The 72,089-nt window shown below is 49.8% G+C and overlaps 1 protein-coding gene across 2 annotated transcripts; it reads right to left on the bottom strand.

Annotated features, from left to right (window-relative positions):
- Positions 1-16,048: 16,048 nt before the first annotated feature.
- Positions 16,049-56,673, bottom strand: U2AF1 (U2 small nuclear RNA auxiliary factor 1). 2 transcript variants are annotated; one of them, XM_088461185.1, is made up of 9 exons: positions 56,556-56,673; positions 48,508-48,595; positions 42,502-42,568; positions 42,339-42,388; positions 27,042-27,140; positions 26,403-26,536; positions 26,172-26,264; positions 26,057-26,089; positions 16,049-16,373 (listed from the first exon to the last, which is right to left on the bottom strand). In XM_088461185.1, exons 1-9 carry the CDS (start codon positions 56,597-56,599, stop codon positions 16,214-16,216), a joined length of 768 nt encoding a protein of 255 aa, XP_088317311.1. In that variant the 5' UTR covers positions 56,600-56,673; the 3' UTR covers positions 16,049-16,213. The 2 variants fall into 2 exon arrangements, with proteins under 2 accessions (XP_088317311.1, XP_088317312.1); XM_088461186.1 differs by lacking the exon at positions 48,508-48,595 and having other exon boundaries at positions 56,556-56,654.
- Positions 56,674-72,089: the final 15,416 nt, after the last annotated feature.

Genomic DNA, 72,089 nt, shown 5'->3' with positions numbered 1-72,089 from the left:
CCAAGTGGGAAGTAACCACAGGGCGTCAACCACGCCAATTTGCGTTTCATAGAAAAACGACATCCACCCAGGGTGGCTTTTGTGGTAATCCCTGCAAGGGGCATGACAGACTATTGTGGCACCAGGGGGAATTCATATACTCGAAAAACCCCTGTAGGGAGCGGTAGTCTGTGTCACAGGGGATGTGCAAGAAACTGCGAGATACCCTGAGATGAAAAAGGGCAGTATGGTGAAGTAACCCCAAGTGAGGTACAACAATGGGGCCCGCCCGGCGATCCGCAATTAAGAGGATCCCGAGAAAACAAACCGCCCAAGGGGGTCGTGAAAGGGGCCGGCACCCGATGACGTCACACACAGAACCCTTTAAGAGTTAAATCCTCCGCACTAACACCTGCAGCACATGGCTTGCAGGACAGTAAAAATGGGTGCAGTATAACGCTCCATCTCCTGGTCAGACATATCTGACCAAGCCTTGTGATCAAGCAGCGCTATACTGGTCCTGACTGATACTAAAAATTAGCTGCAGGGACCCATTTTCAGCGTATGCAACACACAGTTCCACTCAAAATATGGCAACGTGCAGCACGCAACAGTATGTGACAAACCTCACAAATATTAACAAGTATATAAATGTGAGGTCTCAGAACCACCCCAAGTACAGCTGTATTAGGGCAGATAAGGAAAGGGATAGATATACACTGACAGGTGAGAGAATAAAGTAGTCAGCACTAGCATAAGTCACATACAATGCAGATATACACATATATACATAAACATGTCATATAATAGACTGCACTATTACACTGCATGCAACTTACCCAGATTCAGTGTCTGGGAAGGCTACAGCGCTGTGTACACTGACCTGATGGTGAGGTACGCAGGGGGACTGGACTCACTGCCATCTCCAGAGATTTCTGCTGCACCACAGAGAAAATGGCCGCTGGAGACCTCAGAAGCGTGGCCCGCGGAGGAAGCAGCTCAGCGACGCCAGACTATACATACTGAAAGGCGCGCTGAGCTGAGGGGAGGAGCCGCTGTAACAGGGAAGGCTGTCTCCCCTGGCCGGCTATTAACCCCCGGGACGCCGGCTCCCTGCACCGAACACTAAGTCCCTGGTGGTCTAGTGGACACACGGGGTATGGGGGGCCCGCCGCCACCGCCGGCGCCTCCGGTCTGTCCCCAGAGACCGGAGGCACAGGACTGCATTTCAAATGCGCGGATCACCGCAAGCGGTGACCCGCGCCTTACCTGCTCCCCGTGGATCCGGCAGCAGTCCTGGGCGCCCGCAGAGTCCGGCTAGTACAGACTCTGGGGTCCCATTGAGATCCCCAGATCTGTACTGGCGTCTCAGCGCCAGCGGGGTGACGGAGCGGCAGATTAGACGTCCTATGAACAGTCTGACGCTGCCGCTCTGAAGAATCCAAAGGAAAAATAAAAAACTCTGTCCTTTAGAAAAAATAAAGCTTAGGGGCTGCTAATCAGCTCCCCACTGCACTAAACGGTGACCCGATTCCGGCCGGGCACCAACTTAAACTGAGGTGCCTCTGGCTTGGGGGTGGGGTTATAGGGAGAGTGGACCCAAGTGCATCCTGGGAGCGAAAAGCTTTAACTGCGTGGTGCCCGGATTTGGTTCCCAACCTATACCCCAAGGTCAACCCTGTGGACCCCCTTTGGACCCTGAAGTAGAAAGAGGAGTAACAGGAGAAGAGAAGGAGGGAAGCAGAGGGGAGGCATACAGAGGAGGGGAGAGAAGGGGAGGAGATTAGGGGGGAAGAATAGAGTTGGGAACAGGGGGCAGAATAAAGGATTAGGTAGGCACTGAGTAAAGTGAGAATTTGAAGAAAACATGGTCACGGTGTGGATGAGGTAAGAATACTGTATGTGTGAGAACGACAGTGTTGAAGGTTTTTCAAAAATGCTGGTGAAAGAACACTGTTGGTGAATGCATGTGCTTGATTAACAAAGTAGTGGTTTTTTTTTGTTTTATTGAGGGGAATATATGTGATTTAAAGTGTTTTGAAAATGAGAAATAAAAAAAGTTCAAAGTTGTGATTCTAGGCAAAAGCAATGGTAAATCAAACCGTATATGCAAGGATTAGAGGTTACTTTGCATTGGTACAAATAAGAATTTAATTTTTGGTGAAAAAAGAGGCAGCACAAATAGTAGCAAGTGAGATAATGTCTTTCTCAACAACTTTGTCCCTTACTTGTTTGGAGAGCTCCTTGGTCTTCATGGTGTGATGTCTCTTGCTTAGTGGTGTTGCAGCTTCTGGGGCCTTTCAGAAAAGGTGCATTTATACTGACAGATCATGTGACACTTAGATGTCACACAGGTGGACTTCATTTCACTAATTATGTGACTTCTGATGGGAATTGGTTGCACCAGAACTTTTGAGGGGGCTTCATAGCAAACGGGGTGATTACATATGCACATGCCAATTTTCAGAATTTTATTTCTAAAGATTATTTTTTATATATTTTTCTCATTTCACTTCGCCAAATGAGACTATTTTGTGCAGATCCATCACAGAAAATTCAGATAAAAAAAATAAAACTAAATTACAGGTTGTAATGTAACAAAAAAGGTAAAAAGCCAAGGGGGGTGAATACTTTTGCAGGGCACTGTATGTGTACCGTACCAGTTCTCTTCGGAGATCAGACTCCTTATTTGACTATCTCACAGGCTTACCTTCCTCTACCGGCTACTGTTACTGCTCATTCTATTCGCTCTGCGCGTCCTTCGTGGGTAGCTTGCCATGGCACCACAGCTGAACAGCTTTGTAAGGCGGCCACGTGGTCCTCTGCCCATACCTTTCTGAGGTTCTATGCCTTTAATACATTTGCCTCTCAGGATGCTTCATTTGGGCGCCGGAATCTCCTCTCAGCGCAGAAGTGTCCCCACCCTTAATGACTGCTTTGGTACATCCCCACGGTCTCCCTGTGGAGCCCTTGGACCCTGAAGAAAATGAGTTATGGTAAAACTTAACAAAGGTAACTCTTTCCTTCAAAGTCCATAGGGTTCACAGGGCACCCGCCCAAAAGACAGGAATGCCGAACAGTCTATCGACTAAAGCGCTAGCCTTAGGGGTCTGAAGTCTACCGCACCTGGTATTCCCAGGCTGTCCAATTACTAACAAAGGCCGGACCCTGTTTAGCATAGATCAGACGATAGTCCAAATGTCCACAAAAAATGTTCAATGGTCACCAACGCGTTTCGTACTCAGACTTTTTCAAGGTGTCTGAGTACGAAACGCGTTGGTGACCATTGAACATTTTTTGTGGACATTTGGACTCTCTCCCCCCCACCCCTGACGTCATCTCCCAGCGGGCGCAATTCCAGAGCACGAGCGGCACTCAGACAGAGCGCTCGTACAGCAGCGGGACAAGCGCCATGACACGGCTGAAGCAGGACCCACTGAACGGCTGAAGCGGGACGCACTGACGAGTGGTCTGAAGTGGTAGCCAGAAGAGGACCCGGGGCTGAGATCCACGAAGTGCGGCACCATAGGGAGAGGTAGGGTTAGCGTCTGCTAGCAATTCCAGTGCGCTGCTTATCTATCGGGGATGTAATCCTGTAAACACCACATTTTTTCCTAAAAAGAGCTTTTAAACATTAGTGTCTGTCTATATATGTCCATTGTTGGTGTATGTCATTGGTCCTCAGTTACATTTTAATACTTCATACAATATATCATTTTACAAGCACTTCTATTTTATACATTATTACATTTATGTAGCCAGTGTACTGACTACACTAATAGGAAGCTGCTAGAAAACATTTGGGAGCGCTAGATATTGGTTCTCTTATCAAAAGCATAATACCTCAAAAAAGACTGGAAAGAAGACCACGTGGTCGCCATACAAAGCTGAACAGCCGAGGCGCCACGGCTAGCTGCCCACAAAGGACCCACAGAGTAGAATGAGCACTAGCAGAGTGCGGCACTGGAAGGCCCTCATGAGTGTAAGCCTCAGATCGCCATGCGAAGCAATCGAGCCAAAGTTTGTTTATTGGCTGGCCAACCCATCTTGTGAGAACCAGAGTGTACAAACAAGGAGTCACTTCCGAAGGGAACTGGTACGGTCCACATAAATCCTGAGGGCACGTACCACATCAAATGAGGCCTCACCTGCCGAGAGGTCTGGGGAATTAAAGGCCGGCACAACAATTTCCTCATTAATGTGGAAACTAGAGACAACCTTAGGAAGGAAACCAGGGCAAGTCCGAAGCACCGCCCTGTCCTTGTAAAAACCGGAAATGGGGAACGACAATAGAGCCCCTAAATCTGACACCCTTCTGACAGATGCAATAATCAGAAGAAAAACTGTCTTAGCAGTAAGCCATTTGAGATCCTCCGAGTCCAGGGGTTCAAATGGAGGGCCTGAAGAACAGCAGCCAAATCCCAAGGCGCCACAGGAAGGACAAAGGGAGGCTGAATGCGATGGACCCCTTGTAGGAAAGTGCTGATATCGGGAAGAGGAGCAAACCTTCGCTGGAACCGCACTGAAAGGGTAGAAACATGCACCTTCAGGGAAGCAAGGCAGAGACCAATGTCCAAACCCGCCTGCAGGAAAGGCAAAACTCTGGATAGCCTAAACACTTAGGGGTCGTAACCTCTAGGATGACACCATTCAAAGTAGGTATGCCAAACCGTCGTAAATCCTGACAGAGGCAGGTTTTCGTGCTCCGAGCCAGAAAAACCCTTGGACCTTAGGAGGGATGTCTCAAGAGCCGCGCTGTGAAAGACACAGACAACCCAGGTCCGGGTAAAGGCAAGGACCTTGAGACAACAGGTCCGGACGTTGAGGCAACAGCAATGGAGTGTCAATGGAGAGACCCCGTAGATCTGAGTACCAGTGCCTCCTTGTTTAAACTTCCGAAGTACTCGAGGAAGAAGGGAGATTGGAGGGAACAGGTACACAAACTGGAAGGTCCACTTGACTGACAGTGTCTACCAAGAGGAGCCTTGGAGTCTCATTTCCTGGACCTGTACAGTGGCAGTTAGTGATTTTGTCGAGAGGCCATGAGATACACGTCCGGAATGCCCCACCTGTCCACTAGGAGCTGAAACACTTTGTGGTGAAGAGACCATTCCCCGGGATGCACGTTGTGACGGCTGAGGAAGTCTGCTTCCCAATTGAGAACTCCTGGAATGAACACTGCCGATATGGCTGGTAGATGTCAGGATGCCTGACTTCAAGTCCCTCCTTGATGGTTTATGTAAGCCGTGTTGTCTGACTGAACTTGCACGGTCTTTCCATGAAGTATGAGTCTGGCTTGTTGCAGAGCCCTGAAGTCTACCCGAAGTTCCAATATGTTGATTGGAAGAGCAGACTCCTCTGCTGTCCACTGTCCCTGAAAGGAGTGTGGACCTGTCTCTCCCAACCACGGAGATTGGAGTCTGTCGTCAGAAGGACCCAGTTTGGAATCCAAAAGGGGCGCCCCCTGGTGAAGTGGACCGTCTGCAGCCACGAACTCAGAGATAGACGCACCTCCTGAGAGAGCACCATTGTTTGTGTCCTTATCCGATGGGGAACTCCGTCACACTTGGAGAGGATCAATAGCTGCAGAGGCCAGGAATGAAACTGGGCATACTCCACCATGTCGAATGTCAACACCATGGATCCCAGTAACTGCATTGCTGAGTGGACTGACACTCGGCAATTCTGAAGGCATCTGCGTACACGCGTCTGCAAAGTGGAGATCTTTTCTGCTGTAAGAAAAATCCTTGTTGTGAATCCAACAGAGCTCCCAGATGGAGCATCCTTTGAGATGGGATCAGGGAGGACTTCTTCCAATTGACCAACCACCCGTGCATCTGTAGCACAGATATTGTCAGCTGTAAGTGAAGTACCTCTGGAGACCCTGCTAACAGTAAGAAGTCATCCAGGTATGGTAACAGGCGGACGGATTCAGTATGATTTACCGCCGGCGGTTCAAATCCCGACAGCGGCAGTGAAAATCCCGATCATCGAGGGGTAAGTATTCACTAACCTATTCTCCCCCTAACCCTCCCTTAGGGGTGCCTAACCCTAACCTCCCCCCCCCAAGTGCCGAACCCTAATCCCCCCTCCAAGTGCCTAAACCTAACCCCCCCTTCCCCACCGCCTAAACCCAAGTCCCCCGGGGGGGGTCCCTAACCTACCCCCCACGGCCTAACCCTAAACTCCCGGGGGGGTGCCTATCCCTAAGTCCCCCCCGGTACCCTAGACATAACACACAAACACCCCCCCCCAGCGGCTGTCCACGCCCAGCTTATCGATCGAGGAGTGTCGGGCTCCCAGCATAGGTAAAACAATAGGCGTTGAGATTTTGACGCCTGTCATTTGGCCCTTGCCGGGATTAGACAGTCGGGAAGCAGACGGTCGGGATTCGTCCATCGACTTCCCGACTGCTTCCCCAGACGGACCCCCTGCAGCCGCAGATGGGCTGCCATTACCGCCATAATGAATATGCATGTATGCATCCTGAATATCCAGTGACACCATAAAATCCCCAGGTTCCATAGCCAGTATGATTGAGCGTAGGGTTTCCATCCTGAACTGAGGTACCCTGAGGAATTTGTTCAGGGACTTGAGACTGATAGGTCGGTGGGATCCGTTCGGTTTTTGAACCAGAAACAGGCGAGACTAATAACCTGTTCCCCTCTGGGATAACGGGACCGGTACAATGACCCCTGCCTGAAGCAAGGACTGTACTGCCTCTTGAATAGCCAAGGCCTTATCCTAGTTTGACAGGAGGCCTGTGCAGAAGAACTAATGGGGAGGCAGTCTGCGGAAGGAAAGGGCGCTCCCCCGAGAGACCACTTCTCTCATCCAGGTGTCTGTGGTAGTCTGACACCAGCATTGGGCGAACTGGAGAAGTTGGACTCCCCAAGGGGAGGCCCATCAGGCTGAGGGCATGTCGTCAGGCTTGGCAGTCGAACGTCTTGCACTCCAAACTTGTTTCTTAGGCTTGGTAGGTTTCTTGGTAGTTGATGGCCTAGAAAAAGACTGAGTTCTAACTTCACCCGGGGAACCGATAGGTCCGAAATGACGAAGTCCGAGACCAAGAGGGAGCAGAAGGCAGACAAGTCGACTTAGCCACTGCCAATATATCCACAATTTTATCCAGATCAGGGCCGAACAAAAGTTTACAGTATAAGGTAAACACTCTAAGCCCTACTTGGAGTCCGCATCTGCCCTCCAAGAGCGAAGCCACAGGGAGCGGCGAGATGCAATGGCCGCAGTGGAAATCCTGGTATTCAATAAGCTGACATCCAAGGCAGCCTCGTTGATATAGGTAGCTGAATCTCGGAGGTTGCCCACAAGATTCCACTGCTCCCTGGTAGCATCTGAAGACAAGGCCCCTCCAGGGTGTTTGCCCAACATTCCATAGCCTGAGCCACCCAGCAGATAGCCATGGCCGGTCTGCACGCGGCACCTGAAAGGGTATATATCGATTTCAGGCAAACCGCCACCTTCCTATCCGTAGTATCCTTCAGGGACAATATGGAAGGCATAGGGAGGGTCGCGCTTTTAACCAAGCGCGTTACATGGGAATCCACCACCAGTGAAGCTTCCCATTTAGTAAAATAATCCTCAGCAAAAGGGTAAGCATAGGACAGACGCTTCTGTGGCTGGTAACGCTTTCCAGGTGTTTTCCATGCCACCTCCAGGTGGTCCACCAGCTCGTCAGACAAAGGAAATACAGCAGCAGCCACCTTTATGTTCTTGAAATATGCATGTTAGGTGCTGGAGGTTCATCCTCCTCTATGACCAAGGCTGCACGGACAGCTTGCATCATACCCGGAATATAAATCTTTGGCTTGGACTCAGATTCATACAGGAGCATCCCATCATCAGATGAGATCTCGTCATCATACAGAGTAGATTGAGACGGCAAAAAACTTTCAGCCAATCGCCTTCGGGGTGCCTCCCCCTGCCGCATCTCAGCCACATTTTGCAACGCATTGGGAATCGTATTAATCCAGATGGCGGGGATAACACATGCAAGGGTGCAGCCAGCTGAAGCAGGCTCTGAAAGGGCATAAGCTGCTGCTGTTGGAACCCCAAGCGGGGAAAACACAGGAGGGGCAGCTAAAAGTCCCACAATGGCAGTTAGTGCTTGTGCAAAGCACGCTCAAGGGGGCTCCTGCGGAGTGGCTGAGACCGTAGAGGGACCTGGGGGAGCGTAGAACCTCAAACATAATCCCTCCAGTACCAGATCTCCCACCCCCGCTGTACACTTTTTACATAACAGCCAGATGGGAGACAAATTAGGCATATCACTCTCACTACCAGACATGGTGGAGAAGATACCAGTATACTGTATGTGACCCATCACTCTCACTACCAGACATGGTGGAGAAGATACCAGCATACTGTATGTGACCCACCACACAGAATAACAGACTGTGAGGCTACACCCTGACAATGCTTGTATTAGGGCTCAGAGTAAAAAACAAGAGATATGGTAAGAACTTACCTTTGTTATCTCTGTTTCTACGAAGTCCATAGGGTCGACAGGGTGACCTTCGGGTATAGCTGGATCCTGGATCCTCGGGCACCACGGAGTTAAAGCTTTTAGCTGCTCCCAGGATGCACTTGGGTCCATCCTCCTCTATACCCCGCCCCCAAGCCACAGGCACCTCAGTTGGTAAGCAGCCCAGGCCGGAGGAGGAGACGAAACAGAGAAGGAAGACTGGAACACACAAGAACCATACTCACAAAAATGGGAGACGGAAAACCGGTAACCAGTCACAGAGCCCATATGAAGCCAGGTGCGTCAGGGCGGGCACCCTGTGGACCCTATGGACTTCGTAGAAACAGAGATAACAAAGGTAAGTTCTTACCATATCTCTTGTTTTCTACTTCAGGGTCCACAGGGTGACCTTGGGGATGTCCAAAAGCAGTCCAACTAAGGGCGGGGACGCTCCTGTGCTGATAGGAGAACCCGGCGCCCAACGGATGCATCCTGAGAGGCAAAGGTGTCAAATGCATAGAACCTCAAAAAGGTCTGAATGGAAGACCAGGTGGCCGCCTTACACAGCTGAACAGCAGAGGCGCCACTGCTAGCAGCCCAAGAAGGGCCCACAGACCGAGTGGGATGAGCCTTAACAGAGGCTGGAACAGGTAAACCCTCCTGCATATAAGCCTCAATAATAACAGAACGAAGCCAACGGGCTAGAGTCTGTTTGTTGGCAGGCCAACCCCTCTTGTGAAAACCAAAGAGGATAAACAAAGAATCCGACTTCCTCACAGAACTAGTCCGGTCCACATAAACCTGGAGTGCACGGACAACGTCTAAGGAAGCCTCCCCAGCCGAAAGATCAGGCGACTGAAAGGCTGGTACAACAATTTCCTGATTAATGTGGAACCTGGAAACCACCTTAGGCAGGAAATCAGGACGAGTGCGAAGCACCGCTCTGTCCTGATGAAAAAACAGAAAAGGGGGACGACAGGAAAGCGCCCGCAAATCCGAAACCCTCCTGGCAGAAGCAATTGCCAAGAGGAAAACAGTTTTAAAAGTTAGCCACTTGAGCTCCACTGACTCCAAGGGCTCAAAAGGAGGACCCTGTAAGGCCCGAAGAACCACCGCCAAATCCCACGGGGCCACAGGTGGCACAAAGGGAGGCTGGATTCTTAAAACACCCTGGAAAAAGGTGTGTACGTCCGGCATAGCAGCAATCCTGCGCTAGAACCACACCGACAGAGCAGACACGTGCACCTTCAGTGAGGAAAGACGTAATCCTAAGCCCAAACCCGACTGAAGGAAAGCCAGAATACGCGAAACCCGGAACACCTGAGGATCATATTTTCTGGCCTCGCACCACTGAAAGTAAGTGTGCCACTCTGTGGTAGATCCTTCGCGGAAGCAGGCTTGCGCGCACCACTGAAAGTAAGTGTGCCACTCTGTGGTAGATCCTTCGCGGAAGCAGGCTTGCGCGCCCTCAGCATGGTGGTAATAACGGAGCTAGAAAAGCCCCGAGACCTTAGGACGACTGTCTCAAGAGCCACGCCGTCAAAGATAGTCGACCCAGATCCGGGTGAAGACAGGGCCCCTGAGACAACAGGTCCCGCCGTTGAGGTAGGAGGTACGGAGCGTCGATGGACAGGCTCCGCAGATCGGAGTACCACGGCCTTCTGGGCCACCAGGATGAGTGTGCCTCCGTCCTGCTTGAACTTGCGCAGGACCCGAGGCAGCAGAGATATCGGAGGGAACAAGTAAGCCAGGTGAAACAGCCATTTCACCGACAGCGCATCTATCAGACTTGCGCCTGCGTCCCTTGTCCTTGACCCGTACACGGGCAGCTTGTGATTGTGACGGGACGCCATCAGGTCCAGCTCTGGCAGCCCCCACTTGTCCACGAGTAGTTGGAATACCTCTGGATGAAGCAACCATTCCCCGGGATGCACGTCGTAACGGCTGAGGAAGTCTGCCTCCCAATTGAGGACTCCCGGGATGAAGACTGCCGAGAGAGCTGGAAGATAGCGCTCCGCCCAAGCCAGGACGCGGGACACCTCCGACATCGCAGCTCGACTGCGAGTCCCTCCCTGGTGATTGATGTACGCCACCGTGGTGGCGTTGTCTGACTGCACCTGAACGGCCCTTCCGTGAAGAGCGGTGCCGGACGACTGCAGGGCTCTGTACACTGCCCGCAGTTCCAGGATGTTGATGGGAAGAATCGCTTCCTCCGCCGACCAACGACCCTGAGGTGACAAGGAGCCTGTCACCGCCCCCCAACCCCAGAGACTGGCATCTGTCATGAGCAGAATCCACTCCGGGATCCAAAAGGGGCGCCCCTCGAGGAGATGAGCCGTCTGTAGCCACCAGGCCAGGGACAGACGCAGCTCCGAGGACAACACCAGCATCTGAGAGCGGATCCTGTGTGGCAATCCGTTCCATTCCGAAAGAATCAGCCTCTGCAGGGGCCTGGAATGGAACTGGGCAAACTCCACCATGTCGAATGCCGACACCATGGACCCCAAAACTCTCATCGCTGAGTGCGCCGACACTCTGCCCCTGCTCAGACAACTGTGATCCGCAGCTGTAAGGAGGAGACCTTCTCTGGAGTCAGAAAAATCCGTTGCTGACGAGAGTCCAGCAGGGCCCCCAAATGAACCATCCGCTGTGATGGGATGAGGGAGGACTTCTTCCAGTTGCTCAACCACCCGTGCGCCTGTAGACAAGCGACCGTCAGGTGGAGATGCTGGATCAGTACCTCCGGGGAGCTTGCCAGCAAGAGAAGGTCTAGATACGGTAGCAACCGTATCCCCAGGCTCCGAAGGTGAGCCGCCATGACCGCCATCACCTTGGTAAATACCTTTGGTGCCGTGAAGAGGCCAAAGGGTAGAGCCCTGAATTGGTAGTGGAGAATAGCAAACCGCAGAAACAGTTGGTGCGATGTTGCTATAGGCACATGGAGGTAGGCGTCCTGGATATCCAGGGAGACCATATAATCCCCCGGTTCCATCGCCAGAATGATGGAACGCAAAGTTTCCATCCTGAATTTGGGAACCCTGAGAAACCTGATCAGGGACTTCAAATTGAGGATGGGGCGATGAGAGCCATTGGGTTTCTGCACCAGAAACAGCGTAGAGTAATACCCCATCCCACGTTGAGATTGTGGTGCGGGTATAATGAACCCCGCCGTCAGCAAGGCCTCTATGGCTTCCTGAACCTGCAAGGCCTTGGTTTTGTCCTGAGAAGGACTTGTGCAAAAAAACTGGCGAGGCGGCCTGTGCCGAAAAGACAGGGGTACCCCTGGGAGACCACTTCTTGCACCCAGGCATCCGTGGTGGTATTGTGCCAGCACTGGGCGAATTGAAGAAGTCGGCCTCCCACTCTGGGGTCCCCCAGAGGGAGGCCCGTCCCATCATGCAGAAGGCTTATCTTCTTGCTTAGAAGAAGGGCGCCTAGCACTCCAGGCTTGCTTCTTTGGCTTTGAGGCGGTCTTGGTTGCGCACTGCCTCGGGAAGGACTGACCCTTTGCCTTGCCCTGAACCCGAAAGGAGCGAAAGGCCGAGCTCCGGACCTTAGCAGGTGTCGTAGCTGAAGGGAGTAAGGCTGACTTGGATTTTGCCAGGGTATCTACTATTTTGTCCAAGTCCGGACCAAATAGTAACTCTCCATTAAAAGGTAAGGCCTCCAAGCCTTTCTTTGAATCAGCATCTGCTCTCCAAGACCTCAACCACAAGGATCTGCGAGCAGACACTGCTGCCGCCGAAACCCTAGAGGTCAGCAGGCTAGCATCCAAAGATGCTTCTCCAATGTAGGAAGCGGCATCTCTCATCTGTCCTAACGCCCCCTGGACATCCGGAGCTTCATCCGTAAACGTATCCTCCAAGGCGTTGGCCCAACCCTCAATGGCCTTGGCCACCCAGGAGATGGCCATGGACGGCCGGGCTACAGCCCGAGAGAGAGTAAATAGACTTTAGACAAGTCTCCACCTTCCTGTCCGTAGGATCCTTCAGCGAGGATATAGACGGCAATGGCAAAGTAGCACTCCTGATGAGGCGTGTTACATGGGAATCGACCGCAGACGGAGTTTCCCATTTCTTACAATGCGCCTCCGGAAACGGATAATTGGACGCCAACCGCTTCTGTGGCAGGAATCGCTTACTGGGCGTCTGCCAGGCCACTGCCATGTGATCAGTCAACTGATCAGACAAGGGGAACGCTGCAGAAGTAACCTTAGCTTTTTTTAAAACTAGGATACCTCGACTTGGGAGCAGGTGCCTCATCCTCAATCAGAAGAATGGCCAGCACCGCCCTAACCAGAGCCCGCACATTGATGGAAGACTTAGTGTCTACCTCCTGGACTGAGGCATCTGAGGCTGAGTCATCCTGCACCTCACCATCATCCGAGGACCCCTCAGAGTCCGAAAAATGCGCATCCTGCGCCATGACTGAGCGTTTAGACGCCCTGGAGGGCACGTCACTGCGCAACATCGACTGAAAAGCCGAAGATGCTGCTGCCAAATCTTGGACAGTGTGGGAAAGCGCATCCACCCAGGGTGGAGGAGCTGCCACAGGAGCCTGAAACGGCACCACAGCCTGCTGCGCCACAGGGGTGGACTGTATATACATTGGCAACCCCGCATAGGGACCAACAGGCTGAGACCCCGGAGGAGTCTGAAATAATTGTGGGACACCCGGGGAATGGGGGATGGTAGGCTGGGGCAACGCCCTAGTAGGGACGGCACTCGGTCCGCGATGGACACCAGCACCTGGGAAAACATCGCCCATGGTGGCTCCTGCGACATAGGCGGTTTAGACGTACCAGGGACCACCTGGCACCGTCCGCACTGTGACAAATCCTCCCCATCCACTCCTGCAGAACAGCGCCTGCAGGAGAACAATACCGGAGCCACGGAGTGCTCAATCTCCTCCTCAGACATGACAGACTATATAATTAAATATACAGTTATGACATAGGAAGAAAACGAGCGCACTCACCAGTGTGCTGGACAACAGCCCACAATATGGCCCTGTGTAGCACACAACTGTATGTGACGGACCTCACAAATACATGATTTATATAGGTGAGGTCTGTAGAAACGCCCCTCCCCCACACACCTGTAGGGCTTGTAGGAGAAGTAAAGGGACAGGTATAAGCTGACAGTAAGTAGAAATTAGCACAGACAGGCAGCACTAGCAAAAGTCACATACCATGCAGGAAGATATACTCACTGCACCTTTCACTACAATCAACCTGCCCAGATTCAGTGTCTGGGAGGGCTATAGTGCTGTGTACACTGTCCTTTTGCAGGGGAGAGGTACACAGGGGGACCGGTCCGCGTGCTTCCCGAGAGTATCTGCGCTGCCACTGGAGAAAATGGCTGCTGGAGACCTCAGAGGAGGAGTGGCCGAGTATCTGCAGCTCAGCGACGCCAGACTACATGCTGAATGGCGCGTTGAGCTGAGGGGAGGAGCCGCTAGACAGGGAAGGCTTCCTCCCCTGGCTAGCATATTAACCCCCGGGTTGCCGGCATCCCGCTTTATTCACCCTGGTGGTCTAGTGGGGTATGCCTCCAATGGAGGGGGAGCCCGCCGCCACCGCTAGCGCCCCCGGTCTGTCCCCTAGACCGGGGGCATGGGACTGCATTTAAAAGGAACCCGCGCACCACCGCTAATCAGCGGTGCGTGGCTTATCTTGATCTCCCCGGCGTCTCCGGCAGCAGTGTCGGGGGAAACCAGAGTCCGGCTAGTACAGACTCTGGCTTCCCCCGCCGCGATCCCCAGTTCAGTGCTGGCGTCGCGGTGCCAGCAGGGAGAAGGAGCGGCAGCATGGGCGTCTTACAGACAGCCCATCGCTGCCGCTCTGGAGAAAAAAAAACTGTAGTCAAAAAAATAAATAAATTTAACTAAGTTAAAAAGCTTTAGGGGACTGCTCCTGCAGCACCCCCGCCGCAGGGTGACCCGACTCCGGCCAGGCACCATCTTAAACTGAGGTGCCTGTGGCTCGGGGGCGGGGTATAGAGGAGGATGGACCCAAGTGCATCCTGGGAGCAGCTAAAAGCTTTAACTCTGTGGTGCCCGAGGATCCAGCTATACCCCAAGGTCACCCTGTGGACCCTGAAGTAGAAAGACACAGGGAAAGTAAAATGGCTGACAGAAGAAAGTGAGACTCAGACAAACAGCGCTAGCATAAAGTCACATACAGTGCAGAATAAATAACACCTACACTTAGTCTGGTAGGATATATAGTGCCACATACACTGACCACACACTGGGGAGAGGTATGTAGGGGGACCCAGGCTCCGCGCTCCTCCGAGATCTGTGCTCTTACCAAGGAGAAAATGGCCGCCAGAGATCCAGGAAGAGGCGTTCCTGTGGGAAGAGAGCTGCTACAGCTAAGCCAGACCGCAGTGGAAGGCACGCTGTGCAGAGGGGAGGAGCCAGCTGTAAACAGGGAAGGCAGCCTCCCCTGGCCGGTGATTAACCCCTGGGGCACTGGAAGTGCAATGCTTCCCAAGCACTGCGCCCTGCGTGTCCCCAGGCAGGTCTCTTCAATGGAAGTGCAGGTGTTTATGGCCTGGCTCCACTACCGTCATCCCCCGGTCCGTCCCCAGAGACCCGGGGGGAAAGGACTGCAAAAGCGGATCTACCCAACGTCCCCGTAAATCCGTCTGCAGTCCTGGGAGTCCTCCAGGGTCTGGCTAGCACAGACCCCGGCTCCCTCCGCGATCCCCAGATCAGTACCGGCGTCTCAGAGCCAGTGGGGTAACGGAGTGGCAGCGCGGACATCCCCTGGACTGTCCGATTACAGAAGCGAAGTGACTTCTTTAAAATAAAAAATCTTCAGGGGCCCCACCGCGTTCAGTGACCCGACTCCGGCCAGGCACCCAACAAAACTGAGGTGCCTCTGGCCCGGGGTATCGAGGGAGACCCAAGTGCATCCTGGGAGAAAAATTTACTGCGTAAGGTGCCCGGATGACTCTGTATGACCTATACCCCCAAGGTCACCCTGTGGACCCCTATGGACCCTGAAGTAGAAATAACTCCCACTGTCACCTAGGTCTACCAGGTACAGAGTAGAGTATTCCTGGCCCACCGGCATCATCTCTTCCCCTAGTGATCCCTCATCCCCAGCCAATCTGTAGCTGAATCCAAGTGACCGGTTCTATGATAACTAATGGTCCGAGAGTCAACATACAGAGTATTCCTGGCCCACCGGCTCATCTCTTCCCCAGGTGATCCCTCTTCCCCAGCCAATGTGTAGCTGAATCCAAGTGACCAGGTCTATGATTACTAATGGTCAGAGTTAGAAGAGGTGACATACAGAGTATTTCTGGCCCACTGGCTCATCTCTTCCCCAGGTGATCCCTCATCCCCAGCCAATGTGTAGCTGAATCCAAGTGACCAGGTCTGTGATTACTAATGGTCAGAGCGTTAGAATAGGTGACATACAGAGTATTCCTGGCCCACCGGCATCATCTCTTCCCCAGTCAATGTGGGGCTGAGTACATGTAATGACCACACATCAGCTGGGAACCAGGTATCACCATGTGCAGGCTACATGGACATGTTGTTACATCAGTGTAAGAAACTCACGGCAGGACTCGCTTCAATATTACTGGATCACTACAAATGTTTAATCAGAAGCCCAGCTTAAAAAACAAAAACAAATGAAATGCAATGAAAAAAGATCCCCTAACCCACAGCTGCTGAGTGCAGAGCCCCCACCCCGACCCACTGGAACCTCCCAGAACACGGAATAAAAACAGCAGCTCAGAAACGACCCGATCTCTCGCGGTCTCTAGACCTCCGTCGATCTCTGTCACGGCCTCCGCCTCCGCCACCTCCTCCACCACCACCACCACCTCCTCCTCCTCGTCCACGGTCTCTGGAACGAGAGCGACGTTCGCGGGATCTGGAGCGAGAACGATGTCTGGAAAAAAAAAGAGCATAAATGCTTAGGAATCAGCGGTGACAGACAACTGCACATCCATGGGTTAGTGAGGCACTATAGTGACAACTACTGCAATGCATTAATGGTGGTCTCTATAATAATGCCCTGCCCTGTTCAGTGATGCAGCCAAGACCACACCATCATGCATGATTGGCAGGAAAGTGGCAGACCAGGGAGAGAAGCTACACAAATGGCACAAGGTGTCCACAATGGGATATAATGGTCCTACAAGAGTAATACAGGAGTATGGTAGAGAGAGCTAGCAGAAGCTCTTGTATCTTTCCACCGCACTAACATGCCATAATGAAGACAAAACAATCAGACAAATTACCAAATGTGCCCAAATTGCCAACAAAGGCATGTGGCCATGGAACTCCAATCCTGCAGCTTGCCTCGCGTAAAATGTGGTGACACATTAAGGGCTAGGACCAGACTTGCGCTCTGAAACTAAATACTCTCATCGCCCCTAACTGGAAGACTAATGTAAAAGCTGGCAATACACTGCCAAATGGGATTTATGTGCACCAAATGCTTGTCAGGAGGATGACACAAGAACAGAATTCTTATTACTGATGTCCGAGTGCCAGTGTGTACCCAGCACGACACAGATTAATGGTTAGATGTTCCATGCGGTTTACCAGCAGAACATTCCATCTGTAACCGCATGGGCATACATGGTTCAGAAGTACTCGTCTGGGAAATCCCTAGCTGTGCCCATATATCCCTCTAAGCAGCTGAAGAGATACAATGGTTAATTTCACCACATACATGCTGCCAGCCAGTACCATCTGCCATGTGATCACCATCACATACGTGCTCCCAGCCAGTACCATCTGCCATGTGATCACCATCACATACGTGCTCCCAGCCAGTACCATCTGCCATGTGATCACCATCACATACATGCTCCCAGCCAGTACCATCTGCCATGTGCTCACCATCATATACATGCTCCCAGTCAGTACCATCTGCCATGTGCTCACCATCATATACATGCTCCCAGCCAGTACCATCTGCCATGTGCTCACCATCATATACATGCTCCCAGTCAGTACCATCTGCCATGTGATCACCATCACATACATGCTCCCAGCCAGTACCATCTGCTCACCATCACATACATGCTCCCAGCCAGTACCATCTGCTCACCATCACATACATGCTCCCAGCCAGTACCATCTGTCATGTGATCACCATCACATACGTGCTCCCAGTCAGTACCATCTGCCATGTGATCACCATCACATACGTGCTCCCAGCCAGTACCATCTGCCATGTGCTCACCATCATATACATGCTCCCAGCCAGTACCATCTGCCATGTGATCACTATCACATACATGCTCCCAGCCAGTACCATCTGCTCACCATCACATACGTGCTCCCAGCCAGTGCCATCTGCCATGTGCTCACCATCACATATGTGCTCCCAGCCAGTGCCATCTGCCATGTGCTCGCCATCACATACATGCTACCAGCCAGTACCATCTGATCACCATCACACATACATGCTCCCAGCCAGTACCATCTGCCATGTGATCACCATCACATACATGCTCCCAGCCAGTACCATCTGCCATGTGATCACCATCACATATATGCTCCCAGCCAGTACCATCTGCCATGTGCTCACCATCACATACATGCTCCCAGCCAGTACCATCTGCCATGTGCTCACCATCACATACATGCTCCCAGCCAGTACCATCTGCCATGTGATCATCACATACATGCTCCCAGCCAGTACCATCTGCCATGTGCTCACCATCACATACATGCTCCCAGCCAGTACCATCTGCCATGTGATCACCATCACATACATGCTCCCAGCCAGTACCATCTGCCATGTGATCACCATCACATACATGCTCCCAGCCAGTACCATCTGCCATGTGCTCACCATCACATACATGCTCCCAGCCAGTACCATCTGCCATGTGCTCACCATCACATACATGCTCCCAGCCAGTACCATCTGCCATGTGATCATCACATACATGCTCCCAGCCAGTACCATCTGCCATGTGCTCACCATCACATACATGCTCCCAGCCAGTACCATCTGCCACGTGATCACCATCACATACATGCTCCCAGCCAGTACCATCTGCCATGTGATCACCATCACATACATGCTCCCAGCCAGTACCATCTGCCATGTGATCACCATCACACATACGTGGTCTTATCATTCTGGACTCTCAATTCAGGATCAATTTGGTCTAAGACAAGGAAATGAAGCATCTGAACAACTAGCAGTGAAACCACAGCTGCATAGGGAACGTTACCTGCTGCAGCCCCAACAATGATACAACTTGCGCACACAAAAGCAAACCAGAGGTATTCAACATGCTATTCAGTTGCTGTGGAACTGCAGATTTCAGCATGTCCTATTAGTAAAACTGTGGTAAAGCATGTTGGGATGTGTAGTGCCACAGCGGCTGGAGGGCCGCATACCCCTGCTCTAGACCCTTCTAAGATTAAGCAGGACTGATACAGGTCTGTTGATAGCAACCAAATCATATCCTGCGTCACACGGAACCATACAACGGGAGTCACAGAAGATGGGGCCCAACATTCCCTGCTCTCAGCTACGAGGAGGAAGCGTATACAGGCCGCTCTCAGCTACGAGGAGGAAGCGTATACAGGCCGCTCTCAGCTACGAGGAGGAAGCGTATAACAAGAGATATGGTAAGAACTTACCTTTGTTATCTCTGTTTCTACGAAGTCCATAGGGTCCACAGGGTTGACCTTGGGGTATAGGTTGGGAATCAAATCCGGGCACCACGCAGTTAAAGCTTTTAGCTCCCAGAATGCACTTGGGTCCACTCTCCCTATAACCCCACCCCCAGCCAGAGGCACCTCAGTTTGTAAGTAGCCAAAGGCTGGAGGAGGAGAGAAAAAGAGAGAGAAAACTGGAACACTCGATAACCAAACTCACAGAAATGGGAGACGGAAAACCGGTGACCAGCCACACAGCCCAATTGAAGCCAGGTGGGTCAGGGCGGGCGCCCTGTGGACCCTATGGACTTCGTGCTCCTGTGCTGAGAGTAGAATCCGTCGCCAAAAAGGAAGCATCCTGAGAGGCAAAGGAAACCAATGCCTAGAACCTTAAAAAAAGGTGTGGACAGAAGACCACGTGGCCACCTAGTAAGGCAACAAAGCCAAGGCGCCACAGCGAGCCGCCCACGAGGGTTACATGGCCCGAGAAAAAACAAGCATCAACAACAGAAAGGCCTAACCAAGGGAGGCCCCTGAAGAAGACATACGAGGCCATCCAGCCAACATCTGGCTATAGGCCGGCCATCCTTTCCTGTTAAAACCAGAAATCCCAGACCACCAATAAGGAGTCCGATTCCCGTAAGGAACCTGAACGGATCACATAAATCCACAGAGGCCGGACCACTGGTGTGTCAATGAGGACACACCAGCCGAGAGGACTGGGGACTGAATGGCCGTACCATAAGTTCCAGAATAATATGGAACCTAAAAATCACTAAGAAGAAACACAGGGTGAGAGCAACTCACACCCTGACATGATGCCCTCCAGAAGAGGGAGCCACATGAGAACACTCCCAATTCCGACACTCACCTGGGTGATATAAGCACCCTGAGAGAAAGAGAGAGCCTAAGCAATAGACCATGTAATGGCTATCACAACCAGCGGTTCCATAGACCGTCCCCGGAGGGAACGAAGAACCACTAACTCCCAAGGAGTCCCTAGGGAGGACAAATGGAGGAATAATCCAGAAAACACTCCAAAGGATGAACTGGATACCAGAGTGGAGCAATTTCATATCTTAATCATACTGACAGTGTAGAGATCCGCACTGACAGGAAGGCCAGGCCGAGGGTGCAACCCAAGCCAGCCGGAAGGAATGCCAGAATATCAGGAAATCCTGGACACCGGAGGATTGTATCGACAGGTACAATACCATAAAAATTATGGCTGCCACAGTTTGTGGTAGGTCCCAGCAAAAGCTGATCCATGTGCTCTAATCATTCCAACGATTACAAAGCAAGGGAAGCCGTAAGACCACTGTAGGGGACGCAGTCAAAGACAAGCGACCCAGGTCCAAGGCAAAACCAAGGACCCTGAGATAACAGGTCCGGGCAGTGAAGCAGCAGGAATGGAGTATCGATGGAGAGACTCCGAAAATCCAAGTACCCCGGACATCTGGGGCAATCAGGAGCCACCAGCAGGAAAGCATCTCCGTCTCGATTGAAACACTTCCCACGAGGAAGAAGGGAGACCGGAGAACACAGGTACTCAAATTGGAAGGACCACTTCACCGACAAAGAGTCACTGAAGGTTGCTTCAGAATCCCCAGAGTTGGACTGTAACACCATAGTGTGATAGAGTCAGAAGGCCATGAGGGTCACCTCAGGGGGGCCCCCCTGCTCACCAGGAGATGAAACCTCTCTTGGGGAAGAGACTAGTCCCCGGGATGCACTTCGTGACGGCTGAGGACTTGATATGAACGCTGCCGAGATGGTCGGGAGGAGACCCTCGGACTATGTCCGAATGTGTGACATACCTGTCATTGCCACCCAACGAACAGTGTTGCTAAAAAGGAAGCCACTGCCCTGACCCTGCTGGACTGAACTTTTTCAGGTTCACCGGGAAACAAGAGTTATGCCAGAGTGAACGCCCAAGACAGGTGAAAGTTCCAACAAGTTAATTGACAGGGTGGAATCGACAGACGTCCAACTGCACTGAAATGGATGCGAACCAGACACTGTCCGTAGCCAAGAATACCCTGGACGAGATGACCATAGCCACCCGGAAAGGGACCGACTTGCCTCCGGAGAGAGCATCATCGTTTGAACAGTGATCCGACAGGAGAAAATCGTTCCATCTGGAGATAAGCCAATTATGGAAAGGCCTGGAATGGAACTGAGCCCATTCCACCCTTCCAAAGGCAGACACTGAATAGTGGACCATGCATCCCAGAGTGTAAAGACATATGTCGACTGCGTAGACATCCATGTACTCCTAATAGAAGAGTGGAGATGCCGTCTTACGCCAGAAGAATTCTCAGATTCTGAGAATCCAGCAGGGCTCCTAGGTGAAGAATACCCAGAGAGGGATGCAGGGAGGACTTTTTCCCCGTTGATTAAACGTCTGCACCCTGAAGAAGCCACGGTCATCCTGACCTGGCTGTAGAGAACCCCGGCGATCCTGCTAAGAGCAGGAGGCCGTCCAGGTACAGGAGCATTGGGATATACTGAACAGGAGAACTGTCAGAAAATCCAAAACGCTGGTAAACCCCTGTGGGGCTGCGGACAGTCCCAACAGGCAGAGCCCGAAAAATTGTAAGTGCTGTGATACAGCAAACCTCAGTCCATGCTGAGGCAAGGACTCTGTAAGTACCCGTAGGCACGCGTCCTTTATATCTAGTGATACCATAAAGTCCCCAGGTTCCAAACATAGTATGATGGAGCCTAGGGATTGCCTCCTGAGCCCAGGTAGCTTTTAGGAACTGGTTCAGGGAAGTGAGACAGAGAATAGGTCAAAGAGGACCATTCAGCCACCACACCAGAAAGAAAGCAGAACAACCAGTCCCTCGCTGAGAAAGTGGGGATGGTCTAATGAGCTCTGCTTACCGCAACAACTGTATAGCTTTCTGGATTTGTAAGGCCCTGTACGGGTCTGAATAAGGGCCTGCGTACCATCACCTGGAAAGAGTCCGTCTGAGCAAAGAGAGGGCGTACCCTCCTACCCACATAGCCGCGGCAACTTGACACTAGTACCGGGCGAACTGAGAAAATCGCCATCTCCCAGTGGTAGGCCTGTCTCGTCAGGCGGAAGAGATATCCGTAGGTTCAGAAGTAGGATCGGCTGGCAGTCCAGGCCTGCTCGGTACTGGATATGTCGGCCCTCGTAGAGGACGACAGTCTATGAAGAAACAGACCTTTAGGCTGACCCAGAGGACAAAAAGACTTAACAGACTTAGTCTGAGGCCTTGTAGTGGGCATAGCTGAAGGCGGTAAACTTGTACTGCCAATGTTACTACAATCCTGTCAAGGTCAGGACCAAACAAGATCTACCCTATAGATGGTATCTGCACCTCTGCATTCCCAGAGCGCAGCCATAGGGTATTACGGAGGATACAGTCGCAGCCGGAACTCTGAAAGTTAGGAGACTGATATCCAATATAGGCATTTCCACCTATGACAACTGCATATATTACATGAGCGACCAAATACATTTGAACCCCAGACGTGTTGGAGGGGAAAAAAACATTACAAATGCATCAGCTCAGTATGCAATAGTATTAACCAACCATGCTATAGCCATGGTAGGATGGGTAACAACTCCTGAAAGCAAGTATACTGATTTCAGGCAGAGTTACCACCTATGGATCCGAAGAATCCGACCACGCAGGAATGGGAGGCGTCAACGTCTGAAATCAGACGAGTAACACGCCCATCCACCCCAGGAGGGACTTGTAATGACCCTCAGGGAATTTGGGACAGGAGGCCAAACACTGTTGCAATACCTCGTATCTGGCAACAGCCAGAGTCCCGCCATGCGATCCACCCGCTAGTCAGCAACAGGGAACCCGAAGGCACATAATACTGAGGGTGTATGATACAGGTGCAGGTCAACATTCACTCTAACCAGAATATACCTGCTACCAGCCCGAAAGCAGGGATATGCAAGGGGAATGACAGACTGTTGTGGCACCAGGGGGAATTCATATTCTGCGAACAACCCCTGCAGGGAGCGGTAGTCTGTGTCACAGGGGAAGAGTGCAAGAAGCTGCGAGATACCCTGAGATGAAAAGGGCAGTATGGTGAAGTAACCCCAAGTGAGGTACAACAATGGTGCCCGCCCGGCGATCCGCAATTGAGGATCCCGAGAAAACAAACCGCCCAAGGGGGTCGTGAAAGGGGCCGGCACCAGATGACGCCACACACAGAACCCTTTATGAAACAAATCCTCCGCACTAACACCTGCAGCACATGACTTGCAGGATAGTAAAAATGGGTGCAGTATAACGCTCCATCTCCTGGTCAGACATATCTGACCAATCTTGGCAGAAATATCAAGCAGCGCTATACTGGTCCTGACTGATGCCAAAATTAGCCGCAGGGACCCATTTTCAGCGTATGCAACACACAGTTCCAACTAAAATGTGGCAACGTGCAGCACACAACAGTATGTGACAAACCTCACAAATATTAACAAGTATATAAATGTGAGGTCTCAGAACCACCCCAAGTACAGCTGTATTAGGGCAGATAAGGAAAGGGATAGATATACACTGACAGGTGAGAGAATAAAGTACAGTCAGCACTAGCATAAGTCACATACAATGCAGATATATACATATATACATAAACATGTCATGTAATATACTGCACTATTACACTGCATTCAACTGCCCAGATTCAGTGTCTGGGAAGGCTACAGCGCTGTGTACACTGACCTGATGGTGAGGTACGCAGGGGGACTGGACTCACTGCCATCTCCAGAGATTTCTGCTGCACCACAGAGAAATGGCCGCTGGAGACCTCAGAAGAAGTGTGGCCCGCGGAGGAAGCAGCTCAGCGACGCCAGACTATACATACTGAAAGGCGCGCTGAGCTGAGGGAAGGAGCCGCTGTAACAGGGAAAGCTTCCTCCCCTGCCCGGCTATTAACCCCCGGGACGCCGGCTCCCTGCACCAATCAGTAAGTCCCTTGTGGTCTAGTGGACACACTGGGTATGGGAGGGCCCGCCGCCACCGCCTCTGGTCTGTCCCCAGAGACCGGAGGCACAGGACTGCATATTAAATGCGCGGATCACCGCAAGCGGTGACCCGCGCCTTACCTGCTCCCCGTGGATCCGGCAGCAGTCCTGGGCGCCCGCAGAGTCCGGCTAGTACAGACTCTGGGGTCCCGCTGAGATCCCCAGATCTGTACTGGCGTCTCAGCGCCGGTGGGGTGACGGAGCGGCAGCTTAGACGTCCTATGGACAGTCCGACGCTGCCGCTCTAAAAGTCCAAAGTAAAAAATAAAAAACTCTGTTCTTTGAAAAATATATAGCTTAGGGGCTGTTAATCAGCTCCCCACTGCACTAAACGGTGACCCGACTCCGGCGGGGCACCAACTTAAACTGAGCTGCCTCTGGCTGGGGTTGGGGTTATAGGGAGAGTGGACCCAAGTGCATCCTGGGAGCTAAAAGCTTTAACTGCGTGGTGCCCGGATTTGGTTCCCAACCTATACCCCAAGGTCAACCCTGTGGACCCCCTATGGACCCTGAAGTAGAAACAGGTCGCTCTCAGCTACGAGGAGGAAGCGCATACAGGTCGCTCTCAGCTACGAGGAGGAAGCGCATACAGGCCGCTCTCAGCTACGAGGAGGAAGCGCATACAGGCCGCTCTCAGCTACGAGGAGGAAGCGCATACAGGCCGCTCTCAGCTACGAGGAGGAAGCGCATACAGGCCGCTCTCAGCTACGAGGAGGAAGCGCATACAGGCCGCTCTCAGCTACGAGGAGGAAGCGCATACAGGCCGCTCTCAGCTACGAGGAGGAAGCGCATACAGGCCGCTCTCAGCTACGAGGAGGAAGCGCATACAGGCCGCTCTCAGCTACGAGGAGGAAGCGCATACAGGCCGCTCTCAGCTACGAGGAGGAAGCGCATACAGGCCGCTCTCAGCTACGAGGAGGAAGCGCATACAGGCCGCTCTCAGCTACGAGGAGGAAGCGCATACAGGCCGCTCTCAGCTACGAGGAGGAAGCGCATACAGGCCGCTCTCAGCTACGAGGAGGAAGCGCATACAGGCCGCTCTCAGCTACGAGGAGGAAGCGCATACAGGCCGCTCTCAGCTACGAGGAGGAAGCGTATACAGGCCGCTCTCAGCTACGAGGAGGAAGCGTATACAGGCCGCTCTCAGCTACGAGGAGGAAGCGTATACAGGCCGCTCTCAGCTACGAGGAGGAAGCGTATACAGGCCGCTCTCAGCTACGAGGAGGAAGCGTATACAGGCCGCTCTCAGCTACGAGGAGGAAGCGTATACAGGCCGCTCTCAGCTACGAGGAGGAAGCGTATACAGGCCGCTCTCAGCTACGAGGAGGAAGCGTATACAGGCCGCTCTCAGCTACGAGGAGGAAGCGTATACAGGCCGCTCTCAGCTACGAGGAGGAAGCGTATACAGGCCGCTCTCAGCTACGAGGAGGAAGCGTATACAGGCCGCTCTCAGCTACGAGGAGGAAGCGTATACAGGCCGCTCCCAGCTACGAGGAGGAAGCGTATACAGGCCGCTCTCAGCTACGAGGAGGAAGCGTATACAGGCCGCTCTCAGCTACGAGGAGGAAGCGTATACAGGCCGCTCTCAGCTACGAGGAGGAAGCGTATACAGGCCGCTCTCAGCTACGAGGAGGAAGCGTATACAGGCCGCTCTCAGCTACGAGGAGGAAGAGTATACAGGCCGCTCTCAGCTACGAGGAGGAAGAGTATACAGGCCGCTCTCAGCTACGAGGAGGAAGCGTATACAGGCCGCTCTCAGCTACGAGGAGGAAGAGTATACAGGCCGCTCTCAGCTACGAGGAGGAAGCGTATACAGGCAGAGGAGTACACAATACACACATGAAATGTGTATACAGTACACGTGGGCCAATGAGTTACTGCTAACCCTGGGGGACCCCAAAATAGAAGAAAATATTGTAACTAACTTGTTTATTTCTACTCTTCCCTGTGGTCTGTCCCTAAGGAGAGAACAAAAAACAGCGTTAATATGGGAGAGGCAAGAAACACAAACACACACAAAACACAAAGACGAGGACTCACTTCTTCCTGCGCCGGCCGTACAGTTCTCGCCGCAGCTCTCGGGAAATGGGTTTCAGATGCATAAAGTTACAGAAGCCTCCACGTGTGCATTCCCTGTACACAAAGTATCATTTATATTAGTAACTAATGCAGCCAAGTCCAGCAAATAAAGATTACAGGACTAACACAAATGCTACCAGAAAGCAGCACCAGTCTGTAACGTGACACGTGTACAATAATAGCAGCTCTCACCCCATCTCGTATTGGCGACAGCAGGCCTCCCGGAAATCAGTAACCGGAGAGAGTTCTGCATGGATGGGCTGACCATTAAACCAGCGATTATTTAGATCCTTCACAGCCTTCTCTGCATCTTCCTCCCGGCGGAACTAAGGAAAGACAACAGAAATGATGGCGCTGAGGTCCCCGAGGTCATATAACGGGACATGAATGAGGGATAGAACGCAGTAAAATGGCATGGGCGCAGTGACGCTATGAAATACACTGGAATAGAAGCGTGTTGATAACCACCTGTGGCTTACTCCAAGCAAAACCTGATCAGGGCAAGGTCTTAGGCTGTCATAGGACTGATGTCTCTCCTGGTAAATGGGTTCTAAGAGCCCTTTCTGAGCAGAAACTGAACATACAAATGTTACTTAACTGTATAACAAAAAGGCCAACTTTCCTTATGAGAAAATAGGGTTCTTCTTGCTCCATGCACATCAGATATTGTATTATTTCAGAGAAAAGACTGCTACTTCCGGCCTCTATGATACAAGAAAGGACGAAGCTCTTACATACAGGAGCCCGATGGGACCAGGTATCGCCTACCACCTGGCTGACCACTGTCTTCTCTAATGTGAACGTGTACGGTGGTGGGTTGCCTTCACTCACCTTGACATAGACATTCCCAACTAGGTGGTCTCCCAAATTATCACACACATTCATCTCCTCCACCTCCCCGTACTTCTCTTCCATCTCCGTGAAGACTTCCTGCAGAACACACGGAAATCGCCGGTCACATCGGGAAAAGGAAAAGTCTAAGATAAAACTGTATGGGTGTATTCCTTCAGCCGAGAGGTTTCCAAATGCCACCATTACCGTCCTGGTTTTAAGGATATCCAGTCCAGATGGTTAAATCAAATTGACTGAGGAGCTAATTAAGGCACTTGTGATGAAGCATAAAAGTCCTTAAAACGTGGAGTGTAATGGCGGAGTTTGGGAACCTCGCTTTAGCCCTTGATACTGAGGACAGCAATAATCACATGTAAGTCCTGTCAGCCGAGTGTTCACCCATCATCACTAAGGGCAACCAAAATCAATGCAAGTTTCTGTCAGTCTTTCCCAAATGGAGTCCTCAGGGAGCCCTAACAGCACGTTTTCCAGGTTTTCTCACAGAATCAAAACGGAACTTATTAGTACATTTGTCAGTACTGGAAAACATGCACTGCTAGCGTGCCCTGAGGGCTGGTTGGGATATACTGGCCTAGAAGAACTGCAAAAAGGCAACAAAACATTAGAAAAAAGGTGCATAACCACTACACGACAATAGAACGACTGTACGATTACAACATTGTAATCATTCACCATCCTGTGCAGTGGACAATATGCCCACACTGAACGATATGTCGCTTAGCACAGGCTCCATTCCCTATCCCCGAACATGCACAACCTGACAATTTTGTCAGGTTGGTCTTCTGGTTCAGGCAATGACAATTGCCGACAACGTCCACATGTACCCAGCATCCCTACCTGGTGTTACATCTCCTTATTTACCTCACATGTACCCAGCATCCTCCCATCATACACATGTACCCGGCATCCTCCCGTCATACACATGTACCCGGCATCCTCCCGTCATACACATGTACCCGGCATCCTCCCGTCATACACATGTACCCGGCATCCTCCCGTCATACACATGTACCCGGCATCCTCCCGTCATACACATGTACCCGGCATCCTCCCGTCATACACATGTACCCGGCATCCTCCCGTCATACACATGTACCCGGCATCCTCCCGTCATACACATGTACCCGGCATCCTCCCGTCATACACATGTACCCGGCATCCTCCCGTCATACACATGTACCCGGCATCCTCCCGTCATACACATGTACCCGGCATCCTCCCGTCATACACATGTACCCGGCATCCTCCCGTCATACACATGTACCCGGCATCCTCCCGTCATACACATGTACCCGGCATCCTCCCGTCATACACATGTACCCGGCATCCTCCCGTCATACACATGTACCCGGCATCCTCCCGTCATACACATGTACCCGGCATCCTCCCGTCATACACATGTACCCGGCATCCTCCCGTCATACACATGTACCCGGCATCCTCCCGTCATACACATGTACCCGGCATCCTCCCGTCATACACATGTACCCGGCATCCTCCCGTCATACACATGTACCCGGCATCCTCCCGTCATACACATGTACCCGGCATCCTCCCGTCATACACATGTACCCGGCATCCTCCCGTCATACACATGTACCCGGCATCCTCCCGTCATACACATGTACCCGGCATCCTCCCGTCATACACATGTACCCGGCATCCTCCCGTCATACACATGTACCCGGCATCCTCCCGTCATACACATGTACCCGGCATCCTCCCGTCATACACATGTACCCGGCATCCTCCCGTCATACACATGTACCCGGCATCCTCCCGTCATACACATGTACCCGGCATCCTCCCATCATACACATGTACCCAGCATCCTCCCATCATACACATGTACCCAGCATCCTCCCATCATACACATGTACCCAGCATCCTCCCATCATACACATGTACCCAGCATCCTCCCATCATACACATGTACCCAGCATCCTCCCATCATACACATGTACCCAGCATCCTCCCATCATACACATGTACCCAGCATCCTCCCATCATACACATGTACCCAGCATCCTCCCATCATACACATGTACCCAGCATCCTCCCATCATACACATGTACCCAGCATCCTCTCATCATACACATGTACCCAGCATCCCTACCTGGTGTTACATCTCATTTCTACTTCAGGGTCCATAGGGGGTCCACAGGGTTGACCTTGGGGATATAGCTGGATCAGGATCCATGGGCACCACACAGTTAAGCTTTTAGCTCCCAGGATGCACTTGGGTCCTCCTCTATACCCCGCCCCCGAGCCACAGGCACCTCAGTGTAAGTTGGTGCCCGGCCGGAGTCAGTCACCGCGCAGGGGGCCCCCCAGAAGCTTTTTATTTTAGGGTAGATTTTATTTATTTTAATCTCTCTTTTTACTACAGACGGCAGCGAAGGGCTGTCTATACAGACGCCCACGCTGCCGCTCTGATCCCCGACTGGCGCAACGCCAGTACTGATCTGGGGATCGCGGCGGGAGGACAGAGTCTGTACTAGCCGGACTGTCTACCTCCCAGGACTGCTGCCGGAGTCGCCGGGGATTCAGGTAAGCCGCGCGACGCTGGCTAGCGGCGGCGCGCGGAATGCCTTAAGATGCAGTCCTTTATCCTCCGGTCCTGGGGACAGACCGGAGGCTGCTGGTAGTGGCGGCGGGCCCCCCATAACCCGTGGGACCACTAGACCACCAGGGATAACAGGCAAGCGGGAAGCCAGCATCCCTGGGGTCATGGCCAGCCAGGGGAGGAAGCATTCCCTGTCAGCGGCTCCTCCCCTCAGCTCAGCGCGCCTTTCAGCACGCAGTCTGGCGTCGCTGAGCTGCAGACTCTTCGGCCACTCCTCCTCTGAGGTCTCTGGGGGCCATTTTCTCTGTGGCAACGCAGATCTCAGGGAGCGTGCGGACCGGTCCCCCTGTGTACCTCTCCCCTGATTTAGGGACAGTGTACACAGCACTATAGCCCTCCCAGACACTGAATCTGGGCAGGTTGATTGTAGTGTAAAGGTGCAGTGAGTATATCTTCCTGCATGGTATGTGACTTTTGCTAGTGCTGCCTGACTGTGCTAATTTCTACTTACTGTCAGCTTATACCTGTCCCTTTACTTCTCCTACTAGCCCTACAGGTGTGCGGGGGAGGGGCGTTTCTACTGACCTCACTTATATAGATCACGTATTTGTGAGGTCCGTCACATACAGTTGTGTGCTAAACAGTGCCATATTGTGGGCTGTTGTTCAACACACCGGTGAGTGCGTTTACTTCTGCCCTGTTGCCAGATATATAATATATTCTGTCATGTCAGACGAGGAGGTTGAGCGCTCAGTGGCTCCGGTGTTGGCCTCCTGCGGACGCTGTTCTGCAGGAGTGGATAGGGAGGATTTATCACAGGATGGCCTGTGTAGTCGGTGCCAGGTGGCTCCTGGCCCATCCAGACCTTCTCTGACGCAGGAACCACCGTGGGCGATGTTTTCTCAGGTGCTGGTGTCTATTGCAGACCGTCTGTCGGTCCCGACTGCTCTCCCTACTAGGGCGTTACCCCAGCCGACCATCCCCCATTCCCCGGGTGTCCCGCAGTTATTGCGGAGTCCTCCTGGGTCTCAGTCTGTGGGTCCCTATGCGGGGTTGCCTATGTATAACAGGAGATATGGTAACAACTTACCTTTGTTATCTCTGTTTCTACGAAGTCCATAGGGTCCACAGGGTTGACCTTGGGGGTTATAGCTGGAACAGGATCCATGGGCACCACACAGTTAAGCTTTTAGCTCCCAGGATGCACTTGGGTCCTCCTCTATACCCCGCCCCCGAGCCACAGGCACCTCAGTTGGTAAGCAGCCTAGGCCGGAGGAGAATATGAAACAGAGAGAAGGAAGACTGGAACACACAAGAAACCATACTCACAGCAATAGGAGACGGAAAACCGGTGACCAGCCACACAGCCCATTTGAAGCCAGGTGCGTCAGGGCGGGCGCCCTGTGGACCCTATGGACTTCGTAGAAACAGAGATAACAAAGGTAAGTTCTTACCATATCTCCTGTTTTCTACTTCAGGGTCCATAGGGGGTCCACAGGGTTGACCTTGGGGATGTCCCAAAGCAGTTCAACTAAGGGCGGGGACGCTCCTGTGTTGAAAGGAGCACCCGGCGCCCAAAGGAAGCATCCTGAGAGGCGAAGGTGTCAAACGCATAGAACCTCAAAAACGTTTGAATAGAAGACCAAGTGGCCGCCTTACACAGCTGAACAGCAGAAGCGCCACTTCTAGCAGCCCAAGAGGGACCCACAGAACGAGTGGAATGAGCCTTAACAGAGGCTGGCACAGGTAAACCCTCTTGTGCATAAGCCTCACAAATAACGGAACGAAGCCAACGGGCTAACGTTTGTTTGTTGGCAGGCCAACCCCTCTTGTGAAAACCAAAGAGGATAAACAAGGAATCAGACTTCCTAACCGAAGCCGTCCAGTCTACATAAATTCTAAGCGCCCGGACCACATCTAAGGAAGTCCTGATTAATGTGGAACTTCGAGACCACTTTGGGCAAAAACTCAGGACGAGTGCGGAGCACCGTTCTGTCCTGGTGAAAAATCAGGAAAGGAGGGCGACAGGAAAGCGCCCCCAATTCAGACACCCTCCTGGCCGAAGCAATTGCCAGGAGAAAAACCGTCTTAAATGTCAGCCACTTGAGCTCCACCGCCTCAAGAGGCTCAAACGGAGGACCCTGCAGGACCCGTAGCACCACCGCCAAGTCCCAAGGAGCCACAAAGGGAGGCTGGATCCTGAGAACACCCTGGAAAAAGGTGTGAACGTCTGGTAGTATTGCAATCCGCCGTTGAAACCACACGGACAAGGCGGACACATGAACCTTCAGAGATGCAAGGCGTAAGCCGAGATCCAATCCTGACTGAAGAAATTCCAAGATCCTAGAAACTCTGAACACCTGAGGATCATAATGTCTGGACTCACACCACTGAAAGTAAGTGTGCCATACTCTGTGATAAATCCGTGCTGAAGCAGGCTTGCGTGCCCTGAGCATGGTACCAATAACCGAACTGGAGAAGCCCCGAGACCTCAAGACGGCTGTCTCAAGAGCCACGCCGTCAAAGACAGCCGACCCAGATCCGGGTAAAGGCAGGGCCCCTGAGACAACAGGTCCCGACGCTGAGGAAGAAGGTACGGAGCGTCGATGGAGAGGCTCCTGAGATCGGAGTACCAAGGACGTCTGGGCCACGCCGGAGCTACCAGCACGAGCATGCCGCCGTCCTGCTTGAATTTCCGCAGAACGCAAGGAAGCAGGGATAGCGGAGGAAACACATACGCCAGGTGAAACGTCCATTTCACCGACAGTGCGTCCACCAGACTTGCGCCTGCGTCTCTTGTCCTTGACCCGTAAACGGGCAACTTGTGATTGTGACGGGAGGCCATCAAGTCCAGCTCCGGCAGTCCCCACCTGTCCACGAGTAGCTGAAACACCTCTGGGTGAAGCGACCATTCCCCGGGATGCACGTCGTGACGGCTGAGGAAGTCCGCCTCCCAATTGAGGACTCCGGGGATGAAGACCGCCGAGATCGCCGGAATGTGACCCTCCGCCCAAGTCAGGATATGAGACACCTCCGACATCGCTGCCTGACTGAGAGTTCCGCCTTGGTGGTTGATATACGCCACCGTGGTGGCGTTGTCGGACTGCACCTGTACCGCCCTTCCGTGAAGAGCGGGGCCGGATGACTGCAGGGCCCTGTATACTGCCCGCAGTTCCAGGATGTTGATGGGGAGAAGTGCTTCTTCCGCTGACCAACGACCCTGAAGCGACAAAGAGCCGGTCACTGCCCCCCAACCCCGGAGACTGGCATCCGTCGTGAGCAGGACCCAGTCCGGGATCCAAAAGGGGCGCCCCTCGACCAGATGAGCTGTCTGAAGCCACCAAGCCAAAGATTGCCGAACGTCCGGAGACAACACCAGCACCTGAGAGCGGATCCGGTGAGGTAACCCGTTCCATTCTGATAGAATCAGCCCCTGCAGGGGCCGGGAATGGAACTGGGCAAATTCCACCATGTCGAATGTCGACACCATGGACCCCAGAACTCTCATAGCCGAATGGACCGACAGGCGGCAACGGCTCAGGCAACTGTGTATCCGCAGCTGTAGGGAGGCGACCTTCTCCGGAGTCAGGAAGATCCTTTGCTGACGCGAATCCAGCAGGGCTCCCAAATGAACCATCCGCTGTGATGGAATCAGGGAGGACTTTTTCCAATTTATCAACCACCCGTGTGCTTGCAGGCAAGCGATCGTCAGGTGGAGATGTTGAAGCAGTACCTCCGGTGAGCTCGCCAGCAACAGGAGGTCGTCCAGATACGGCAGCAGCCGTACATTCTGGTTCCGAAGATGTGCGGCCATGACCGCCATAATCTTCGTGAACACCCTCGGTGCCGTGGAGAGACCAAAGGGTAGCGCCCGGAACTGATAGTGGTGTTGAAGGATAGCGAACCTCAGATACCGCTGGTGTGAAGATGCTATCGGAACATGGAGGTAGGCGTCCTGGATATCCAGGGACACCATGTAATCCCCCGGTTCCATCGCCAGAATGATGGAACGTAACGTTTCCATCCTGAACTTGGGAACTCTGAGGAATTTGTTCAGAGACTTCAAGTTGAGGATAGGGCGATGAGAACCATTGGGTTTCTGCACCAGAAACAGAGACGAATAATACCCCGTCCCTCGTTGTGATAGAGGAATGGGAACAATGACCCCTGTTTGCAGCAAGGACTCTATAGCCTCCTGAACCTGTAACGCCTTGGTCTTGTCCTGAGAAGGACTTGTGCAGAAAAACTGGTGGGGTGGTCTGTGCCGAAAAGACAGGGCGTACCCCTGGGAGACCACTTCTCGAACCCAGGCATCCGTGGTGGTATTGTGCCAGCACTGGGCAAATAGAAGAAGTCGGCCTCCCACTCTGAGGTCCCCCAGAGGGAGGCCCGTCCCATCAGGCCGCAGGTTTATCTTCCTGCTTGGAAGAAGGGCGCCGAGCACTCCAGGCTTGCTTCTTGGGTTTAGAGGCAGTCTTACTCGCAGACTGTCTCGGGAAGGACTGACCTTTCGCCTTACCCTGAACCCGAAAGGAACGAAAAGCCGAACTCCGAACCTTAGCAGGCATTGCCGCCGAAGGGAGGAAGGCCGACTTGGATTTAGCCAGGGTGTCCACTATTTTGTCCAAGTCCGGACCAAATAGTAATTCCCCATTGAAAGGTAAGGCCTCCAGACCCTTCTTTGAATCAGAGTCCGCTCTCCAGGACCGCAACCACAAGGATCGGCGGCCAGACACCGCTGCAGCCGATACCCGCGAGGTCAGCAGACTAGCATCTAAAGAAGCTTCACCAATGTAAGAAGCAGCGTCCCTCATTTGTCCCAACAACGCCCGCTGGACATCCGGAGCGTCGTCCGGGAAGGTATCTTCCAATGCATTGGCCCACCCCTCAATGGCCTTGGCCACCCAGGAGATGGCCATGGACGGTCGGGCCACCGCCCCGGAGAGGGAGTAAATAGACTTTAAGCAAGTCTCAACTTTCCTGTCCGTGGGATCCTTCAGCGAGGATATCGACGGTAATGGTAAGGTGGCGCCCCGAGTTAAACGGGTGACATGGGAATCCACCGCCGGTGGAGTTTCCCATTTTTTACAATGTGCCTCAGGGAAGGGGTAATTAGAAGCCGACCGCTTCTGAGGAAGGAATCTCTTACTGGGCGCCTGCCAAGCTACCGCCATATGATCCGTCAACTGATCCGACAGGGGAAACACCGCAGAAGCCACCTTAGTTTTTTTGAAACTAGGAAACTTCGACTTAGGAACCGGTGCCTCATCCTCTATAAGAAGAATAGCTCGCACCGCCCTAACTAGTGCTCGCACATTAATGGACGACTTGGTATCCATTTCCTGGACCGAGGCGTCCGAGTCAGTGTCATCAGGGACCTCCCCATCATCTGAGGAACCCTCTGAGTCCGATACCTGAGCAGCCCGTGTCATGAGTGGGCGTTTAGAAATCCTAGAAGGCATGTCAGTCTGCAACATTGACTGAAAAGCCGAGGAAGCGGCCGCCAAATTTTGCACGGAGTTGGAGAGCACATCCACCCATGGTGGAGGAGTCGCCATAGGGGCCTGAAAAGGTACCACAGGCTGCTGCGGCACAGGGGAAGCCTGTATATACATAGGCAACCCCGCATAGGGACCTACTGATTGAGACCCAGGAGGACTCCGCAATAACTGCGGGACACCCGGGGAATGGGGGATGGTCGGCTGGGGCACCGCCCTAGTAGGGAGAGCAGTCGGGACCGACAGACGGTCCGCAATAGACACCAGCACTTGAGAAAACATCGCCCACGGTGGTTCCTGCGCCAGAGAAGGTCTGGATGGGCCAGGAGCCACCTGGCATCGACTACACAGGCCATCCTGTGACAAATCCTCCCTATCTACTCCTGCAGAACAGCGTCCGCAGGAGGCCAACACCGGAGCCACTGAGCGCTCAACCTCCTCGTCTGACATGACAGAATATATTATATATCTGGCACCAGGGTAGAAGTAAAATGCACTCACCGGTGTGCTGAACAACAGCCCACAATATGGCACTGAGTAGCACACAACTGTATGTGACGGACCTCACAAATACGTGATCTATATAAGTGAGGTCAGTAGAAACGCCCCTCCCCGACACACCTGTAGGGCTTGTAGGAGAAGTAAAGGGACAGGTATAAGCTGACAGTAAGTAGAAAATAAGCACAGACGGCAGCACTAGCAATAGTCACATACCATGCAGGAAGATATACTCACTGCACCTTTACACTACAATCAACCTGCCCAGATTCAGTGTGTGGGAGGGCTATAGTGCTGTGTACGCTGTCCTTAATCAGGGGAGAGGTACACAGGGGGACCGGTTCGCGGGTTCCCTGAGATCTGCGCTGCCACTGGGAAAATGGCCGCTGGAGACCTCAGAGGAGGAGTGGCCGTGTAACTGCAGCTCAGCGACGCCAGACTGCGTGCTGAAAGGCGCGCTGAGCTGAGGGGAGGAGCCGCTGACAGGGAAGGCTTCCTCCCCTGGCTGGCCATAACCCCAGGGATGCTGGCTTCCCGCTTGCCCCTTTATCCCTGGTGGTCTAGTGGTCCCACGGGTTATGGGAGGGGCCCGCCGCCACTGCCAGCAGCCTCCGGTCTGTCCCCAGGACCGGAGGCTAAAGGACTGCATTTAAGGCATTCCGCGCGCCGCCGCTAGCCAGCGACGCGCGGCTTACCTGAATCCCCGGCGACTCCGGCAGTAGTCCTGGGAGGTAGACAGAGTCCGGCTAGTACGGACTCTGCCCTCCCGCCGCGATCCCCAGATCAGTACTGGCGTCGCGGCGCCAGTCGGGGATCAGAGCGGCAGCGTGGGCGTCTGTACAGACAGCCCTTCGCTGCCGTCTGTAGTAAAAAGATTAAAATAAATAAAATCTAACTTAAAATAAAAAGCTTCTGGGGGCTGCTCCTGCAGCCCCCCTGCGCGGTGAACGACTCCGGCCGGGCACCAGCTTACACTGAGGTGCCTGTGGCTCGGGGGCGGGGTATAGAGGAGGACCCAAGTGCATCCTGGGAGCTAAAAGCTTAACTGTGTGGTGCCCATGGATCCTGTTCCAGCTATAACCCCCAAGGTCAACCCTGTGGACCCCCTATGGACCCTGAAGTAGAAATACAGGGTTCCCCTGTGCCGCAGCAGCCTGCGGTACCTTTTCAGGCCCCTATGGCGACTCCTCCACCCTGGGTGGATGTGCTCTCCAACTCCGTGCAAAATTTGGCGGCCGCATCCTCGGCTTTTCAGTCAATGTTGCAGACTGACATGCCTTCTAGGATTTCAAAACGCCTACTCATGACACGGGCTGCTCAGGTATCGGACACAGAGGGTTCCTCAGATGATGGGGAGGTCCCTGATGACACTGACTCGGACGCCTCGGTCCAGGAAATGGATACCAAGTCGTCCATTAATGTGCGAGCACTAGTTAGGGTGGTGCGAGCCATTCTTCTTATAGAGGATGAGGCACCGGTTCCTAAGTCAAAGTTTCCTAGTTTAAAAAAAACTAAGGTGGCTTCTGCGGTGTTTCCCCTGTCGGATCAGTTGACGGATCATATGGCGGTAGCTTGGCAGGCACCCAGTAAGAGATTCCTTCCTCAGAAGCGGTTGGCTTCTAATTATCCCTTCCCTGAGGCGCATTGTAAAAAATGGGAAACTCCACCGGCGGTGGATTCCCATGTCACCCGTTTAACTCGGGGCGCTACCTTACCATTACCAGCTATATCCTCGCTGAAGGATCCCACGGACAGGAAAGTTGAGACTTGCTTAAAGTCTATTTACTCCCTCTCCGGGGCGGTGGCCCGACCGTCCATGGCCATCTCCTGGGTGGCCAAGGCCATTGAGGGGTGGGCCAATGCATTGGAAGATACCTTCCCGGACGACGCTCCGGATGTCCAGAGGGCGTTGTTGGGACAGATGAGGGACGCTGCTTCTTACATTGGGGAAGCTTCTTTAGATGCTAGTCTGCTGACTTCGCGGGTATCGGCTGCAGCGGTGTCTGCACGCCGATCCTTATGGTTGCGGTCCTGGAGAGCGGACTCTGATTCAAAGAAAGGCCTGGAGGCCTTACCTTTCAATGGGGAATTACTATTTGGTCCGGACTTGGACAAAATAGTGGATACCCTGGCTAAATCCAAGTTGGCTTTCCTCCCTTCGGCGACACTGCCTGCTAAGTTTCGGAGTTCGGCTTTTCGTTCCTTTTGGGTTCAGGCTAAGGCGAAAGGTCAGTGCTTCCCGAGACAGTCTGCGAGTAAGACGGCCTCTAAACCCAAGAAGCAAGCCTGGAGTGCTCGGCGCCCTTCTTCCAAGCAGGAAGATAAACCTGCGGCCTGATGGGACGGGCCTCCCTCTGGGGGACCTCAGAGTGGGAGGCCGACTTCTTCTATTTGCCCAGTGCTGGCACAATACCACCACGGATGCCTGGGTTCGAGAAGTGGTCTCCCAGGGGTACGCCCTGTCTTTTCGGCACAGACCACCCCACCAGTTTTTCGGCACGAGTCCTTCTCAGGACAAGACCAAGGCGTTACAGATTCAGGAGGCTATAGAGTCCTTGCTGCAAGCAGGGGTCATTGTTCCCGTTCCTCAATTACGAGGGACGGGGTATTATTCGTCTCTGTTTCTGGTGCAGAAACCCAATGGTTCTCATCGCCCTATCCTCAACTTGAAGTCTCTGAACAAATTCCTCAAAGTTCCCAAGTTCAGGATGGAAACGTTACGTTCCATCATTCTGGCGATGGAACCGGGGGATTACATGGTGTCCCTGGATATCCAGGACGCCTACCTCTATGTTCCGATAGCACCTTCGCACCAGCGGTATCTGAGGTTCGCTATCCTTCAACACCACTATCAGTTCCGAGCGCTACCCTTTGGTCTCTCCACTGCACCGATTATGGCGGTCATGGCCGCACATCTTCGGAACCAGAATGTACGGCTGCTGCCGTATCTGGACGACCTCCTGTTGCTGGCGAGCTCCCCGGAGGTACTGCTTCAACATCTCCACCTGACGATCGCTTGCCTGCAAGCACACGGGTGGTTGATAAATTGGAAAAAGTCCTCCCTGATTCCATCGTAGCGGATGGTTCATTTGGGAGCCCTGCTGGATTCGCGTCAGCAACGGATTTTCCTGACTCCGGAGAAGGTCTCCTCCCTGCAGCTGCGGATACACAGTTGCCTGAGCAGTTGCCACCTGTCGGTCCATTCAGCTATGAGAGTTCTGGGGTCCATGGTGTCGACATTCGACATGGTGGAATTTGCCCAGTTCCATTCCCGGCCCCTGCAGGGGCTGATTCTATCGGAATGGAACGGGTTACCTCACCGGATCCGCTCTCAGGTGCTGGTGTTGTCTCCGGAGGTTCGGCAATCTTTGGCTTGGTGGCTTGAGACAGCTCATCTGGTCGAGGGGCGCCCCTTTTGGATCCCGGACTGGGTCCTGCTCACGACGGATGCCAGTCTCCGGGGTTGGGGGGCAGTGACCGGCTCATTGTCTCTCCAGGGTCGTTGGTCTGCGGAGGAAGCACTTCTCCCCATCAACATCCTGGAACTGCGGGCAGTATACAGGGCCCTGCAGTCCTCCGGTCCCGCTCTTCACGGAAGGGCGGTTCAGGTGCAGTCCGACAACACCACCGCGGTGGCGTATATCAGCCACCAAGGAGGAACTCGCAGTCGGGCAGCGATGTCGGAGGTGTCTCGCATCCTGACTTGGGCGTAGTGTCACATTCCAGCGATCTCGGCGGTCTTCATCCCCGGAGTCCTCAATTGGGAAGCGGACTTCCTCAGCCGTCACGACTTGCATCCCGGGGAATGGTCGCTTCACCCAGAGGTGTTTCAACTACTCGTGGACAGGTGGGGACTGAAGGAGTTGGACTTGATGGCCTCCCGTCACAATCACAAGTTGCCCGTTTATGGGTCAAGGACAAAGACGCAGGCGCAAGTCTGGTGGACGCGCTGTCGGTGAAATGGACGTTTCACCTGGCGTATCCGTTTCCTCCGATATCCCTACTTCCTCGGGTTCTGCGGAAATCCGAGCAGGACGGCAGCACGCTCGTGCTGGTGGCTCCGGCGTGGCCCAGACGGCCTTGGTACTCCGATCTCAGGAGCCTCTCCATCGACGTGCCGTACCTTCTTCCTCAGCGTCGGGACCGGTTGTCTCAAGGGCCCTGCCTTTACCCGGATCTGGGTCGGCTGTCTTTGACGGCGTGGCTCTTGAGACAGCCGTCTTGAGGTCTCGGGGCTTCTCCAGTTCGGTTATTGGTACCATGCTCAGGGCACGCAAGCCTGCTTCAGCACGGATTTATCACAGGGTGTGGCACACTTACTTTCAGTGGTGTGCGTCCAGACATTATGATCCTCAGGTGTTCCGAGTTTCTAGGATCTTGGAATTTCTTCAATCAGGATTGGACCTTGGCTTACGCCTTGCATCTCTGAAGGTTCATGTGTCCGCCTTGTCCGTGTGGTTTCAACGGCGGATTGCAATACTGCCAGATGTTCACACCTTTTTCCAAGGTGTTCTCAGGATCCAGCCTCCCTTTGTGCCTCCTGTGGCTCCTTGGGACTTGGCGGTGGTGCTACGGGTCCTGCAGGGTCCTCCGTTTGAGCCTCTTGAGGCGGTGGAGCTCAAGTGGCTGACATTTAAGACTGTTTTTCTCCTGGCAATTGCTTCTGCCAGGAGGGTGTCTGAATTGGGGGCGCTTTCCTGTCGCCCTCCTTTCCTGATTTTTCACCAGGACAGAGCGGTGCTCCGCACTCGTCCTGAGTTTTTGCCCAAAGTGGTCTCGAAGTTCCACATTAATCAGGAACTTGTTGTGCCAGCTTTTCAGTCACCTGATCTTTCAGCTGGTGAGACTTCCTTAGATGTGGTCCGGGCGCTTAGAATCTATGTGGACCGGACGGCTTCGGTTAGGAAGTCTGATTCCTTGTTTATCCTCTTTGGTTTTCACAAGGGGGGTTGGCCTGCCAACAAACAAACGTTAGCCCATTGGCTTCGTTCCGTTATTTGTGAGGCTTATGCACAGGAGGGTTTACCTGTGCCAGCCTCTGTTAAGGCTCATTCCACTCGTTCTGTGAGTCCCTCTTGGGCTGCTGGACGTGGCGCTTCTGCTGTTCAGCTGGGTAAGGCGGCCACTTGGTCTTCAATTCAAACGTTTTTGAGGTTCTATGCGTTCGACACCTTCGCCTCTCAGGATGCATCCTTTGGGCGCCGGGTGCTCCTTTCAGCACAGGAGCGTCCCCGCCCTTAGTTGAACTGCTTTGGGACATCCCCAAGGTCAACCCTGTGGACCCCCTATGGACCCTGAAGCAGAATACAAGAGATATGGTAAGAACTTACCTTTGTTATCTCTGTTTCTACGAAGTCCATAGGGTCCACAGGGCGCCCGCCCCGACGCACCTGGCTTCAAATGGGCTGTGTGGCTAGTCACCGGTTTTCCGTCTCCCATTTCTGTGAGTATGGTTTCATGTGTGTTCCAGTCTTCCTTCTCTCTGTTTCGTCTCCTCCTCCGGCCTGGGCTGCTTACCAACTGAGGTGCCTGTGGCTCGGGGGCGGGGTATAGAGGAGGACCCAAGTGCATCCTGGGAGCTAAAAGCTTAACTGTGTGGTGCCCATGGATCCTAATCCAGCTATATCCCCAAGGTCAACCCTGTGGACCCTATGGACTTCGAAGAAACAGATAACAAAGGTAAGTTCTTACCATATCTCTTGTTTTATCTCATATGTACCCAGCACCCTCCCATCATACACATGTACCCAGCACCCTCCCATCATACACATGTACCCAGCACCCTCCCATCATACACATGTACCCAGCACCCTCCCATCATACACATGTACCCAGCACCCTCCCATCATACACATGTACCCAGCACCCTCCCATCATACACATGTACCCAGCACCCTCCCATCATACACATGTACCCAGCACCCTCCCACCATACACATGTACCCAGCACCCTCCCACCATACACATGTACCCAGCATCCTCCCATCATACACATGTACCCAGCATCCTCCCATCATACACATGTACCCAGCATCCTCCCATCATACACATGTACCCAGCATCCTCCCATCATACACATGTACCCAGCATCCTCCTATCATACACATGTACCCAGCATCCTCCTATCATACACATGTACCCAGCATCCTCATACACATGTACCCAGCATCCTCATACACATGTACCCAGCACCCTCCCATCATACACATGTACCCAGCACCCTCCCATCATACACATGTACCCAGCATCCTCCTATCATACACATGTACCCAGCATCCTCCTATCATACACATGTACCCAGCATCCTCATACACATGTACCCAGCATCCTCATACACATGTACCCAGCATCCTCCTATCATACACATGTACCCAGCATCCTCCTATCATACACATGTACCCAGCATCCTCATACACATGTACCCATCATCCTCCCATCATACACATGTACCCAGCATCCTCCTATCATACATATGTACCCAGCATCCTCCTATCATACATATGTACCCAGCATCCCTACCTAGGACAGCAGTGACATGTTAGGATGCACATGTGTATTACACAGAAGAAGAGAAGCATATGCAGTGCTGTAGATTGGGAATCTGCCAGGGGACAGACTACACATACTGCCCCACTGCTCTGACGCTTCTCATGGAGCCCTGTTATATATCGGATAAGGAATGCGATAACCCCACATAGCCACAATGCTCTTACCTCAAAGAATTCATCATAATGTTCCTGCATCTCAACATCGCTCACAGCACCTGGGGAACAAGTCACAAGCATTAGGCTTAGACACAGGAGCGTGCCAGGCACTCATGGCCCGTACGTATCACAGGACACAGGCAGGAGCTGTATACACCTATAGGATACTTACAGCGCAGGCCATCTGCTGACTGTGACGAGTTCTGCGGATTCCGGTAAATATTGAGAAGCGCAATCGTCTGAAATATAAGATATAATTATGTGGCCCATTATCGAAGCTGTGGCACTAATCACAGTATGCTCATTACAAAGCGTCTCCATGTATGAACTCCTTCTTATACAAATGATAATTGGGCACCTTTAAAAAAAAAAAAAAAATTAATAAATAGGGCTTTGGTTCTTACTGATCCCTTTCTCCGAATCCATAGGGGACACTGGAGTATACACAATGTGGTATAGACGGGTGATGAGTGTATACTCCTGTGTCCCCTAGTGGATGAAGGCGAAAATACTGTAGGATTTTGGTACTTACCGATCAATCCCTTTCTCTGAATCCATAGGGGACCCTGCTATATACACAATGGAGTATGGACAGGCGATGAGTGTATACTCCCGTGTCCCGTAGTGGATGAAGGCAAAAATGAGCGTTATGGTAAGAACTTACCTTTGATAACGCTCTTTCTTCGAAGTCCATAAGGTCCACAGGGAGACCTTGGGGTGTAGGTGATGGATCTGGAATCCATTGCACCACGCAGTTAAAAGCGTTCAGCTCCCAGGATGCACTGGTCCACTCTCCCTATACCGCGCCCCCAAGCCAGAGGCACCTCAGTTGGTAATAAGCCAAAGGCCGGAGGAGGATAAAAGAAAAGGAAGACTGGTACAATCAAGAATCACACTCTCACAGAGGAGGAGACGGAAAACCAGTGACAAGCAACAGAGCCCATATAAAGCCAGGTGCATCAGGGCCCTGTGGACCCTATGGACTTCGAAGAAAGAGTTAACAAAGGTAAGTTCTTACCATAGGCTCATTTTCTTCTTCAGGGTCCTAAGGCTCCACAGGGAGACCTTGGGGATGTCACAAAGCAGTCCTTTTAAGGGTGGGGACGCTCCTGCGCTGAGAGGAGAATCCGGCGCCCAAAGGAAGCATCCTGAGAGGCGAAGGTATCAAAATGCATAGAACCTTAGATAGGTCTAAACAGAAGACCACGTGGAAGCCTTACAAAGATGAACACCCGAAGCGCCACAGCGAGCTGCCCATGAGGGACCCACAGACCAAGTGGAATGAACATTAACAGAAGCCGGAACAGGAAGGCCTGCCTGCGTGTAAGCCTATGAGATAGCCATACGAAGCCATCTAGCCAATGTTTGTTTATTGGCTGGCCATCTCTTCTTGTGGAAGTCATAGAGCACAAATAAGGAGTCATTTTTGGAGGGAACTGGTACGGTCCACATAAATCCTGATGGCGCGGTCCACATAAATCCTGAGGGCGCGGTCCACATCCAAAGAGGCCTCACCTGCCGAGAGGTCTGGTGGTTGAAAGGTCGGGACTATAATTTCCTCATTAATGTGGAAACTAGAAACAACTTTAGGAAGAAACCCAGGGCGAGTGCGAAGCACAGCCCTGTTGAAATATCAGAAAAGGGGAGCGACAGGAGAGCGCCCCCAACTGACACCTCTTCTGGCAGATGCAATTGCCAGAAAAAAAAAAAGAGTCTTGGCTGTTCTACCGAATCTAGTGGCGCAAATGGAGGACCCTGAAGGGCTCGAAGAACTACTACCAAATCCCAAAGGAGCCACTAGGGGGTACAAAGGGAGGTTGAATCCAGAAGAGGAAGGTGTGGATATCCGGTAGCGGAGCAAGTCTTACTGACAGAGCAAAAGACATGCACTTTCAACTAGGCCACACCGGAGGCCAAGGTCCAATCCAGCTTGAAGAAAGGCCAGGACTCTGGAAATCCGAAACACTTGAGGGTCGTAATTTCTGGGACTACACCATTGAAAATATGTATGCCACACTCTGTGGTAGATCCAACAGAAGCAGGCTTACGCGCTCTAAGCATCGTGTTGATGACAGAGAGAGAGAATCCTTTGGACCTAAGGAGGGGTGTCTCAAGAGCCACGCCGTCAAAGACAGACGACGCAGGTCCAGGTAAAGACAAGGACCCCGAGACAACAGGTCTGGACGTTGAGGCAACAGGAACGGAGTGTTGATGGAGAGACTCAGAAGATCTGATTACCAATGATGCCTGGGCCAGGCTGGAGCCACCAGCAGGACAGTGCCTCTGTCTTGTTTGAACTTCCGAATAACTCGAGGAAGCAGTGAGACTGGAGGAAACAGGTACGCAAACTGGAAGGTCCACTTCACTGACAGAGCGTCTACCAAGGTTGCCTCGGCATCTCTTATTCTGGACCCGTACACTGGTAATTTGTGATTGCGTCGGGAGGCCATGAGGTCCACCTCTGGGAGGCCTCATTTGTCCACTAGGAGTTGAAACAACTCTTTGTGAACAGACCATTCCCCTGGATTGACGTCGTAACAGCTGAGGAAGTCCGCTTCCCAATTGAGAACTCCCGGAATGAATACTGCTGAAATGGTCGGGAGGTGACAAACTGCCCATGTCAGAATGCATGACACTATTGCTGCCTGACTTTGAGTGCCTCCTTGATGGTTGATGTAAGCCACCGTGGTGGCGTTGTCAGACTGAACCTGCACAGGTTTTCTGTGAAGTATGTGCTTGGCCAGCTTGAGGGCCCTGTACACAGCCCGAAGTTCCAATATGTTGACTGGAAGGGCTGCTTCGACTGCTGTCCAACGGCCCTGAAAGGAATGCGGACCGGTCACTGCGCCCCAGCCCCAGAGACTGGCGTCCGTTGTTAGGAGTACCCAGTTCGGGATCCAAAAGGGGCGACCTTTAGTTAGATGATATGTCAGTAGCCACCAAGAGAGAGACAGACGCACCTCTGGAGAGAGCACCATTGTCTGAGCTTTGATCCGCTAGGGTAATCCGTTCCACCTGGAAAGGATCAGCCCCTGCAGAGGCCTGGAATGTAACGGAGTGTATTCCACCATGTCGAAGGTGGACACCATAGATCCCAGAACTTGCATCGCTGAGTGGCATGACACCCGGCAACTTTGGAGGCATCTGCGTACTCGTAGTTGTAATGTGGAGATCTTTTCTGAAGTCAGCAAGATTCCCTGCTGTTGAGAATCCAGCACAGCTACCAGATGAACCATCCTCTGTGAGGGGATCAGGGAGGACTTTTTACCATTGATTAACCACCCATGCACCTGTAGAAAGGCACTTGTCAGTTGCAGGTGGTGGCGAAGCACTTCTGGAGAACCCGCTAACAGGAGGAGGTTGTCCAGGTATGGTAGCAGCCGGATACTCTGACTCCATAGATGGGCCGCCATGATAGCCACAACATTGGTAAACACCCTTGGAGCTGTGGACAGGCCAAAGGGTAGCACCCGAAACTGGAAGTGTTGCTGTAGTATAGCAAACCAGAGATAAAGCTGTTGAGAGGGCGTTATAGGAACATGTAGCTATGCGTCCTGAATATCCAGCGATACCATAAAATCCCCAGGTTCCATAGCTAGTATGATGGAACGTAGGGTTTCCATCCTGAACCTGGACACCCTGAGGAATTTGTTCAGGGATTTGAGGTTGAGGATAGGCCGATGAGACCCAATCATCTTCTGCACCAGAGAGAGAATAGAATAATAACCAGTCCCTCGCTGGGATAGTGGGTCTGGCATAATTACCCCTGCTTGAGGCAAGGACTGTATGGCTTTCTGGATCTATAAGGCCTTGTTCTTGTCTGAAGGAGAGCCTGTGCAAAAGAACTTTTGGGGAGGTCTTCGAAGGAATGAGAGGGCGTACCTGCAAGAGACCACTTCTCTTACCCAAGCATCCTTGATGATTTGACACCAGCACGGGCGAACTGAAGAAGTCGGACTCCCACTCTGGAATCCCCCAGAAGGAAGCCCGCCCCGTCAGGCTGAGGGTTTATCCTCTGGTTTGGAAGTAGGGCGTCTTGTGCTTCAGGCCTGTTTTTTAGGCTTGGCAGCTGACTGTCTAGGAAAGGTCTGTCCTTTGGGTTTTCCTTACGGATGAAAGGACCTAAACGAAGAGGTTCGAGAAGGAGCAGATGCTGAAGGTAGAAACGCAGATTTCGATGCTGCCAATGTGTCAACAATCTTGTCCAGGTCTGGACCAAACAAAATCTCCCCATTGTATGGTAAGGCTTCCAGGCCTTTCTTAGAATCAGCATCCGCCCTCCAAGAGCACAGCCACATGGAACAGCGAGCAGACACGGCCGAGACTCTGGAGGTCAGTAGACTGGCATCCAGCACAGCCTCACCAATATATGCAGCCGCATCCCGAATGTGGGGAACCAATGACACCCGATTCTCAGGAGCTTCCGAGTGGAAGGAGTCCTCAAGTGCATCGGCCCAGCTCTCTATAGCTTTAGCTACCCATGAGATAGCCATGGATGGGTGGGCCACAGGTCCTGAAATAGAGTATACGGATTTCAGGCAAGTTTCCACCTTCCTATCTGTAGGATCTTTTAAAGAAGAGATGGAAGGCATAGGTAATGTAGCGCTTTTAAACGTGTAACGTGGGAATCCGCAGCAGTGGGTGATTTCCATTTTTTACAGTGAGCCTCAGGAAATGGGTAACATGAGGCCAAACGCCTTTGAGGTTGATACCTCTTACCAGGCGAGTGCCAGGCAGCAGCCATGTGATCTACTAGCTGATCTTATATAGAGAATACTGCCGAAGTCACCTTGACCCGTTTAAACAGAGGGTGTTTGGATTGAGGGGCTGGCTCGTCATCCTCTATAACCAATATGGACCTGACAGCAGCAAGGCCTGAATATAAATATTTGAATTAGTCTCCGCCTCTTGCTGAGGGGATTCGGGGTTAGAGGCATCAGCCACCTCTCAGTCATCAGATGACATCTCAGACTCTGAGAGCTGTGTGGACTGAGATGACAACACAGGACGCTTCGCTGGCTTTAGGGGTTTCTCACTGTGCCACTGAAAGAAAATGGCCACCGGAGACCTCAGAGGGGGCGTGGCCAGAGGAGAACAGCTCAGAGAAGCCAGACCTCAGAGGAAAGGAGCCCTGAGCTGAGGAGCCGCTTTAATGGTGAAGCTGCTTCCCCTTGCTGATTATTAACCCCCGGAATGCTGGATCCCGCACCAATTGTCCCTGGTGGTCTAGTGGAACGTGGTGGCTAGAGCCTGCGTCCACCCTCAGCACCTCCGGTCTGTCATCGCGAGCGGGGACCCGCCTTACCTGTCCCCTTAGCATCCGGCTGCAGTCTGGGTCCTCCTACGGAGCCTTGGAGAGCACTGATCCCCGGGATGCCCGCCGAGATCTCCAGCTCTGTACTGGCGTCGCAGCACCGGAGGGGTGACGGAGCGGCAGTGCAAACGTCCCACGGACAGTCTGCTGCTGCGCGCTCTAATGAAGTAAAAATAAAAAGCTTTAGGGCTGCCTAAGCAGCCCCCTGCGTAATGGTGAGCCAACTCCGGCCGGACACCAACGGAACTCGGGAGCGGGGTATAGGGAGAGTGGACAGTACATCCTGGGAGCTGAAAGCTTTTAACTGCGTGGTGCCCAGATTCCAGATCCATCACTACACCTCAGGGTCTCCCTGTGGAGCCTATGGACCCTGAAGAAGAAAATAGTATTTTGGAATTTACTAATCCCTTTCTTAAAATCAATAGGGGATTCTGGAGTATACACAATGGGGTATAGACGAGTGATGAGTGTATACTCCAGTGACCCCTAGTGGATGAATGAGAAAATGTTGGTACTTACCGATCAATCCCTCTCCCCGAATCCATAGGGGACACTGGAGTATACACTCATCACCAGTCTATGCCCCATTGTATATACTCCAGTGACCCCTAGTGGATGAAGGAGAAAAATAAAGTGCAGACAGAAACCAGAACCATAAAATTCTGTATCTCAATCTTCTCACCGTCCGATAGCGGAATATAGGACTTGCCAGTAAGCAGCGCGTCACCCTTCCATAGTTTATGTAGATAGATACGTGGAAGGGCATCCCATGGGAGGAGGGGAGAGCCAAGTCTGATTGTATAAGGAAACAGTGACATGTGTGAGGGCCACAATTGGGGAAGGGGGGGGGGGGGGTAAACATACCTGGCTGAAAGTGGGCTTGTTATGCAGTCGTGAGCATCGGTCTCCATGACGACACGCCCCGATCTTAAAGTAAAATGAGCAGTTAACCCTGAGGAGAGAACGAGTCCCTGTTATAAACACAAAGACAGACTATACTAGGGGCCAACCTCATCACCGAGGTCCAGTAATAGCCTATGATAGACCACCAGCTCGCCCACAATACAATAGCTGCCAACACAAGGGACATCAGCCACAGATCATCTATCTCCCTGTCTGATCGCTGCGGTTCCCAGGGCCTGCTAATATTTATATATAATAGTATACAGTACTCCACACCGAACACAACTAACACATAGCCACCGTGCTGCAGGTGCAAAGGACATCCGTCAGCCACGAAGGGCTCAGAGCAGCACATATCATTCACAATGCAGCGAGACAATTATTGTTACACAGTAATATATACATTTTACATGGCAATACCCTATAACTTGTGGATGCAATGTTATGTCCTCTTTCCTAAAATCATGATCAGCATCCACTATAACTTAAACCATAAAGCTCAAGGAAGAAGGGGTGCCAACACCATCTCTGTTGATGCAGAGACTAACAATGGAGGAGCTAATAGAAGACTCTTAACCCAGCCTCGTTCCCTGAGTGTCAACATAGTCTCCTTCTAGCCTCCATTCCCTGAGTGTCAACATAGTCTCCTCCCAGCCTCCATCGCGAGTGTCTCCATAGATGCTCTCCTACCAGCCTCCATTCCCTGAGTGTCCCCAAAGATGCTCCTCTTCCAGCCTCCATTCCCTGAGTGTCCCCATAGATGCTCCTCTCCCAGCCTCCATTCCCTGAGTGTCCCCATAGATGCTCCTCTCCCAGCCTCCATTCCCTGAGTGTCCCCCCCATAGATGCCCTCCTGCCAGCCTCCATTCCCTGAGTGTCCCCATAGATGTTCCTCTCCCAGCCTCCATTTCCTGAGTGTCCCCCGTAGATGCTCTTCTCCCAGCCTCAATTCCCTGAGTGTCCCCATAGATCCTTGGTGGCTAACCTTGACACTCCAGATGTTGTGGAACTACATATCCCAGCATGCACTGCTACCATTTTGCTATTAGGGCATGCTAAAACTGTGGCAAGGCATGCTGGGATATGTAGTTCCACAACATCTGGAGTGTCAAGGTTAGCCACCACTGCCATAGATGCTTCTCTCCCAGCCTCTATTCCCTGAGTGTCTCCATAAATGCTCCTCTCCCAGCCTCCATTCCCTGAGTGTCCCCATAGATGCTCCCCTCCCAGCCTTTATCCCCAGGTGCCCCCATAGATGCTCCTCTCCCAGCCTCCATTCTCTAAGTGTCCCCCATAGATGCTCCTCTCCCAGCCTCCATTCCCTGAGTGTCCCCATAGGTGCTCCTCTCCCAGCCTCCATTCCCTGAGTGTCCCCCATAGGTGCTCCTCTCCCAGCCTCCATTCCCTGAGTGTCCCCCATAGGTGCTCCTCTCCCAGCCTCCATTCCCTGAGTGTCCCCCATAGGTGCTCCTCTCCCAGCCTCCATTCCCTGAGTGTCCCCATAGATGCTCCTCTCCCAGCATCCATTCCCTGAGTGTCCCCATAGATGCTCCACTCCCAGCCTCCATTCCCTGAGTGACCCCATAGATGCTCCTCTCCCAGCCTCCATTCCCTGAGTGACCCCATAGATGCTCCTCTCCCAGCCTCCATTCCCTGAGTGTCCCCATAGATGCTCCTCTCCCAGCCTCCATTCCCTGAGTGTCCCCATAGAAGCTCCTCTCCCAGCCTCCATCCCCTGAGTATCCCCATAGATGCTTCCCTCCCAGCCTTTATCCCCTGAGTGTCCCCATAGATGCTCCCCTCCCAGCCTTTATCCCCAGGTGCCCCCATAGATGCTCCTCTCCCAGCCTCCATTCCCTGAGTGTCCCCATAGAGGCTCCTCTCCCAGCCTCAATTCCCTGAGTGTCCCCATAGATGCTCTCCTGCCAGCCTCCATTCCCTGAGTGTCCCCATAGATGCTCTCCTGCCAGCCTCCATTCCCTGAGTGTCCCCATAGATGCTCCTCTCCCAGCCTCCATCCCCTGAGTGTCCCCATAGATGCTTCCCTCCCAGCCTTTATCCCCTGAGTGTCCCCATAGATGCTCCCCTCCCAGCCTCCATTCCCTGAGTGTCCCCAGATGCTCCTCTCCCAGCCTCCATTCCCTGAGTGTCCCCATAGATGCTCCTCTCCCAGCCTCCATTCCCTGAGAGTCCCCATAGTTGCTCCTCTCCCAGCCTCCATTCCCTGAGTGTCCCCATAGATGCTCCTCTCCCAGCCTCCATTCCCTGAGTGTCCCCATAGATGCTCTCCTGCCAGCCTCCATTCCCTGTGTCCCCCATAGATGCTCCTCTCCCAGCCTCCATCCCTTGAGTGTGTGTCCCCATAGATGCTCCCCTCCCAGCCTTTATCCCCAGGTGCCCCCATAGATGCTCCTCTCCCAGCCTCCATTCCCTGAGTGTCCCCATAGATGCTCCTCTCCCAGTCTCCATCCCCTGAGTGTCCCCATAGATGCTCCTCTCCCAGCCTCCATTCCCTGAGTGTCCCAATAGATGCTCCTCTCCCAGCCTCCATCCCCTGAGTGTCCCGATAGATGCTTCCCTCCCAGCCTTTATCCCCTGAGTGTCCCCATAGATGCTCCCCTCCCAGCCTTTATCCCCTGAGTGTCCCCATAGATGCTCCCCTCCCAGCCTTTATCCCCAGGTGCACCCATAGATGTTCCTCTCCCAGCCTCCATTCCCTAAGTGTCCCCATAGATGCTCTCCTGCCAGCCTCCATTCCCTGAGTGTCCCCATAGATGCTCTCCTGCCAGCCTCCATTCCCTGAGTGTCCCCATAGATGCTCCTCTCCCAGCCTCCATCCCCTGAGTGTCCCCATAGATGCTTCCCTCCCAGCCTTTATCCCCTGAGTGTCCCCATAGCTGCTTCCCTACCAGCCTTTATCCCCTGAGTGTCCCCATAGATGCTTCCCTCCCAGCCTTTATCCCGAGTGTCCCCATAGATGCTTCCCTCCCAGCCTTTATCCCGAGTGTCCCCATAGATGCTCCTCTCCCAGCCTCCATCCCCTGAGTGTCCCCATAGATGCTCATCTCCCAGCCTCCATTCCCTGAGTGTCCCCATAGATGCTCTCCTGCCAGCCTCCATTCCCTGTGTCCCCCATAGATGCTCCTCTCCCAGCCTCCATCCCCTGAGTGTGTGTCCCCATAGATGCTCCCCTCCCAGCCTTTATCCCCAGGTGCCCCCATAGATGCTCCTCTCCCAGCCTCCATTCCCTGAGTGTCCCCATAGATGCTCCTCTCCCAGCCTCCATCCCCTGAGTGTCCCCATAGATGCTCCTCTCCCAGCCTCCATTCCCTGAGTGTCCCCATAGATGCTCCTCTCCCAGCCTCCATTCCCTGAGTGTCCCCATAGATGCTCCTCTCCCAGCCTCCATCCCCTGAGTGTCCCCATAGATGCTTCCCTCCCAGCCTTTATCCCCTGAGTGTCCCCAAAGATGCTCCCCTCCCAGCCTTTATCCCCTGAGTGTCCCCATAGATGCTCCCCTCCCAGCCTTAATCCCCAGGTGCACCCATAGATGCTCCTCTCCCAGCCTCCATTCCCTGAGTGTCCCCATAGATGCTCCTCTCCCAGCCTCCATTCCCTGAGTGTCCCCATAGATGCTCTCCTGCCAGCCTCCATTCCCTAAGTGTCCCCATAGATGCTCTCCTGCCAGCCTCCATTCCCTGAGTGTCCCCATAGATGCTCCTCTCCCAGCCTCCATCCCCTGAGTGTCCCCATAGATGCTTCCCTCCCAGCCTTTATCCCCTGAGTGTCCCCATAGATGCTTCCCTCCCAGCCTTTATCCCCTGAGTGTCCCCATAGATGCTTCCCTCCCAGCCTTTATCCCCTGAGTGTCCCCATAGATGCTCCTCTCCCAGCCTCCATCCCCTGAGTGTCCCCATAGATGCTTCCCTCCCAGCCTTTATCCCCTGAGTGTCCCCATAGATGCTCCCCTCCCAGCCTCCATTCCCTGAGTGTCCCCAGATGCTCCTCTCCCAGCCTCCATTCCCTGAGTGTCCCCATAGATGCTCCTCAACAAGCCTCCATTCCCTGAGTGTCCCCATAGATGCTCCTCTCCCAGCCTCCATTCCCTGAGTGTCCCCATAGATGCTCCTCTCCCAGCCTCCATTCCCTGAGTGTCCCCATAGATGCACTCCTGCCAGCCTCCATTCCCTGTGTCCCCCATAGATGCTCCTCTCCCAGCCTCCATTCCCTGAGTGTCCCCATAGATACTCCTCTCCCAGCCTCCATCCCCTGAGTGTCCCCATAGATGCTCCTCTCCCAGCCTCCATTCCCTGAGTGTCCCCATAGATGCTCCTCTCCCAGCCTCCATCCCCTGAGTGTCCCCATAGATGCTTCCCTCCCAGCCTTTATCCCCTGAGTGTCCCCATAGATGCTCCCCTCCCAGCCTTTATCCCCTGAGTGTCCCCATAGATGCTTCCCTCCCAGCCTTTATCCCCAGGTGCACCCATAGATGCTCCTCTCCCAGCCTCCATTCCCTGAGTGTCCCCATAGATGCTCCTCTCCCAGCCTCCATTCCCTGAGTGTCCCCATAGATGCTCTCCTGCCAGCCTCCATCCCCTGAGTGTCCCCATAGATGCTCTCCTGCCAGCCTCCATCCCCTGAGTGTCCCCATAGATGCTTCCCTCCCAGCGTTTATCCCCTGAGTGTCCCCATAGATGCTTCCCTCCAAGCCTTTATCCCCTGAGTGTCCCCATAGATGCTTCCCTCCCAGCCTTTATCCCGAGTGTCCCCATAGATGCTCCTCTCCCAGCCTCCATTCCCTGAGTGTCCCCATAGATGCTCCTCTCCCAGCCTCCATCCCCTGGGTGTCCCCATAGATGCTCCTCTCCCAGCCTCCATCCCCTGAGTGTCCCCATAGATGCTCCTCTCACAGTCTCCATCCCCTGAGTGTCCCCATAGATGCTCCTCTCCCAGCCTCCATCCCCAGGTGACCCCATAGATGCTCCTATCCCAGCCTCCATCCCCTGAGTGTCCCCATAGATGCTCCTCTCCCAGCCTCCATCCCCTGAGTGTCCCCATAGATGCTTCCCTCCCAGCCTTTATCCCCTGAGTGTCCCCATAGATGCTCCCCTCCCAGCCTTTATCCCCAGGTGCACCCATAGATGCTCCTCTCCCAGCCTCCATTCCCTGAGTGTCCCCATAGATGCTCCCCTCCCAGCCTCCATTCCCTGAGTGTCCCCATAGATGCTCTCCTGCCAGCCTCCATCCCCTGAGTGTCCCCATAGATGCTCTCCTGCCAGCCTCCATCCCGAGTGTCCCCATAGATGCTTCCCTCCCAGCGTTTATCCCCTGAGTGTCCCAATAGATGCTTCCCTCCAAGCCTTTATCCCCTGAGTGTCCCCATAGATGCTTCCCTCCCAGCCTTTATCCCGAGTGTCCCCATAGATGCTCCTCTCCCAGCCTCCATTCCCTGAGTGTCCCCATAGATGCTCCTCTCCCAGCCTCCATCCCGAGTGTCCCCATATATGCTCCTCTCCCAGCCTCCATCCCCTGAGTGTCCCCATAGATGCTCCTCTCCCAGTCTCCATCCCCTGAGTGTCCCCATAGATGCTCCTCTCCCAGCCTCCATCCCCAGGTGACCCCATAGATGCTCCTCTCCCAGCCTCCATCCCCTGAGTGTCCCCATAGATGCTCCTCTCCCAGCCTCCATCCCCTGAGTGTCCCCATAGATGCTTCCCTCCCAGCCTTTATCCCCTGAGTGTCCCCATAGATGCTCCCCTCCCAGCCTTTATCCCCTGAGTGTCCCCATAGAAGCTCCCCTCCCAGCCTTTATCCCCAGGTGCACCCATAGATGCTCCTCTCCCAGCCTCCATTCCCTGAGTGTCCCCATAGATGCTCCTCTCCCAGCCTCCATTCCCTGAGTGTCCCCATAGATGCTCCTCTCCCAGCCTCCATTCCCTGAGTGTCCCCATAGATGCTCTCCTGCCAGCCTCCATCCCCTGAGTGTCCCCATAGATGCTCTCCTGCCAGCCTCCATCCCCTGAGTGTCCCCATAGATGCTCCTCTCCCAGCCTCCATCCCCTGAGTGTCCCCATAGATGCTCCTCTCCCAGCCTTTATCCCCTGAGTGTCCCCATAGATGCTCCTCTCCCAGCCTTTATCCCGAGTGTCCCCATAGATGCTCCTCTCCCAGCCTCCATTCCCTGAGTGTCCCCATAGATGCTCCTCTCCCAGCCTCCATCCCCTGAGTGTCCCCATAAATGCTCCTCTCCCAGCCTCCATTCCCTGAGTGTCCCCATAGATGCTCCTCTCCCAGCCTCCATCCCCTGAGTGTCCCCATAGATGCTCCTCTCCCAGCCTCCATCCCCTGAGTGTCCCCATAGATGCTCCTCTCCCAGCCTCCATCCCCAGGTGACCCCATAGATGCTCCTCTCCCAGCCTCCATCCCCTGAGTGTCCCCATAGATGCTTCTCTCCCAGCCTTTATCCCCTGAGTGTCCCCATAGATGCTCCTCTCCCAGCCTTTATCCCGAGTGTCCCCATAGATGCTCCTCTCCCAGCCTCCATTCCCTGAGTGTCCCCATAGATGCTCCTCTCCCAGCCTCCATCCCCTGAGTGTCCCCATAAATGCTCCTCTCCCAGCCTCCATTCCCTGAGTGTCCCCATAGATGCTCCTCTCCCAGCCTCCATCCCCTGAGTGTCCCCATAGATGCTCCTCTCCCAGCCTCCATCCCCTGAGTGTCCCCATAGATGCTCCTCTCCCAGCCTCCATTCCCTGAGTGTCCCCATAGATGCTCCTCTCCCAGCCTCCATTCCCTGAGTGTCCCCATAGATGCTCCTCTCCCAGCCTTTATCCCCTGAGTGTCCCCATAGATACTCCTCTCCCAGCCTCCATTCCCTGAGTGTCCCCATAGATGCTCCTCTCCCAGCCTCCATTCCCTGAGTGTCCCCATAGATGCTCCTCTCCCAGCCTCCATCCCCTGAGTGTCCCCATAGATGCTCCTCTCCCAGCCTCCATCCCCTGAGTGTCCCCATAGATGCTCCTCTCCCAGCCTCCATCCCCAGGTGACCCCATAGATGCTCCTCTCCCAGCCTCCATCCCCTGAGTGTCCCCATAGATGCTTCTCTCCCAGCCTTTATCCCCTGAGTGTCCCCATAGATGCTCCTCTCCCAGCCTTTATCCCGAGTGTCCCCATAGATGCTCCTCTCCCAGCCTCCATTCCCTGAGTGTCCCCATAGATGCTCCTCTCCCAGCCTCCATCCCCTGAGTGTCCCCATAAATGCTCCTCTCCCAGCCTCCATTCCCTGAGTGTCCCCATAGATGCTCCTCTCCCAGCCTCCATCCCCTGAGTGTCCCCATAGATGCTCCTCTCCCAGCCTCCATCCCCTGAGTGTCCCCATAGATGCTCCTCTCCCAGCCTCCATTCCCTGAGTGTCCCCATAGATGCTCCTCTCCCAGCCTCCATTCCCTGAGTGTCCCCATAGATGCTCCTCTCCCAGCCTTTATCCCCTGAGTGTCCCCATAGATACTCCTCTCCCAGCCTCCATTCCCTGAGTGTCCCCATAGATGCTCCTCTCCCAGCCTCCATTCCCTGAGTGTCCCCATAGATGCTCCTCTCCCAGCCTCCATCCCCTGAGTGTCCCCATAGATGCTCCTCTCCCAGCCTCCATCCCCTGAGTGTCCCCATAGATGCTCCTCTCCCAGCCTCCATCCCCAGGTGACCCCATAGATGCTCCTCTCCCAGCCTCCATCCCGAGTGTCCCCATATATGCTCCTCTCCCAGCCTCCATCCCCTGAGTGTCCCCATAGATGCTCCTCTCCCAGCCTCCATCCCCTGAGTGTCCCCATAGATGCTCCTCTCCCAGCCTCCATCCCCTGAGTGTCCCCATAGATGCTCCTCTCCCAGCCTTTATCCCCAGGTGTCCCCACAAGTCCCGCTGCATCTCAGACACCCCCCCTGGCCTCAGTCCCCTGGGTGTATCCATGGTCCCCCAGCTTCCCGCTCCCTCAAGCCGCCGCAATATTCCTCACTTGTCCTTCTCGGTGCCGAAGATGGACGCCAGATACTCCGCCATCTTCCCCTCCGGTCCCCGCGCACGGCGCACGTCACCTCCTAGCGACCGTCTGCGTCATCTCTCCCCGACTCAGGTGGGCGGAGCTGAGTGACCATAGTAACAGACGGGTGGGCGGTGCGTCCAGCTCAGGCTTCACGCGTGTATGCTGGGCCGCAGCCTGCCCCCCGGTCAGCACAAAGAGGAGACCCCGGGTCACAGCCACACACGCAGGGCTCAGTCACTACTATACTGTGTGCTGGCGCTATGTGCTTCTACTACCCCTGTACTGTCATTGTATCACTATATTATATCACTGTATCACTATATTATATCACTATATTATATCACTGTATCACTATATTATATCACTATACTGTGTGCTGGCGCTATGTGCTTCTACTACACCTGTACTGTCCTTGTATCACTATATTATATCACTGTATCACTATATTATATCACTATATCACTATATTATATCACTGTATCACTATATTATATCACTATACTGTGTGCTGGCGCTATGTGCTTCTACTACACCTGTACTGTCCTTGTATCACTATATTATATCACTGTATCACTATATTATATCACTATATCACTATATTATATCACTGTATCACTATATTATATCACTATACTGTGTGCTGGCGCTATGTGCTTCTACTACACCTGTACTGTCATTGTATCACTATATTATATCACTATATCACTATATTATATCACTGTATCACTATATTATATCACTGTATCACTATATTATATCACTGTATCACTATATTATATCACTGTATCACTATATTATATCACTGTATCACTATATTATATCACTGTATCACTATATTATATCACTATATCACTATATTATATCACTGTATCACTATATTATATCACTGTATCACTATATTATATCACTGTATCACTATATTATATCACTGTATCACTATATTATATCACTGTATCACTATATCATATCACTATACTGTGTGCTGGCGCTATGTGCTTCTACTACACCTGTACTGTCACTGTATCACTATATTATATCACATAACACTATATTATATCACTGTATCACTATATTATATCACTATACTGTGTGCTGGCGCTATGTGCTTCTACTACCCCTGTACTGTCATTGTATCACTATATTATATCACTGTATCACTATATTATATCACTATATCACTATATTATATCACTGTATCACTATATTATATCACTATACTGTGTGCTGGCGCTATGTGCTTCTACTACACCTGTACTGTCATTGTATCACTATATTATATCACTATATCACTATATTATATCACTGTATCACTATATTATATCACTGTATCACTATATTATATCACTGTATCACTATATTATATCACTGTATCACTATATTATATCACTGTATCACTATATTATATCACTGTATCACTATATTATATCACTATATCACTATATTATATCACTGTATCACTATATTATATCACTGTATCACTATATTATATCACTGTATCACTATATTATATCACTGTATCACTATATTATATCACTGTATCACTATATTATATCACTGTATCACTATATCATATCACTATACTGTGTGCTGGCGCTATGTGCTTCTACTACACCTGTACTGTCACTGTATCACTATATTATATCACATAACACTATATTATATCACTGTATCACTATATTATATCACTATACTGTGTGCTGGCGCTATGTGCTTCTACTACCCCTGTACTGTCATTGTATCACTATATTATATCACATAACACTATATTATATCACTGTATCACTATATTATATCACTGTATCACTATATTATATCTCTGTATCACTATATTATATCACTATCACTATATTATATCACTGTATCACTATATTATATCACTATACTGTGTGCTGGCGCTATGTGCTTCTACTACCCCTGTACTGTCATTGTATCACTATATTATATCACATAACACTATATTATATCACTGTATCACTATATTATATCACTGTATCACTATATTATATCTCTGTATCACTATATTATATCACATAACACTATATTATATCACTGTATCACTATATTATATCACTGTATCACTATGTTATATCACATAACTATATTATATCACTGTATCACTATATTATATCACTGTATCACTATATTATATCACTGTATCACTATATCATATCACTATACTGTGTGCTGGCGCTATGTGCTTCTACTACACCTGTACTGTCACTGTATCACTATATTATATCACATAACACTATATTATATCACTGTATCACTATATTATATCACATAACACTATATTATATCACTATCACTATATTATATCACTGTATCACTATATTATATCACATAACACTATATTATATCGCTCTATCACTATATTATATCACTATACTGTGTGCTGGCGCTATGTGCTTCTACTACCCCTTTACTGTCATTGTATCACTATATTATATCACATAACACTATATTATATCACTGTATCACTATATTATATCACTATATTATATCACTGTATCACTATATTATATCACTGTATCACTATATTATATCACTGTATCACTATATTATATCACATAACACTATATTATATCACTATCACTATATTATATCACTGTATCACTATATTATATCACATAACACTATATTATATCACATAACACTATATTATATCGCTCTATCACTATATTATATCACTATACTGTGTGCTGGCGCTATGTGCTTCTACTACACCTGTACTGTCACTGTATCACTATATTATATCACATAACACTATATTATATCACTGTATCACTATATTATATCACTATATTATATCACTGTATCACTATATTATATCACTGTATCACTATATTATATCACTGTATCACTATATTATATCACTGTATCACTATATTATATCACATAACACTATATTATATCACTGTATCACTATATTATATCACTGTATCACTATATTATATCACTATACTGTGTGCTGGCGCTATGTGCTTCTACTACACCTGTACTGTCACTGTATCACTATAATATATCACATAACACTATATTATATCACATAACACTATATTATATCACTATATTATATCACTGTATCACTATATTATATCACTATCACTATATTATATCACTGTATCACTATATTATATAACTGTATCACTATATTATATCACATAACACTATATTATATCACTATCACTATATTATATCACTGTATCACTATATTATATCACATAACACTATATTATATCACATAACACTATATTATATCGCTCTATCACTATATTATATCACTGTATCACTATATTATATCACATAACACTATTATATCACTATCACTATATTATATCACTGTATCACTATATTATATCACTATCACTATATTATATCACTGTATCACTATATTATATCACTATACTGTGTGCTGGCGCTATGTGCTTCTACTACACCTGTACTGTCACTGTATCACTATATTATATCACATAACACTATATTATATCACTGTATCACTATATTATATCACTGTATCACTATATTATATCACATAACACTATATTATATCACTATCTCTATATTATATCACTATCACTATATTATATCACTATACTGTGTGCTGGCGCTATGTGCTTCTACTACACCTGTACTGTCATTGTATCACTATATTATATCACTGTATCACTATATTATATCACTATACTCTGTGCTGGCGCTATGTGCTTCTACTACACCTGTACTGTCATTGTATCACTATATTATATCACTATACTGTGTGCTGGCGCTATGTGTTTCTACTACCCCTGTACTGTCACTGTATCACTATATTATATCACATAACACTATATTATATCACTGTATCACTATATTATATCACTATATCACTATATTATATCACTATACTGTGTGCTGGCGCTATGTGCTTCTACTACACCTGTACTGTCATTGTATCACTATATTATATCACATAACTCTATATTATATCACTGTATCACTATATTATATCACTGTATCACTATATTATATCACTATACTGTGTGCTGGCGCTATGTACTTCTATATTACATCACTATCGCTATATTATATCACTATACTGTGTGCTGGCGCTATGTGCTTCTATATTACATCACTATCGCTATATTATATCACTATACTGTGTGCTGGCACTATGTGCTTCTATATTACATCACTATCCCTATATTATATCACTGTATCACTATATTATATCACTATATTATATCACTACTGTGTGCTGGCGCTATGTGCTTCTACTACCCCTGTACTGTCACTGTATCACTATATTATATCACTATACTGTGTGCTGGCGCTATATGCTTCTATATTACATCACTATCACTATATTATATCACTATACTGTGTGCTGGCGCTATGTGCTTCTATATTACATCACTATCGCTATATTATATCACTATACTGTGTGCTGGCGCTATGTGCTTCTATATTACATCACTATATTATATCACTGTATCACTATATTATATCACTATACTGTGTGCTGGCGCTATGTGCTTTTACTACCCCTGTACTGTCATTGTATAACTATATTATATCACTATACTGTGTGCTGGCGCTATATGCTTCTATATTACATCACTATCACTATATTATATCACTATACTGTGTGCTGGCGCTATATGCTTCTATATTACATCACTATCACATATCACTATACTGTGTGCTGGCGCTATGTGCTTCTACTACCCCTGTACTGTCATTGTATCACTATATTATATCACTATACTGTGTGCTGGCGCTATGTGCTTCTACTACCCCTGTACTGTCATTGTATCACTATATTATATCACATAACACTATTATATCACTATACTGTGTGCTGGCGCTATGTGCTTCTACTACCCCTGTACTGTCATTGTATCACTATATTATATCACATAACACTATATTATATCACTATACTGTGTGCTGGCGCTATGTGCTTCTACTACCCCTGTACTGTCATTGTATCACTATATTATATCACATAACACTATATTATATCACTATACTGTGTGCTGGCGCTATGTGCTTCTTCTACCCCTGTACTGTCATTGTATCACTATATTATATCACTATATTATATCACTGTATCACTATATTATATCACTGTATCACTATGTTATATCACTATACTGTGTGCTGGCGCTATGTGCTTCTTCTACTCCTGTACTGTCTCTGTATCACTATAGTATATTACATAACACTATATTATATCAATGTATCACTATATTATATCACTGTATCACTATATTATATCACTATACTGTGTGCTGGCGCTATATGCTTCTATATTACATCACTATCACTATATTATATCACTATACTGTGTGCTGGCGCTATGTGCTTCTACTACCCCTGTACTGTCATTGTATCACTATATTATATCACATAACACTATATTATATCACTATAGTGTGTGCTGGCGCTATGTGCTTCTACTACCCCTGTACTGTCATTGTATCACTATATTATATCACTATACTGTGTGCTGGCGCTATGTGCTTCTACTACCCCTGTACTGTCACTGTATCACTATAATATATCACTGTATCACTATATTATATCACTATACTGTGTGCTGGCGCTATATGCTTCTATATTACATCACTATCACTATATTATATCACTATACTGTGTGCTGGCGCTATGTGCTTCTACTACCCCTGTACTGTCATTGTATCACTATATTATATCACATAACACTATATTATATCACTATACTGTGTGCTGGCGCTATGTGCTTCTACTACCCCTGTACTGTCATTGTATCACTATATTATATCACATAACACTATATTATATCACTATACTGTGTGCTGGCGCTATGTGCTTTTACTACCCCTGTACTTTCATTGTATCACTATATTATATCACTATACTGTGTGCTGGCGCTATGTGCTTCTACTACCCCTGTACTGTCATTGTATCACTATATTATATCACATAACACTATATTATATCACTATCACTATATTATATCACTTTACTGTGTGCTGGCGCTATGTGCTTCTACTACCCCTGTGCTGTCATTGTATCACTATATTATATCACTGTATCACTATACTGTGTGCTGGAGCTATGTGCTTCTACTACCCCTGTACTGTATCACTATATTATATCACTGTATCACTATATTATATCACTGTATCACTATATTATATCACTATACTGTGCGCTGGCGCTATGTGCTTCTACTACCCCTGTACTGTTACTGTATCACTATATTATATCACATAACACTATATTACATCACTGTATCACTATACTATATCACATAACACTGTATTATATCACTGTATCACTATATTATATCACTATATCATATCACTATACTGAGTGCTGGGGCTATGTGCTTCTACTACCCCTGTACTGTCATTGTATCACTATATTATATCACATAACACTATATTATATCACTGTATCACTATATTATATCACTATACTGTGTGCTGGCGCTATGTGCTTCTACTACCCCTGTACTGTCATTGTATCACTATATTATATCACATATCACTATATTATATCACTATACTGTGTGCTGGCGCTATGTGCTTCTACTACCCCTGTACTGTCATTGTATCACTATATTATATCACATAACACTATATTATATCACTGTATCACTATATTATATCACTATACTGTGTGCTGACGCTATGTGCTTCTACTACCCCTGTATTGTCATTGTATCACTATATTATATCACATAACACTATATTATATCACTGTAACACTATATTATATCACTATCACTATATTATATCACTGTATCACTATATTATATCACTGTATCACTATGTTATATCACTATCCTGTGTGCTGGCGCTATGTGCTTCTACTACCCCTGTACTGTCATTGTATCACTATATTATATCACATAACACTATATTATATGACTATACTGTGTGCTGGCGCTATGTGCTTCTACTACCCCTGTACTGTCATTATATCACTATATCATATGACTATACTGTGTGCTGGCGCTTTGTGCTTCTACCCCTGTACTGTCATTGTATCACTATATTATATCACATATCACTATATTATATCACTATACTGTGTGCTGGCGCTATGTGCTTCTACTACCCCTGTACTGTCATTGTCATTGTATCACTATATTATATCACATAACTATATTATATCACATAACACTGTATTATATCACTATATCATATCACTATACTGTGTGCTGGCGCTATGTGCTTCTACTACCCCTGTACTGTCATTGTATCACTATATTATATCACATAACCCTATATTATATCACTGTATCACTATATTATATCACTATACTGTGTGCTGGCGCTATGTGCTTCTACTACCCCTGTACTGTCATTGTATCACTATATTATATCACATAACACTATATTATATCATTATACTGTGTGCTGGCGCTATGTGCTTCTACTACCCCTGTACTGTCATTGTATCACTATATTATATCACATAACACTATATTATATCACATATCACTATACTGTGTGCTGGCGCTATGTGCTTCTACTACCCCTGTACTGTCATTGTATCACTATATTATATCACATAACTATATTATATCACATAACACTATTATATCACTGTATCACTATATTATATCACTATATCATATCACTATACTGTGTGCTGGCGCTATGTGCTTCTACTACCCCTGTACTGTCATTGTATCACTATATTATATCACATAACACTATATTATATCACTGTATCACTATATTATATCACTATATCATATCACTATACTGTGTGCTTCTACTACCCCTGTACTGTCATTGTATCACTATATTATATCACATAACACTATATTATATCACTATACTGTGTGCTGGCGCTATGTGCTTCTACTACCCCTGTACTGTCATTGTATCACTATATTATATCACTGTATCACTATATTATATCACTATATCACTATATGATATCACTATACTGTGTGCTGGCGCTATGTGCTTCTACTACCCCTGTACTGTCACTGTATCACTATAGTATATTACATAACACTATATTATTTCACTGTATCACTTTATTATATCACTATACTGTGTGCTGGTGCTATGTGCTTCTACTACCCCTGTACTGTCACTGTATCACTATAGTATATTACATAACACTATATTATTTCACTGTATCACTTTATTATATCACTATACTGTGTGCTGGCGCTATGTGCTTCTTCTACCCCTGTACTGTCACTGTATCACTATAGTATATTACATAACACTATATTATATCACTGTATCACTATATTATATCACTGTATCACTATATTATATCACTATACTGTGTGCTGGCGCTATATGCTTCTATATTACATCACTATCACTATATTATATCACTATACTGTGTGCTGGCGCTATGTGCTTCTACTACCCCTGTACTGTCATTGTATCACTATATTATATCACATAACACTATATTATATCACTATACTGTGTGCTGGCGCTATGTGCTTCTACTACCCCTGTACTGTCATTGTATCACTATATTATATCACTATACTGCGTGCTGGCGCTATGTGCTTCTACTACCCCTGTACTGTCACTGTATCACTATAATATATCACTGTATCACTATATTATATCACTATACTGTGTGCTGGCGCTATATGCTTCTATATTACATCACTATCACTATATTATATCACTATACTGTGTGCTGGCGCTATGTGCTTCTACTACCCCTGTACTGTCATTGTATCACTATATTATATCACTATACTGTGTGCTGGCGCTATGTGCTTCTACTACCCCTGTACTGTCATTGTATCACTATATTATATCACATAACACTATATTATATCACTGTATCACTATATTATATCACTTTACTGTGTGCTGGCGCTATGTGCTTCTACTACCCCTGTGCTGTCATTGTATCACTATATTATATCACTGTATCACTATACTGTGTGCTGGAGCTATGTGCTTCTACTACCCCTGTACTGTGACTGTATCACTATATTATATCACTGTATCACTATATTATATCACTATACTGTGCGCTGGCGCTATGTGCTTCTACTACCCCTGTACTGTCATTGTATCACTATATTATATCACATAACACTATATTATATCACTATACTGTGTGCTGGCGCTATGTGCTTTTACTACCCCTGTACTTTCATTGTATCACTATATGATATCACTATACTGTGTGCTGGCGCTATGTGCTTCTACTACCCCTGTACTGTCATTGTATCACTATATTATATCTCTATACTGTGTGCTGGCGCTATATGCTTCTATATTACATCACTATCACTATATTATATCTCTATACTGTGTGCTGGCGCTATGTGCTTCTTCTACCCCTGTACTGTCATTGTATCACTATATTATATCACATAACACTATATTATATCACTATACTGTGTGCTGGCGCTATGTGCTTCTACTACCCCTGTACTGTCATTGTATCACTATATTATATCACATAACACTATATTATATCATTATACTGTGTGCTGGCGCTATGTGCTTCTACTACCCCTGTACTGTCATTGTATCACTATATTATATCACATAACACTATATTATATCACTGTATCACTATATTATATCACTATATCATATCACTATACTGTGTGCTTCTACTACCCCTGTACTGTCATTGTATCACTATATTATATCACATAACACTATATTATATCACTTTACTGTGTGCTGGCGCTATGTGCGTCTACTACCCCTGTGCTGTCATTGTATCACTATATTATATCACTGTATCACTATACTGTGTGCTGGAGCTATGTGCTTCTACTACCCCTGTACTGTGACTGTATCACTATATTATATCACTGTATCACTATATTATATCACTATACTGTGCGCTGGCGCTATGTGCTTCTACTACCCCTGTACTGTTACTGTATCACTATATTATATCACATAACACTATATTATATCACTATACTGTGTGCTGGCGCTATGTGCTTCTACTAACCCTGTACTGTCATTGTATCACTATATTATATCACATAACACTATATTACATCACTGTATCACTATACTATATCACATAACACTGTATTATATCACTGTATCACTATATTATATCACTATATCATATCACTTTACTGTGTGCTGGGGCTATGTGCTTCTACTACCCCTGTACTGTCATTGTATCACTATATTATATCACATAACATTATATTATATCACTGTATCACTATATTATATCACTATACTGTGTGCTGGCGCTATGTGCTTCTACTACCCCTGTACTGTCATTGTATCACTATATTATATCACATAACACTATATTATATCACTGTATCACTATATTATATCACATATCACTATATTATATCACTATACTGTGTGCTGGCGCTATGTGCTTCTACTACCCCTGTACTGTCATTGTATCACTATATTGTATCACATAACACTGTATTATATCACTGTATCACTATATTATATCACTATATCATATCACTATACTGTGTGCTGGCGCTATGTGCTTCTACTACCCCTGTACTGTCATTGTATCACTATATTATATCACATAACACTATATTATATCACTGTATCACTATATTATATCACTATATCATATCACTATACTGTGTGCTTCTACTACCCCTGTACTGTCATTGTATCACTATATTATATCACATAACACTATATTATATCACTATACTATGTGCTGGCGCTATGTGCTTCTACTACCCCTGTACTGTCATTATATCACTATATCATATCACTATACTGTGTGCTGGCGCTATGTGCTTCTACTACCCCTGTACTGTCATTGTATCACTATATTACATCACTATACTGTGTGCTGGCGCTATGTGCTGCTATATTATATCACTAGATTATATCACTGTATCACTATATTATATCACATAACACTATATTATATCACTATACTGTGTGCTGGCGCTATGTGCTTCTACTACCCCTGTACTGTCATTGTATCACTATATTATATCACTATACTTTGTGCTGGCGCTATGTGCTTCTACTACCCCTGTACTGTCATTGTATCACTATATTATATCACTATACTGTGTGCTGGCGCTATGTGCTTCTACTACACCTGTACTGTCACTGTATCACTATATTATATCACATAACACTTTATTATATCACTGTATCACTATATTATATCACTATACTGTGTGCTGGCGCTATGTGCTTCTACTACCCCTGTACTGTCATTGTATCACTATATTAGATCACTGTATCACTATATTATTTCACTGTATCACTAAATTATATCACTATATTATGTGTGCTGGCGCTATGTGCTTCTACTACCCCTGTACTGTCATTGTATCACTATATTATATCACTATACTGTGTGCTGGCGTAATGTGCTTCTACTACCCCTGTACTGTCATTGTATCACTATATTATATCACTATACTGTGTGCTGGCGCTATATGCTTCTATATTACATCACTATCACTATATTATATCACTATACTGTGTGCTGGCGCTATGTGCTTCTACTACCCCTGTACTGTCATTGTATCACTATATTATATCACATAACACTATATTATATCACTATACTGTGTGCTGGCGCTATGTGCTTCTACTACCCCTGTACTGTCATTGTATCACTATATTATATCACATAACACTATATTATATCATTATACTGTGTGCTGGTACTATGTGCTTCTACTACCCCTGTACTGTCATTGTATCACTATATTATATCACATAACACTATATTATATCACTATACTGTGTGCTGGCGCTATGTGCTTCTACTACCCCTGTACTGTGACTGTATCACTATATTATATCACATATGACTATATTATATCACTGTATCACTATATTATATCACTATACTGTGTGCTGGCGCTATGTGCTTCTTCTACCCCTGTGCTGTCATTGTATCACTATATTATATCACTATACTGTGTGCTGGAGCTATGTGCTTCTACTACCCCTGTACTGTGACTGTATCACTATATTGTATCACTATATTATATCACTGTATCACTATATTATATCACTGTATCACTATATTATATCACTATACTATGTGCTGGAGCTATGTGCTTCTACTACCCCTGTACTGTCACTGTATCACTATATTATATCACATAACACTATATTATTTCACTATACTGTGTGCTGGCGCTTTGTGCTTCTACTACCCCTGTACTGTCATTGTATCACTATATTATATCACATAACACTATATTACATCACTGTATCACTATACTATATCACGTAACACTGTATTATATCACTGTATCACTATATTATATCACTATATCATATCACTATACTGTGTGCTGGGGCTATGTGCTTCTACTACCCCTGTACTGTCATTGTATCACTATATTATATCACATAACACTATATTATATCACTGTATCACTATATTATATCATTATACTGTGTGCTGGCGCTATGTGCTTCTACTACCCCTGTACTGTCTTTGTATCACTATATTATATCACATATCACTATATTATATCTCTATACTGTGTGCTGGCGCTGTGTGCTTCTACTACCCCTGTACTGTCATTGTATCACTATATTATATCACATAACACTATATTATATCACTGTATCACTATATTATATCACTGTATCACTATATTATATCACTATACTGTGTGCTGGCGCTATGTGCTTCTACTACCCCTTTACTGTCATTGTATCACTATATTATATCACATAACACTATATTATATCACTATACTGTGTGCTGGCGCTATGTGCTTCTACTACCCCTGTACTGTCATTATATCACTATATCATATCACTATACTGTGTGCTGGCGCTTTGTGCTTCTACTACCCCTGTACTGTCATTGTATCACTATATTATATCACATATCACTATATTATATCACTATACTGTGTGCTGGCGCTATGTGCTTCTACTACCCCTGTACTGTCATTGTATCACTATATTATATCACATAACTATATTATATAACTGTATCACTATACTATATCACATAACACTGTATTATATCACTGTATCACTATATTATATCACTATACTGTGTGCTGGCGCTATGTGCTTCTTCTTCCCCTGTACTGTCATTGTATCACTATATTATATCACATAACACTATATTACATCACTGTATCACTATACTATATCACATAACACTGTATTATATCACTGTATCACTATATTATATCACTATATATATCATATATCACTATACTGTGTGCTTCTACTACCCCTGTACTATCATTGTATCACTATATTATATCACATAACACTATATTATATCACTATACTATGTGCTGGCGCTATGTGCTTCTACTACCCCTGTACTATCATTGTATCACTATATTATATCACATAACACTATATTATATCACTATACTATGTGCTGGCGCTATGTGCTTCTACTACCCCTGTACTGTCATTATATCACTATATCATATCACTATACTGTGTGCTGGCGCAATGTGCTTCTACTAACCCTGTACTGTCATTGTATCACTATATTACATCACTATACTGTGTGCTGGCGCTATGTGCTGCTATATTATATCACTAGATTATATCACTGTATCACTATATTATATCACATAACACTATATTATATCACTATATTATATCACTATACTGTGTGCTGGCGCTATGTGCTTCTACTACCCCTGTACTGTCATTGTATCACTATATTATATCACTATTTCTACTTCAGGGTCCATAGGGGTCCACAGGGTGACCTTGGGGTATAGCTGGATCCTGGGATCCTGGATCCTCGGGCACCACGGAGTTAAAGCTTTCAGCTGCTCCCAGGATGCACTTGGGTCCAACCTCCCCTATACCCCGCCCCCGAGCCACAGGCACCTCAGTTTTAGATGGTGCCCGGCCGGAGTCGGGTCACCCTGCGGGGTGGGCTGCAGGAGCAGCCCCCTAAAGCTTTTAATTTTTTATTTAACTTAGTTAAATTTATTTTTTACTATAAGTTTTTTCTCTAGAGCAGCAGCGCTGGGCTGTCTGTACAGACGCCCACGCTGCCGCTCCTTCTCCCTGCTGGCGCCGCGACGCCAGCACTGAACTGGGGATCGCGGCGGGGGAAGCCAGAGTCTGTACTAGCCGGACTCTGGTTTCCCCCGGGACTGCTGCCGGAAGACGCCGGGGAGATCAGGTAAGCCGCGCACCGCTGATTAGCGGCTGTGCGCTGGTTCCTTTCAAATGCAGTCCCATGCCCCCGGTCTAGGGGACAGACCGGGGGCGCTAGCGGTGGCGGCGGGCCCCCCCTCCAGCGGAGGCATATCCCGCCAGACCACTAGACCACCAGGGTTAATATCGCGGCAAGCGGGATGCCGGCAACCCGGGGGTTAAATATGCTAGCCAGGGGAGGAAGCCTTCCCTGTCAGCGGCTCCTCCCCTCAGCTCAGCGCGCCTTTCAGCTCGGAGTCTGGCGTCGCTGAGCTGCAGATACTCGGCCACTCCTCCTCTGAGGTCTCCAGCGGCCATTTTCTCTGTGGCAGCGTGGATACTCTCAGGGAGCACGCGGACCGGTCCCCCTGTGTACCTCTCCCCTGCAGAAGGACAGTGTACACAGCGCTATAGCCCTCCCAGACACTGAATCTGGGCAGGTTGATTGTAGTGGAAAGGTGCAGTGAGTATATCTTCCTGCATGGTATGGGACTTTTGCTAGTGCTGCCTGTCTGTGTCTTTTTTCTACTTACTGTCAGCCTGTACCTATCCCTTTCCTTCTCCTACAAGCCCTACAGGTGTGCGGGGGAAGGGTGTTTCTACTGACCTCACCTATATAGATCACGTATTTGTGAGGTCCGTCACATACAGTTGTGTGCCATATTGTGGGCTGTTGTTCAGCACACTGGTGAGTGCGCACGTTTTCTTCCTAAGTCATGTCTGAGGAGGAGATTGAGCACTCCGGGGCTCCAGCATTGTTCTCCTGCAGGCGCTGTTCTGCAGGAGTGGATAGGGAGGATTTGTCACAGGACGGCCTGTGCGGACGGTGCCAGGCGGTCCCTGGTACGTCTAAACCTCCCATTTCGCAGGAGCCACCATGGGCGATGTTTACCCAGGTGCTGGTGTCCATCGCGGACCGTCTGTCGGTCCCGACTGCCGCCCCTACTAGGGCGTTGCCCCAGCCTGCCATCCCCCATTCCCCGGGTGTCCCACAATTATTGCAGACTCCCCCGGGGTCTCAGCCTGTTGGTCCCTATGCGGGGTTGCCAATGTATATTCAGTCCACCCCTGTGGCACAGCCGGCTGTGGTGCCGTTTCAGGCTCCTGTGACAGCTCCTCCACCCTGGGTGGATGCGCTTTCCCACACTGTCCAAGATTTGGCGGCAGCATCTTCGGCTTTTCAGTCGATGTTGCGCAGTGACGTGCCCTCCAGGGCGTCTAAACGCTCAGTCATGGCACAGGCTGCGCATCTTTCGGATTCTGAGGGGTTCTCGGATGATGGTGAGGTACAGGATGACAGCCTCAGATGCCTCAGTCCAGGAGGTAGACACTAAGTCTTCCATCAATGTGCGGGCTCTGGTTAAGGCGGTGCGGGCTATTCTTCTGATTGAGGATGAGGCAC

This window comes from Taudactylus pleione, unplaced genomic scaffold (assembly GCF_031769625.1).
Source record: "Taudactylus pleione unplaced genomic scaffold, aTauple2 ptg001024l, whole genome shotgun sequence".
NCBI classification, from domain to species: domain Eukaryota; kingdom Metazoa; phylum Chordata; class Amphibia; order Anura; family Myobatrachidae; genus Taudactylus; species Taudactylus pleione.
Note: the sequence above shows the minus strand (reverse complement) of the source record. Positions and strands in the feature narration are given on the sequence as shown.

Coding starts and splice junctions, on each gene's coding strand:
- U2AF1 (XM_088461185.1), bottom strand. CDS start 56,599: ATGGCGGAGTATCTGGCGTCCATCTTCGGCACCGAGAAGGACAA. Junction 42,389..42,501: donor GTCAGCAGATGGCCTGCGCT/GTAAGTATCCTA, acceptor CTTGTTCCCCAG/GTGCTGTGAGCGATGTTGAG. Junction 16,374..26,056: donor GGAAGAGTAGAAATAAACAA/GTTAGTTACAAT, acceptor TTTTTTTTCCAG/ACATCGTTCTCGCTCCAGAT.